Source organism: Pseudorca crassidens, chromosome X, assembly GCF_039906515.1.
Source record: "Pseudorca crassidens isolate mPseCra1 chromosome X, mPseCra1.hap1, whole genome shotgun sequence".
NCBI classification, from domain to species: Eukaryota; Metazoa; Chordata; class Mammalia; order Artiodactyla; family Delphinidae; genus Pseudorca; species Pseudorca crassidens.
The window spans coordinates 10,778,787-10,850,875 of record NC_090317.1 but is presented as its reverse complement, the minus strand read 5'-3'; positions in this window follow the sequence as shown (position 1 = coordinate 10,850,875).

Sequence of the window (72,089 nt, the reverse complement as noted above, 5' to 3'; positions counted from 1 at the left end):
AATTTAAAGTTTGCAGTTTTGGTCCCTCTGGAAGCTATATCTGGCGCCTGCTGAATGTCTGCCTACAAAGCACACTTTAAAATGGGCTCTCTATAATGTTGCTAATGTCATAGAGCTACTTCCTTTCAAAGTGGGATCGCATCACGTGCAGGATTTCTCTTGTTTCAACCCTGATCTCTTAATGATTACTTTGGTAATAGATGCTGGCTTAATCCAGCAGGGCTGAAGCAACTCAGAGACAGTATATTAGACTGGGAATACTCATTCTGTGACTGACTAGTAGTAAAGGCCAGAGTAAGTCCTATTCCCTTTCAAATACCCAGCTGCCTCATCTGTGTAATAAGTAAGTACTCTAGGTGATCTCTAAGAGTCTTCCTTTTTCTATAATGAGGGGATTCTGTGGTCTCTATAAATAGCTTTTTAATAACAAGTATTAGACTGTAGTTACTGTAAATATCAACTGCATGCTTGATACAGGGCTTTGGGTCCTAATTAATCGAAAGGCATCGTTCCTACTCTTATTGATTTTAGACTGCTTTTGCAGAACTAAAATAAAGTTCTGGGTTGTTTTAGAAACTACAGTGCTGTGGGTGGTTGTGAAAGATAAAGATGAATGCTGATTACAGGCATGGGTTCTAGAGGGTCTGGAACCTGAGCCGGAATTGGGATGAAACAGAACAATAGGATAGTTGATTAAGAAGATGTCCATTTCCCCTATTGTGTAAACGAGGAAACACAGCTCGTAAGTGATGGAGGTAAGATTTTAACCTTGGTTGATACAATGCCACAGGCTATCAACTTAAGACCTTCCCTTTTGAATTCTTTCAGTCAATCATTCATTCAATTTACAAATATATTTAGAATCTGCTATGTGTCAGATACCAAGATAAGCTCTGAGATAGAACAATATATAGGGCATAAGTGGTCCTGCCCTGATGGAGCACACAGTCTGTTGGAGGGGATGGAAATTAACAAATAATCATAAAAATGAAAAATAAAAAGCAGTGATAAGTCCTGTGAAGAAACACTTGAGTGTGTTAGAAGAGAATATCAGGGCTTATTTATATCTGGAGTTCTTGAGGACTTTCTTAAAGAAACTATATTTATGTGGAGATATGAAGAACAGATATGAGACAGAAGGTAGCCAAGGACGAAAGAAGTGGGAAAAAATTTTCCAGGTAGAAAGAATAGCATGTATAAAGGTGTTGGAACTGATAAAAGCTTCACTCCTTTGAGAAAAAGAAAGAAAAGCAATGTAGCTCAAGTGCAAACAGCCAGGGAGCTAATAAATAAGAATGAATATGGAGAGATTCACATCATCTTTGTGAGGCTACTTGACATTCTATGATATGTTGATAAATACAAAATAAATAGAAGTATATAACATATTCATGGATTAAAAGACTCAATGTCATAAATTCTCCCAAACTTCAATAAAATTTCAATAAAAATCCTAGAAATGTGTCCCTTTGTGTGTGTGTGTGTGTGTGTGTGTGTGTGTGAGAGAGAGAGAGAGAGAGAGAGAGAGAGAGAGAGAGAGAATTCTACAAGTTATATGGAAATGCAATGGAACAAAATTTCTAAAGAAAATCAAAATATCATGAGTAAAATCAATGCTCTCAACCCAATAGCAGTCCTTGGATATCAGTATACACAATAAGGAATAATAAAATATGTAAATTATGTACTTTTATGTGCCTGAATTCCTTTGTTCAACATGTTGTTACATGTTTTTGTAGTTTGTTCTTCTATACTGCAGTATACTATTTCATTTTGTCATTACACTCCATTTATGAATTGTATTTGTCGATGCACATTTGGAAATTTTAACATTTGAGGTCTTACAAATAATGCTGCTATGGACATATTTGTACATGTCTTTTCGTAGAAACATACACTTATTTTGGGGGGTATACATGCAGGAGTAGTACTGTTAGATCATAAGAGTTTTCATATATTTGGCGTTAGTATATATTCTGGAATGATATAAAGAGCTAATGGATGATCAAAATTAAAGTTTGTTAAACTGACAAGAGAACTTTATCTGCAAATGGCCTGATATTTTATTCTTAGCCTTGACTGCACTCCAGTCTCCTTCTGCTGAGTGATACCAATCGTCTCCATATAAAATAATAAATGGCTGACCCATGAGAATTCCCTATTCTCCTTGGATTTTCAAAAATTCTAACCTGTCAATTCAGATTCTCTAAAATACTACAAGTGAATTATTAACTATAACCACACTTGCCATCAACAGGTTGAAGCTGCTTTTCCTCCAGTTTTAACATCCAAACCACTCCATAACCTAGAATTGGATCTTTAGTTATCTGGAGGCAATATCACTAGGAAACTAATCTTGAACTCTGTTTAAAGTGCCCATACTTCATCCCCCTTACCACTAACACTGCTCCTGAACTCCAGGAGGTCCAACCCTGGGTTCACGTTTCTCCAATTCAAGAGGTATAAGAGATACTCTGAATATAAGTCCGCCTCAGTTAGAGACCTGAAACTTAGGCTCTCTCAAGAGCCCCTAGAAGTAGACAATGCACTGAGGTAGATAGCTTTCCCAAGAATTTTGGACCAAGTAGATGACATCATGAGGTAGTCAGATTCTATCCAAGATGTTTTTGAAACAAGACCCTCTAGGATTTGCTTGTCTAATTTCTATTCTTTCCATTTTTATTGTCCTTCTTTGCTGCATCCTTTTTCTTCTCTCTCCTCCAGCATCACCTTTGCTATCCACATAACTCCCACACTGCAACCTCAACCTTTTAATTTTACAACATTTTCCTTAGATTTCAAATATGAAATCACTGTCAAATGATGTGAGCATATTTTACTCTTTATAAATTTTATTTTTGACATGTGAATTTCAAAACTCTTACAAAATTATAACAACTCAAATAATAGAGAAGAGTCCAAAGTAAAATTAAAATATATGATAATATCCAATTTGGTAAGGGTGTGAGCAATGGTATTCTCATACAGAGCTGATGGAACTGTAAGTTGGCACATTCACTCTGGAGAGCAATTTAGCAATCAATACCTTGAAGAGTTGAAAATGTCCAAATACCTTGAAGAGTTGAAAATGTCCAAAAATGTCTTTGCCCTCAGAGGGCAAAGAAACACAAACAACACTGCTCATTTTAAAACTGTTTATCATAGTTAAAAATTGGAAATAGACTGAATGTCCATAAACATGGAACTAATGACTTGTTGCATATTCATACAACAGAATACTATGCACCTGTGAAAATAAATGAACTATAATGCTTTTCAACACATATGAATATCACAAACATGTTCTTGAGATTAAAAAAGGTAAAGGCTTCCCTGGTGGCGCAGTGGTTGAGAGTCTGCCTGCCGATGCAGGGGACACGGGTTCGTGCCCCGGTCCAGGAAGATCCCACATGCTGCGGAGCGGCTGGGCCCGTGAGCTATGGCCGCTGAGCCTGTGCGTCCGGAGCCTGTGCTCCGCAACGGGAGAGGCCACAACAGTGAGAGGCCTGCATACCGCAAAAAAAAAAAAAAAAAAAAAAAAAACCATAAAAAAGGTAAGTTGAGGAAGGATTTACAAAACTTGTCATTTATATGAAATTTTAAAAAGAAAAACTCTACTATATTTTTTCTATGGCTGTTTATGTAAAGAATAAAGACTGGAAGGATACCTTTCAAATTCATACCAGTGCTTATCTGTATGAGGAGTGGGAGGGAAAGAAAACCAGGATAGGGATGGAAGTTAAACAGGGTGAGATTTACCTGTAATATTTTAACAGAAGGTGATACAGTCATTATATTCCTTTTGCAACTCCCAACTATGAAAGAGAGAGAGGGAAGGAGGGAGAGAGGGAAAGAGAACAATATTCACAGTGCATTATTCTGGATTGTGGATGTATCATTGGCTATTTTATCATATATATTGTTATGTTTTGTTGTTTTATTCTTTTGGAGGAGGAGGAAGAGGAGGAGGCATTAATGATTAATAAAACTATTCTTCCCTCTAATAGACCTCTATCCTAGTTTTTCTTTTTAGCTGCGTTGGGTCTTTGTTGCTTCACGTGGGCTTTTCTCTGGTTGTGGCAAGTGGGGGATACTCTTCGTTGTGGTGTGCAGGCTTCTCATTGTGGTGGCTTCTCTTGTTCTGAAGCACGAGTTCTAGGCACACAGGCTTCAGTAGTTGTGGCACACGGGCTCAGTAGTTGTGGCTCGTGGGCTCTAGAGCACAGCTCAGTAGTTGTGGTGCATGGGATTAGTTGCTCCGCGGCATGTGGGATCTTCCCAGACCAGGGCTCGAACCCATGTCCCCTGCATTGGCAGGTGGATTCTTAACCACTGCACCACTAGGGAAGCCCTCTATATCCTTTTAGTCACTCACTCACGTATACTCACGCATGAATTTCTTTCTGTAGGTGGAGCAATATTTCAACCACCATGGCTGATAAATTATCACTTGCTAGAACTAAGACAATCCATGTGATCAAACTATTTAAGTATCTAGAAATATTCTGAGTGGTTTCCCATGATGGAGGGGCATAGGTAACTTCCTATTAAATGCTATACATGATTGCCAACCAAGGAAAAAGTTGTCACCTTATACATTGTAATATATTATATATAATATATATAAAATATATGTATGTAAATATATACCTGAAATCAAAAGTCCATCAGAGTGGTTACATTTGGACTAGAATCTCCTTTCCAACTATGAATATGAATGAGAATTAAACTATCACCTAAAAAGCAGAGGGAACACCACCATAGGTTAACTGCATTTTAATCCAAACGGCCTGAACAATTTAACTCACCATTAATCACTGATGATGTCGTCATGTCATCTCAAACTGCACCGACCGACTATAGAATAGTTTGTGCTCTTGTGCAAATGCAAATTATGAACATTTTGGTGGCTTTTAAGGAGTAAAAAGCCAAGATTGTGTTTAAAAAAATAAAAGTTGAACGGTGAATGACAACAGAAGGAAAGAATAATTAGAAAATGAACCTATCCTGTTTCTTTCTAAGTAAGGGCTTCTGCCTTGGTTAGGATTACTATAACATGGAAATACTCTAGCTCAGATGGCTTCCTTGATGTGAAGTGCTTATGGAACATCAGTCCACTTCTGCCATGCATATCATTTAAGCCACATCATAGATTAACAAGCACATACTCAAGGGATAACTACTTGCTTATAATGTCTATAGTGTGTTACAAATCATTTAAGTAATACTATATTTAACAAATCACAGCACTTGAATATATTCTCAGACTTGTTTTATACTGTATACACTATTAATATGTAGTTAATTAAATATTTTCAACAATGAATTTTCTGAGGTTAAGGTGATTTTCAAAATTTCTATGTAAACGTTATTCACTCTAGGGCATTTCATACTTTTTTCAAATGCTTTTATGACTTCTGTGATCAATGAAGAAAAGTAAATGAGTGATTTAAAAAATATAATAACTTCCTCCGGGAAGATGGCGGAAGAGTAAGACGCGGAGATCACGTTCCTCCCCACAGATACACCAGAAATACATCTACGCGTGGAACAACTCCTACAGAGCATCTACTGAACGCTGGCAGAAGACCTCAGACCTCCCAAAAGGCAAGAAACCCCCCACGTACCTGGGTAGGGCAAAAGAAAAAACTAAACAGAGACAAAAGGATAGGGACGGGTCCTGCACCAGCGGGAGAGAGCTGTGAAGGAGGAAAAGTGTCCACACACTAGGAAGCCCCTTCGCGGGTGGAGGCTTCGGGAGGCGGAGTGGGGGAGCTTGGGAGCCGCGGAGGAGAGCACAGCAACAGGGGTGCGGAGGGCAAAGCGGACAGATTCCAGCGCAGAGGATCGGGCCGACCGGAACTCGCCAGCCGAGAGGCTTGTCTGCTCGCCCGCCGGGGCGGGCGGGACTGGGAGCTGAGGCTCCGGCTTTTGTCGGAGCGCCGGGAGAGGACTGAGGTTGGCGGCGTGAACACGGCCTGCAGGGCGTTAGTGCACCGCGGCTGGCCGGGAGAGAGTCCGGGGAGAAGTCTGGAACTGCCGAAGAGGCAAGAGACTTTTACGTCCCTCTTTGTTTCCTGGTGCACGAGGAGAGGGGATTAAGAACGCTGCTTGAGAGAGCTCCAGGGACGGGCGCGAGCCGCGGCTAAAAGTGCGGAGCCCAGAGACAGACATGAGACGCTAGGGCCGCTGCTGCCGCCACCGGGAGGCCTGTGTGCGAACACAGGTCACTAGCCACACGCCCTTCCGGGGAGCCTGTGCAGCCCGCCACTGCCAGGGTCCTGGGATCCAGGGACAACTCCCCCGGGAGAACGCACAGGCGCGCCTCAGGCTGCAACTTCTCGCCGGCCTCTGCCGCCGCAGGCCCGCCCCACACTCCGTGCCCCTCCCTACCCCCGGGCCTGAGTGACCCAGAGCCTCCGAATCAGCGGCTCCTTTAACCCCGTCCTGTCTGAGCAAAGAACAGACGCCCTCCGGCGACCTACACGCACAGGCGGGGCTAAATCCAAAACTGAGCCCCTGGGAACTGTGAGAACAAAGAAGAGAAAGGGAAATCTCTCCCAGCAGCCTCAGAAGCAGCGGATTAAAGCTCCACAATCAACTTGATGTACCTGCATCTGTGGAATACATGAATAGACAACGAATCATCCCAAATTAAGGAGCCCTGTGGATGAAAGGCTCTTGGTGCTGCAGCCAGGAGTCAGTGCTGTGCCTCTGAGGTGGGAGAGCCAACTTCAGGACACTGATCCACAAGAGACCTCCCAGCTGCACATAATATCAAACAGCAAAAATTTCCGAGAGATCTCCATCTCAATGCCAGCACCCAGCTTCACTCAACGACCAGCAAGCTACAGTGCTGGACATCCTATGCCAAACAACTAGCAAGACAGGAACACAACCCCACCCATTAGCAGAGAGGCGGCCCAAAATCATAATAAGTCTACAGACACCCCAAAACACACCACCAGACGTGGACCTGCCCACCAGAAAGACAAGATCTAGCCTCATCCACCAGAACACAGGCACTAGTACCCTCCACCAGGAAGCCTACACAACCCACTGAACCAACCTTAGCCACTGGGGACAGACACAAAAAACAACAGGAACTACGAACCTTCAGCCTGCAAAAAAGGAGACCCCAAACATAGTAAGATAAGCAAAATGAGAAGACAGAAAAACACACCGCAGATGAAGGAGCAAGATAAAAACCCATCAGACCTAACAAATGAAGAGGAAATAGGCAGTTTACCTGAAAAAGAATTCAAAATAATGATAGTAAGGTTGATCCGAAATCTTGGAGCTAGAATGGACAATAGAATGGACAAAATGCAAGAATCAGTTAACAAGGACCTAGAAGAACTAAAGATGAAACAAGCAACGATGAACAACACAATAAATGAAATTAAAAGTACTCTAGATGGGATCAATAGCAGAATAACTGAGGCAGAAGAACGGATAAGTGACCTGGAAGATAAAATAGTGGAAATAACTACTGCAGAGCAGAATAAAGAAAAAAGAATGAAAAGAACTGAGGACAGTCTCAGAGACCTCTGGGACAACATTAAACGTACCAACATTCGAATTATAGGGGTTCCAGAAGAAGAAGAGAAAAAGAAAGGGACTGAGAAAATATTTGAAGAGATTATAGTTGAAAACTTCCCTAATATGGGAAAGGAAATAGTTAATCAAGTCCAGGAAGCACAGAGAGTCCCATACAGGATAAATCCAAGGAGAAATACGCCAAGACACATATTAATCAAACTGTCAAAAATTAAATACAAAGAAAACATATTAAAAGCAGCAAGGGAAAAACAACAAATAACACACAAGGGAATCCCCATAAGGTTAACAGCTGATCTTTCAGCAGAAACTCTGCAAGCCAGAAGGGAGTGGCAGGACATATTGAAAGTGTTGAAGGAGAAAAACCTGCAACCAAGATTACTCTACCCAGCAAGGATCTCATTCAGATTTGATGGAGAAATTAAAACCTTTAGAGACAAGCAAAAGCTGAGAGAGTTCAGCACCACCAAACCAGCTCTACAACAACTGCTAAAGGAACTTCTCTAGGCAAGAAACACAAAAGAAGGAAAAGACCTACAATAACAAACCCAAAACAATTAAGAAAATGGGAATGGGAACACACATATCGATAATTACCTTAAATGTAAATGGACTAAATGCTCCCACCAAAAGACACAGATTGGCTGAATGGATACAAAAACAAGACCCATATATTTGCTGTCTACAAGAGACCCGTATGCTAACACATATATATGGAATTTAAGAGAAAAAAAAATGTCATGAAAAACCTAGGGGTGAAACAGGAATAAAGACACAGACTTACTAGAGAATGGACTTGAGGCTATGGGGAGGGGGAAGGGTAAACGGTGACAAAGCAATAAAGAGGCATGGACATGTATACACTACCGAACGTAAGGTAGATAGCTAGTGGGAAGCAGCCGCATAGCACAGGGAGATCAGCTCGGTGCTGTGTGACCGCCTGGAGGGGTGGGATAGGGAGGGTGGGAGGGAGGGTGACGCAAGCGGGAAGAGATATGGGAACATATGTATATATATAACTGATTCATTTTGTTGTGAAGCTGAAACTAACATACCATTGTAAAGCAATTATGCTCCAATAAAGATGTTTAAAAAAAAAAAATATAATAACTTTTGATTAAATGACTTCTTTCTTTAAATGACTGACCTTTTAAAAGTTCTGCTACCATTATGCCATTTTCCATAATACTTGCTTGACCCCATTCTAATTGTTTTTAAAATGTTAAACACTTAGAAATTTATAAGCACAACATTTGCAGATTTTATAATTTAATATTATAAATTTAGGTCAGCAGGAGAGATGCTGCTACTTGAATTGTAGTGCACTTTTCTGCATACCCTTATCTTTAATATCCAGATGATGTTCTTGAATGTCACATAATAGTGAGATGTGTCTCTGAAAAATTCTAAAATCTGATGCTGTGTCAGTACTGTGAAGGCTACATTTTTATAGGGCAGCATCAATCATCTCCAGATCAGTAAACTGAGATTAAAACATGGCTTTTTAAAATTTAAATGAAGTAGCATGCAGATTTTTACAGAACACAACGGCCAATTTTGTTTTATTAAAGAAGCATCGATATTATTACCGGGTCTTGATGCTCAGTCCTGGTGTCAGGCCTGAGCCTCTGAGGTGGGAGAGCGGAGTTCGGGACACTGGACCACCAGAGACCTCCCAGCCCCACGTAATATCAACTGGTGAGAGCTCTTCCAGAGATCTCCGTCTCAACGCTAAGACCCAGCTCCATCCAATGGCCAGCGAGCTCCAGTGCTGGACGCCCCATGCCAAACAATGAACAACATAGGAACATGACCCCACCAATTAGCAGAGAGACTGCTTAAAATCATAAAAAGTTCACAGACACCTCAAAACGCACCATCGGACGTGGCCCTGTCCACCAGAAAGGCAAGATCGAGCTCCACCCACCAGAAAACAGGCACCAGTCCCCTCCACCAGGAAGCCTACATAAGCCACTGAACCAACCACAGCCACTGGGGGCAGACACCAGAAATAACAGGAACTACAAATCTGCAGCCTGTGAAATGGAGACCACAAACACAGCAAGTTAAACAAAATGAGAAGAGCGAGAAATATGCAACACATGAAGGAGCAAGGTAAAAACCCACCAGACCAGATAAATGAAGAGGAAATAGGCAGTCTACCTGAAAAAATTTCGGAATAATAATAGTAAAGATGATCCAAAACCTTGGAAATGGAATGGAGAAAATACAAAAAACAATTTAAAAGAGCAAAAAAGCAATGATGAACAACACAATAAATGAAATTTAAAATACACTAGAAGGAATCAATAGCAGAATAAATGAGGCAGAAGAAAGGAAGAGTGACCTAGAACATAAAAGTGGAACTAACTCCCACAGAGCAGAATAAAGAAAAAAGAATGTAAAGAATTGAGGACAGTCTCAGAGACCTCTGGGGCAACATTAAACGCAACAACATGCGAATTAGAGGGGTCCCAGAAGAAGAAGAGAAAAAGAAAGGGTCTGATAAAATATTTGAAGATATTATAGTTGAAAACTTTCCTAACATTGGAAAGGAAATAGTCAAGTCCAGGAAGCACAGAAAGTCCTATACAAGATAAATCCAAAGAGAAGCACAGCAGGACACATATTAATCACACTATCAAAAACAAAATGCAAATAAAAATATTAAAAGCAGCAAAGGAAAAGCAACAAATAACACACAAGGGAATACCCAGAAGGTTAAAAGCTGCTCTTTCAGCAGAAACTCTGCAAGCCAGAAGGGAGTGGCGGGACATACTTAAAGTGATGAAAGGGAAAAAACTACAAACAAGATTACTCTACCCAGCAAGAAGCTCATTCAGATTTGATGGAGAAATTAAAACCTTTACAGACAAGGAAACGCTGAGAGAGTTCAGCACCACCAAACCAGCATTACAACAAATGCTAACGGAACTTCCCTATGCAGGAAACACAAGAGAAGGAAAAGATCTACAGTAACAAACCCAAAACAATTAAGATAATGGTAATAGAACATACATATCGATAATTACCTTAAATGTAAATGGATTAAATGCTCCAACCCAAAGAAATATACTGCTTGAATGGATACAAAAAGAAGACCCGTATATATGCTTTCTACAAGAGACCCACTTCAGATCTAGGGACACATAAACAGACTGAAAGTGAGGGGATGGAAAAAGATACTCCATGCAAATGGAAATCAAAACAAAGTGGGAGCACCAATTCTCATATCAGAAAAAATAGACTTTAAAATAAAGACTATTACAAGAGACAAAGAAGGACACTATGTAATGATCAAGGGACAATCCAAGATGAAGATATAACAATTGTAAATATTTATGCACCCAACATAGGAGCACCTCAATACATAAGGCAAATGCTAACAGCCATAAAAGGGGAAATCGACAGTAACAGAATCATAGCAGGGAACTTTTACACCCCACTTTCACCAACGGACAGGTCATCCAAAATGAAAATAAATAAGGAAACACAAGCTTTAAATGACACATTATACAAGATGGACTTAATAGACATTTATAGGACCTTCCATCCAAAAACAGCAGATTACATTTTCTTCTCAAATGCACATGGAACATTCTGCAGGATAGATCATATCTTGGGTCATAAATCAAGCCTCAGTAAATTTAAGACAACTGAAATCATGTCAAGCATCTTTTCTGACCACAACGCTATGAGATTAGAAATCAATTACAGGGAAAAAACGTAAAAAACACAAACACATGGAGGCTAAACAATACGTTACTAAATAACCAAGAGATCAAAGAGGAAATCAAAAAATACCTAGAGACAAATGACAATGAAAACACGACGATCCAAAACCTATGGGATGCACAAAAGCAGTTCTAAGAGGGAAGTTTATAGCAATACAAGCCCACCTCAAGAAACAAGAAATATCTCAAATAAACAAACTAACCTTACTCCTAAAGGAACTAGAGAAAGAAGAACAAACAAAACCCAAGGATAGTAGAAGGAAAGAAATCATAAAGATCAGAGCAGAAATAAATGAAAGAGAAACAAAGAAAACAATAGCAAAGATCAAAAAAACTAACAGCTGGTTCTTTGAGAAGATAATCGAAATTGATAAACCATTAGCTAGGCTCATCAAGAAAAAGAGGGAGAGGACTCAAATCAATAAAATTAAAAATAAAAAAAAAGAAGTTGGAACAGAAATACAAAGCATGCTAAGAGACTACTGCAAGCAACACTGTGCCAATAAAATGGACAACCTGGAAGAAATGGACAAACTCTTAGAAAGGTATAACCTTCCAAGCCTGAACCAGGAAGAAATAGAAAATATGAACAGACCAATCACAAGTAATGAAATTGAAACTGTGATTAAAAATCTTCCAACAAACAAAAGTCCAGGACTAGATGGCTTCACAGGTGAATTCTATGAAACATTTAGGGAAGAGCTAACACCCATCCTTCCCAAACTCTTCCAAAAAATTGCAGAGAAAGGAACTCTCCCAAACTCATTCTATGAGGCCACCATTACCCTGATACAAAAGCCACACAAAGATATGACAAAAAAAGAAAATTACAGACCAATATAACTTATGAACATAGATGTAAAATCCTCAACAAAACACTAGCAAACAGAATCCAACACCTTAAAAGGATCATACACCATGATCAAGTGGGGTTTATCCCAGAGTTGTAAGGATTCTTCAATATACACAAATCAATCAATGTGATACACCATATTAGCAAATTAAAAAATACAAACCATATAACCATCTCAATAGATGCAGAAAAACGCTTTCAGAAAATTCAACACCCATTTATGATAAAAGCTCTCCAAAATGTGGGCATAAAGGGAACCTACCTCAACATAATAAAGGCCATATATGACAAACCAACAGCACACATCATTCTTGATGGTGAAAAACTGAAAGCATTTCCTCTAAGATCAGGAATACGACAAGGATGTCCACTCGCACCACTATTATTCAACAGAGTTTTGGAAGTTCTAGCCATGGCAATCATAGAAGAAAAAGAAGTAAAAGGAATACAAATTGGAAAAGAAGTAAAACTGTCACTGTTTGCAGATGACATGATACTATACACAGAGAATCCTAAAGATGACACCAGAAAACTCCTAGAGCTAATCGATGAATTTGGTAAAGTTGCAGGATACAAAATTAATGCACAGAAATCTTTTGCATTCCTATACACTAATGATGAAAATTCTGAAAGAGAAATTCAGGAAACACTCCCATTTGCCATTGCAACAAAAAGGATAAAATACCTAAGAATAAACCTACCTAGGGAGATAAAAGACCTGTATGCAGAAAATTATAAGACACTGATGAAAGAAATTAAAGATGATATCAACAGATGGAGAGATATACCATGTTCTTGGATTGAAAGAATCAATATTGTGAAAATGTCTATACTACCCAAAGCAATCCACAGATTCAATGCAATCCCTATCAGACTACCAATGCCATTTTTCACAGAACTAGAACAAAAAATCTTAAAATTTGTATGGAGACAAAAAAGACCCCGAATAGCCAAAGCAGTCCTGCAGGAAAAAAACAGAGCTGGAGGAATCAGACTGCCTGACTTCAGACTATAATAGAAAGCTACAATAATCAAGAAAATATGGTACTGGCACAAAAACAGAAATATAGATCAATGGAATAGGATAGAAAGCCCAGAGATAAACCCACGCACCTATGGTAACTAATCTATGACAAAGGAGTCAAGGATATACAATGGAGAAAAGACAGTCTCTTCAATTAGTGGTGCTGGGGAAACTGGACAGATACATGTAAAAGAATGAAATTAGAACACTCCTTAACACCATACACCAAAATAAACTCAAAATGGATTACAAACCTCAATGTAAGACCGGACACTATAAAACTCTTAGAGGAAAACATAGTAAGAACACTCTTTGACATAAATCACAGCAAGATCTTTTTTGATCCACCTCCTAAAGTAATGGAAATAAAAACAAAAATAAACAAGTGGGACCTAATGAAATTTAAAAGCTTTTACAAAGCAAAGGAAACTACAAACAAGACGAAAAGACAACCCTCAGGATGGGAGAAAATATTTGCAAATGAACCAATGGACAAAGGATTAATCTCCAAAATATACAAACAGCTCATGCAGCTCAATATTAAAAAAACAAACAACCGAATCCAAAAGTGGGCAGAAGATCTAAATAGACATTTCTCCAAAGAAGACATACAGATGGCCAAGAAGCACATGAAAAGCTTCTCAACATCACTAATTATTAGAGAAGTGCAAATCAAAACTACAATGAGGTGTCACCTCACACCAGTTAGAATGGCATCATCAGAAAATCTAAAAACAACAAATGCTAGAGAGGGTGTGGAGAAAATGGAACCCTCTTGCACTGTTGGTGGGAATGTAAATTGCTACAGCCACTATGTAGAACAGTATGGAGGTTCCTTAAAAAATAAAAATAGAATTACCATATGACCCAGCAATCACACTACTGGGCATATACCCTGAGAAAACCATAATTCAAAAGACACATGCACCCCAATATTCATTGCAGCACTATTTACACTAGCCAGGTCATGGAAGCAACCTAAATGCCCATTGACAGATGAATGGATAAAGAAGATGTGGTACATGTATACAATGGAATATTACTCAGCCATAGAAAGGAATGAAATTGGGTCATCTGTAGAGACGTGGATGGATCTAGATAGTGTCATACAGAGTGAAGTAAGTCAGAAAGAGAAAAACAAATATCATATATTAACGCATTTATGTGGAACCTAGAAAACTGGTACAGATGAACCAGTTTGCAAGGCAGAAATAGAGCCAGAGATGCAGAGAACAAATGTATGGACACCAAGGGGGGAATTTGGTGGGGTAGGGGTGGTGGTGTGATGAGTTGGAAGATTGAGATTGACATATACTAATATGTATAAAATGGATAACTAATAAGAACATGCTGTAGTAAAAAATTAAAAAAATTCAAGAAAAAAACGTAGTCTTTTGTCTCAAGGAGCTTACTTTTTTTTTTTAAAGGAGCTTACTTTTGTGTGTGTGTGTGTGTGTGTGTGTGTGTGTGTGTGTGTGTGTGTTGTAGTAGTAGTAGTAGTAGTGGTGGTGGTGGTGGTGGTGGTAGTGGTAATAGTGATGTGTAAGGACTCTGGAGTTAGTAAGCTGGATTGGATTGATAGGTCAAACATTTAGTATTCATTTGACTTTGGACTTGTTCCCTAACTTTTCTTCACCTTAGTTCTCTATGTGTAATGAGAGGATATTATTATTATTGAATCATAAGGTTGTATGTGGATTTAAGAGATCACATATGTGGCAAGAGCTACTAGGTGTCCATCGAAATCTAATCAACTTATTTTCACTTTATCACCTATACCCAAATACAGTCACATTCTGAGGTGCTGGTGATTAGGACTTTAATATATAAAATTGGGGAGACACGAAGGGGCTTCTAGTGTGTGGAAACCTTTCTTCCTTCACAGCTCCCTCCCACTGGTGCAGGTGCCTTCCCTATTCTTTTGTCTCTGTTTTTTCTTTTTTTCTTTTGCCCTACCCAGGTACGTGGGGAGTTTCTTGCCTTTTGGGAGGTCTGAGATCTTCTGCCAGCATTCAGTAGGTGTTCTGTAGGAGTTGTTCCACGTGTGGATGTATTTCTGATGTAACTGTGGGGAGGAACGTGATCTCCGCGTCTTACTCTTCTGCCATCTTCCCCCTCCAAGAGTTTCTGATTCATTAGGTTTTGTGGGGAAGTGGGAACAATAATTTGCATTTCTACAACTTCCTGAATGATCCTAATGCTGCACATCTTGCTACTACACATTAAGGTCAACTTCCCTAGAATTAGGCCTTGCCTTCGATCTCAGTCTGGGTGGTCTAAGAAGTTCTTAGAAAGATGTAAGATCTCACTTTTGAGGGTATATAAACATCTTACAATCGTAATTATATTTAACTTCTCTCTTCTAGTCCATCAAAAGCCTCTGTCAATACTTTTCTATGCATTGTTAATAAGTGTTCTCAGTCCTGCAAAATTCTGTCCCTGGATCTCAGCACAAGAAGACCTTTTGCATCTGTCTTGCCTAGCAGGCAAGCCATCACTGTATGGATTTGCCTTGTAGTTTTCCTAAGAAATCTCCACTCAACTCCTCTGCTCCAGATGTGACACCAGCCTAGTGTCCATCTCATTCTGCAAATGCGCCTTTTCCACAAGTCACTCTGGCATTAAGAGGTAAGTACCTATTTTATGGTCTCATACCCATAGAATCCTGCTTCTTTTGATCTTTTACTCACAGTCCTCTTTTCTCTGTGTATAGTATTCCCAATGCCAGATTATCCTTCTAGCTCATTTTAACAGTATTGAGAGGCACTGTTGTTGAATGGTTAAGAGCCCTACTTACAATGCTTAAAGTGCCAAGGTTCAAATGCTATCTTACCATTTACTAACTGTGTTAGTTTGGGCATATTATTGAACCTCTGTGTCTCAGTTTTTTACATGTAAAATATGGATAAGAATAATATTGAACCTCATATGGTTGTTGTTATGAAGTATGAGGATTAACTTAGTTATTATTTTCAAATGGTTTCATACAATGCCTGCCTACTATACAGCAGGTACATCAGTGTTTGTTGGATAAACTATGTTATTATTTATTTCTTCCTAGACCTAAAATACTTATCCATCAATATTTCAGAAAATGCAATTTTATCCTCAATGTTGCTTACAAATTCATTTGTTCAAACTTTGTTGATTTTTTTAAGCTCCCACTCCTCAATGCATTGCAGGCTTGCTTCTGCCACTAAGCTCTCCACCTTCTCAAAGTTGCCTTCAATCTTTCACCCTCAAATTTAAAGTCTTCTTCTCTCTCCCCACTTTCCTTCAATACATCTTTCAACACTGTGGAACAATCCACATGACTGCTTAAATTATATTTTTCTTCCTCATTACAAAGCTAGCCTGTGCCAAATACCAAAGAAACAAATCTGAAAAGCACAATTAAAGATAATGAAAATCCCATAATCCTAAAAAATATTGAATAACATGTATTTATAAAGACTACTGAGAATCATGTGTGCCACAGGCAAGTTAATCACTTGGCACCCCTTCACATTAATATTTCTTTGGAGGGTCTAAGTATCAGGTGAAAGAAATCAGATGCTTAGGGACATGGATCAGGCTTCGTCTAGTCTTTGTGCTACTCTGGCCCCAAACTTGTACACCTCCCAGATTCAAACAAAAGTCACAGTTAGTATAACTGAACCACTTTGCTATACAACTGAAACTAACACAATATTGTAAATCAACTATACTTCAACTTTTTAAAAAAAATAAATAAAAGCCCTATAGGGAAATGAAATCAGCAAATTAAAAAAAGAAGCCATACAGTTAATTGGGTGTACTCTACTTAAAGGAAAATTTCATGACCATGTTTTAGTACTAGAGTATGGGCTCACCACCCCAGACCCACTCTAACTGCCACATTGAAGTATCTATTCCCTCAAAATAGTGCTCTCCCAAAAAGATGTTCTGATAAATATTCTTTTCTCAGTCTCATTATTTTCCTAGTGATGCTCTAGTGTCCCAGATATACTGACACGTATGGAGCTCCCTGCTGGTTTGCCCCTTCGTTTGGCTCAGGCATATTTTAGTCATTTTATAGAATGGTAACTTGTTGGAATATTTTCAGCAAATATTGTCCTGCAGTATAATTTTCAGTGGATAAGCAGTAGTCCATGGGACCAAGTGTCACAATTTATTTAAAGGATCCCATCATGTTGGCATTTATATTTTTTCATATCTTGATAGTGTTCACAAATATACTGTACTACTTATATATCGCTGCCTAGAAATCTTTACATTTATAATGGGTTATTTCCTTAGGAGGAATTCTTAGAAGAAAACTCAATGGTTCAGATAACATAAATAGTTTAAGGCATCTCATGCATATGTCCTTCCAAAAACACTGTCAATTAGTATATTTTGCAGATATGAACTATAAAACCAGGAAAATATTTGACAGAAGAATGTTCCTGGGAAATGGAACCTGAGATCATGAGATAAATACATGTTTGGTGTATTCCCGGAAGGATAAGGTGGGCAGTGTGGCTTGAACTGAGTGAAAGAGAAGTGGTAGGAAATAAAGTCGTAGAGATAGCAAGGGACCAGATGGAGTGGTGGCCTCATAGGACATTGTAAGAACTTTGGCTTTGTCTCTGAATGAGATGGAGAGCCAATGGAATGTTTTGAGCAGAGAATAGACATGATGTATCTGGTTTAACAGAATTGCTCTGGCTGCTGTGTTGATAAGAGGCTGATGGGGTATAAAGGACAGAAGCAGTTAGACCCATTAGGAGACTAGTGCAATAACAGAGAAAGGAGACATGAGATGGCAGTGATTTGGAATGCAGTGATGGCAGTGACCTCACATTTTAAATATATTTTGAGGGTGGAACTGACATGAGTTATTAATTGACTGAATATGTGGTGCTAAAGAAAGAGAAGAATCAGGAATGACTAAGCATCTTAGTCTGACCAGCTGGAAGGATGGAGCTGCCATTTAAAAAGATCCAGAAGATCAAAAAGAGGAGGTTTTTTGAGATGCAAAGAGACCAGTTTATGTCCCAGACAAAAAGGGCAGGAAAATACATACCTTGATAGGTTAAGGACTGGGTCACTGACCTGAATAACTATTTTAAAGGGAATGGAACAAATCTGTTTTAGTTACTTTCTCAATATCTTAGTCACATTATTCCCTGTGTTATAATTATCTGCATGCTATCTCGCTGGATCACGTACTAACTTTGGGAAAGCCATTTAATTTTCTGAGCTTTAGTTTCCTCAGCTATGAGACAGGGCAATGGAGACAACATTATTTAATTGCAAGGATTAAATGAGAAGACACATAAAGGGTGCCTAGTACAATGCTTGCCATACAGTTACGTTTCAACAAATGTTAGTTTCTCTCTTTTCCTCCACAAATTATTATTTCCTTCAGAAAGGAAACAGTGCCTCTGTAGCATTCACAGCATGCTGTACATTACCTTATATATACTAGGTGTGCAGTATTTATTTATTGAAATGGAGTAAGTACTTAATAAGCACTTGTTTTTAACCACCATGATCAGTGATCCCAAATCATATGTGTAAATGTCAGGTATGGTTAGTTATATATATAATTCTTTGTACTTAACATTCATAACATTTCTCTAGCCTACAGTTCTCTTCTGATAACGTCTATTTTACTCAAAACTACTTTCACTGCTTATATCTTTTATTTTCAATTTCAAGTAAAAGTGATTTTTGTGTATATTAATTTCTGCCTCTCCCATTCAACTCCTCTATCAGAAGTGAAGGGCTCACTGACCTCTCTTCACCAGGCCTAGGAAGAATGAACTCAATGTTGTTTCCTCTCAGGAAGAGGGACTACAAGGTAGCTGTGTCTGGGAAATCTGCTCTGAGGTTGGGTACCAGTGGCAGGGGTGTGGATGTCTTCCAGCCTCTGCCACCTGTGATACAAGATGCTCCACTCTGTGTCATATCTCTTAGAAACAACTGCTTGGGCTCCACTCTCATGTTCAACATTGACATAATCATCTATGGGTACCAGGAGGGCTGGCTGTGAACACACAGACTCTCCTCCTTCTCCCCCACTTTCAGCTTTGGTCACCCATGGAGGAGGAGCAGCTTGGGGTTCTTCATGAACTCTACAAAACTCTTGAGACAATTGCCTGCCTCTTATTTCACATTGCCTTCGAGAGTCAGAAGAAATGGATTTTCTTTGGATTGGATGTACTCCATATACTAGGGTTCACATTCTTCACATCGTAAGTCTAAGTTGCCAGGATACCCAATCTTCAGGCCACTGTGAGAAGGTGAATCATGCTCCATGCATAGTTCAGCTCATACTCCTTGACTGAAGTCAAAACATCCCAAGTGATAGCATTTTTCTCTTGTTTACCATTTCAGGAATTGTACCCAAGGAGTACAAGATGTCTCACAAGGAGACATCTAATCAGCTAAATTGACTAAATTCAGACAGGATGTCATGGAAGTATTCCCAGACAGATTAGTATTTATCTTCTTTTTCAATGTCTGCAGGGCAGGTAATTCCCAAACCTTCTTCAGTTTATGCTAGAATTGAGTGAACTTCACCACCAAGAAATGCTGCTTTATTTCATACCCACTGCTCTCAGTTTGTGGCTTGTTCTTTTTTGCTCTTAACTCCTTTGACCACACAAATCTCTATTTTGCAAAGCCTTTTAAAATCCATGCTACATTAATTTCAGTGGCAACTCAGGTTAACAACTGTTCTTTAAAAATAAAGACTCAGTGTTTTCTAAACAAATCATCTTTTTTATGATCATGAAAAATATCAAGTAAAAACCTCAAAATAATTACTTTTGTGCATTCTTAAGCCAGTTACAAATCTCAATTTAAATTGTAACAGCTTCTATTTTGTTTTTAAATTAACAAAGAGAAAGTTATATGTATTTATATATATATATATATATATATATTTGTTTAGGTATTTAGATCTTCCCTCCTTCTTAAAAGGCTCTGAGGTATCTGGAAATCTAGATGTTACAACAGTGTTTAATAAGTCAGAGTGCAGTATACGAGCATATGGAAAAAATTAAATAAAATGAATAAAGAACAAATAAGCTAATATGACCTTAAAAATAAAAATGAAAGATCAAGAAAATAAACAATTAATTAGAAAAGCAAAATATTACGGATGGGACCAGTCACTGAACACCGATGAAACAGCCAAATAGAGGAACCTAAATGCAAAAGGTCATGATGAAATTAGATAATGAAATAGATACTGGGATTCTCATGGTTTGTCTCAATTTTGGTTTGTATTTATAAAATTAAAAGTCACTAAAGTTTAAGACATTTGAAATTTAATGTTAAGCAACTGTTGTTGTTGTTGTTTCTAAATATATGATTTGGGTCTTTATTTAAGTCAGTCTGTGTAGACAAGGAATGATGGAAATCTAAAATGTCTGGCTTAAAATGATCACCTAGGAATAAGAAGTTCATGGAAATGAGCAGAGTGCCATTCATTAGCATGTCAATGATGCTTCTTCAACAGGATGCCATTAAATTATTGTGGTGATAATTGAGACACTAAAAAGAGACAGATGCTGGGCCTGTAGTTCCTAAGATCTTATAACCCATTAGCAATCAAATTTCAATGAGCTAACATAACTTCACTGTCACTAAATTAACAACTGGGAATATTCTTTTTGAAGCTGTCTTTTTTTTTTTTAGGCATGCTTCTGCGGGATTTTAAAGGCAAACTGCAACGCCATTATGGTACAGGATTCAGGAGACAGAGCATCCAGGTATTCGGGATGTTCTCTATTCTCCAAATTAGAACCTGGGTGGCAGCCAACTAAGGCAGGGCAGAAACTGGCAGTCCAATTAAATCAGAGCAATCTGATGGATACTGCCATTGTAAAGAGCAAAAATGTGTGGTCAGTTCCTTCAGGGAAGGCATGTGAGAGCTCCTAAGTAAGGAAAGCAACCTCAGGGATTCTTTGGATGTGAGACTGAAGGGAATACAGGAAGGCGACAAAATTCCAATCTGACTGGCCTGAATTAGTCAGGATAGACAAGCATATGCTGCAGTAACAAATTAATACAAAAATTTCACTGGCTTAACACCACAGGTGTATTTCTGGTTCCCTCAATTCCCAAAGCAGGTACTCTGATCCAGGCAGATTTGATCTCATGATGTTAGCATTTCGACATATAGCTTTGAGGTCTCTAGAACAGGGGAAGAGGGAGTAGAGTCGAAGCTTGCAGTGAAGATGAATAATATGGGGAGGAGCTTCAAGACGGCGGAAGAGTAAGACGCGGAGATCACCTTCCTCCCCACAGATACATCAGAAATACATCTACATGTGGAACAACTCCTACAGAACACCTACTGAACGCTGGCAGAAGACCTCAGACCTCCCAAAAGGCAAGAAACCCCCCCCACGTACCTGGGTAGGGCAAAAGAAAAAAGAATAAACACAGACAAAAGGATAGGGACGGGACCTGCACCAGTGGGAGGGAGCTGTGAAGGAAGAAAGGTTTCCACACACTAGGAAGCCCCTTCGAGGGCAGAGACTGCGGGTGGCGGAGGGGGAAGCTTCGGAGCCGCAGAGGAGAGCTCACCAACAGGGGTGCGGAGGGCAAAGCGGAGAGATTCCCGCACAGAGGATCGGTGCCGACCAGCATTCACCAGCCCGAGAGGTTTGTCTGCTCACCCGCTGGGGCAGGCGGGGCTGGGGGCTGAGGGTCGGGCTTCGGTCAGATCACAGGGACAGGACTGGTGGCGTGAACACAGCCTGAAGGGGCTAGTGCGCCACAGCTAGGCGGGAGGGAGTCCGGAGAAAAAGTCTGGATCTGCAGAAGAGGCAAGAGACTTTTTCTTGCCTCTTTGTTTCCTGGTGCGTGAGGGAGTCCGGAGAAAAAGTCTGGATCTGCAGAAGAGGCAAGAGACTTTTTCTTGCCTCTTTGTTTCCTGGTGCGTGAGGAGAGGGGATTCAGAGCACCGCTTAAAGGAGCTCCAGAGACGGGCGTGAGCCGCGGCTAAAAGCGCGGACCCCAGAGACGGGCATGAGATGCTAAGGTTGCTGCTGCCGCCACCAAGAAGCCTGTGTGCGAGCACAGGTCACTCTCCACACTGCCCCTCCCGGGAGCCTGTGCAGCCCGCCACTGCCAGGGTCCCGGGATCCAGGGACAACTTCCCCAGGAGAACGCACAGTGCACCTCAGGCTGGTGCAACATCATGCCGGCCTCTGCCGTCGCAGGCTCGTTCGGCACTCCGTGCCCCTCCCTCCCCCCGGCCTGAGTGAGCCAGAGTCCCCGAAGCAGCTGCTCCTTTAACCCCGTCCAGTCTGAGTGAAGAACAGACGCCCTCAGGTGACCTACAAACAGAGGCGGGGCCAAATCCAAAGCTGAACCCCGGGAGCTGTGCGAACACAGAAGAGAAAGGGTATCTCTCCCAGCAGCCTCAGAAGCAGCGGATTAAATCTCCACAATCAACTTGACGTACCCTGCGTCGGTATAATACCTGAATAGACAACGAATCATCCCAAATTGAGTAGGTGAACTTTGGGAGCAATGATATATATATTTTTTCCCTTTTTCTCCTTTTGTGAAGGTGTATGTGTATGCTTCTGTGTGTGACTTTGTCTGTATAGCTTTGCTTTTACTGTTTGTCTTAGCGTTGTCTGTCCGTTTTGTTTTTGTTTTCCTTAGCATAGTTTTTAGCTCTTGTTATCATTGGTGAATTTGTTTTTTGATTTGGTAGCTTTCTTCTTTCTTTCTTACTTTTTTTAAATTACTTAAAAAATATTTTTTAATAATTTTCTCTTTTAATAAATTTATATTATTTTACTTTATTTTATTTTATATTCTTCTTTCTTTTTTTTCTTCCCTTTATTCTGAGCCATGTGGATGACAGGCTCTTGGTGCTCCAGCCAGGCATCAGGGCTGTGCCTCTGAGGGGGGAGAGCCAAGTTCAGGACACTGGTCCACAAGATACCTCCCAGCTCCATGTAATAGCAAACGGCGAAAATCACCCAGAAATCTCCATCTCAATGCCGAGACCCCGCTCCACTCAACCACCAGCAAGCTACCGTGCTGGACACCCTATGCCAAACAGCTAGCAAGACAGGAACACAACCCCACTCATTAGAAGAGAGGCTACCTAATATCATAATAAGGCCACAGACACCCCAAAACACACCACCAGATGTGGACCTGCCCACCAGAAAGACAGGATCCAGCCTCATCCACCAGAACAGAGGAACTAGTGCCCTACACCAGGAAGCCTACACAACCCACTGAACCAAACTTAGCCACTGGGGACAGACACCAGAAAAAACAGAAATTACGAGCCTGCAGACTGCAAAAAGGAGACCCCAAACACAGAAAGTTAACCAAAATGAGAAGACAGAGAAACACACACAGCAGATGAAGGAGCAAGGCAAAAACCCACCAGACCTACCAAATGAAGAGGAAACAGGCAGTCTCCCTGAAAAAGAATTCAGAATAATGATAGTAAAGATGATCCAAAATCTTGGAAATAGAATGGAGAAAATACAAGAAACATTTAACAAGGATCTAGAAGCACTAAAAAGCAAACAAACAGTGATGAACAACAAAATAAAAGAAATTCAAAATTCTCTAGAAGGGATCAATAGCAGAATAACTGAGGCAGAAGAGCGGATAAGCGACCTGGGAGATAAAATAGTGGAAACAACTACTGCAGACCAGAATAAAGAAAAAAGAGTGAAAAGAATTGGGGACAGTCTCAGAGACCTCTGGGACAACATTAAACGCCCCAATATATGAATTATAGGGGACCCAGAAGAACAAGAGAAAAAGAAAGAGACTGAGAAAAGATTTGAAGAGACTATAGTTGAAAACTTCCCTAACATGGGAAAGGAAATAGACAATCAAGTCCAGGAAGCACAGAGTGTCCCAAACAGGATAAATCCAAGGAGGAACAGACCAAGACACATATTAATCAAACTATCAAAAATTAAATACAAAGAAAAAATATTAAAAGCAGCAAGGGAAAAACAACAAATAACATACAAGGGAATCCCCACAAGGTTAACAGGTGATCTTTCAGCAGAAACTCTGCAAGCCAGAAAGGAGTCATAGGACATACTTAAAGTGATGAAGGAGAAAAACCTACAACCAAGATTACCCTACCCAGCAAGGATCTCATTCACAGTCGACGGAGAAATTAAAACATTTACAAACAAGCAAAAGCTAAGAGAATTCAGCACCACCAAACCAGCTTTACAACAAATGCTAAAGGAACTTCTCTGGGAAGGAAACACAAGACAAGGAAAAGACCTACAATAACAAACCCAAAACAATTAAGAAAATGGTAATAGGAACATACATATCTATAATTATCTTAGATGTTAATGGATTAAATGCTCCAACCAAAAGACACAGGCTGGCTGGATGGATAAACAAACAAGACGGGTATATATGCTGCATACAAGAGAACTATTTCAGACCTAGGGACACAAACAGACTGAAAGTGAGGGGATGGAAAAAAGATATTCCATGCAAATGGCAATCAAAAGAAAGCTGGAGTAGCAATTCTCATATTAGACAAAGTAGACTTTAAAATAAAGACTATTACAAGAGACAAAGAAGGACACTACGTCATGACCAGGGGATCAATCCAAGAAGAAGATATAACAACTGTAAATATTTATGCACCCAACATATGGCAAACATAAGGCAAAAACTAACAGCCAAAAAAGGGAAAATCGAAACTAACACAATCATAGTAGGTAACTTTAACACCCCACTTTCACCAATGGACAGATCACCTAAAATGAAAATAAATAAACACAAGCTTTAAATGATACATTAAACAAGATGGACTTAACTGATATTCATACGACATTCCATCCAAAAACAACAGAATACACATTCTTCTCAAGAGCTCATGGAGAATTCTCCAGGATAGACCTTATCTTGGGTCACAAATCAAGCCTTGGGAAATTTAAGAAAATTGAAATCGTATCAAGTATCTTATCCAATCACAATGCTATGTGACTAGATATCAATTAAAGGAAAAAATCTGCAAAAATTACATGCACATGGAGGCTAAACAATACAGTACTTAATAACCAAGAGATCACTGAAGAAATCAAAGAGGAAATCAAAAAATACCTAGAAACAAATGACAATAAAAACATGATGACCCAAAACCTATGGAATACAGCAAAAGCAGTTCGAAGAGGGAACTTTATAGCAATACAATCCTACCTTAAGAAACAAGAAACATCTCAAATAAACAACCTAACCTTATACCTAAAGCAATTAGAGAAAGAAGAACAAAAAGCCCCAAAGTTAGTAGAAGGAAAGAAATCATAAATGTCGGATCAGAAATAATTGAAAAAAATGAAGGAAACGATAGCAAAGATCAATAAAACTAAAAGCTGGTTCTTTCAGAAGATAAACAAAATTGATAGACCATTAGCCAGACACATTAAGAAAAAAAAGGGAGAAGACTCAAATCAATAGAATTAGAAATGAAAAAGGGGAAGTAACAACTGACACTGCAGAAATACAAAGGATCATGAGAGATTACTACAAGCAACTCTATGCCAATCAAATGGACAACCTGGAAGAAATGGACAAATTCTTAGAAATGCACAAGCTTCCAAGACTGAACCAGGAAGAAATACAAAATATGAACAAACCAATCACAAGCACTGAAATTGAAACTGTGATTAAAAATCTTCCAAAACACAAAAGCTCAGGACCAGATGGCTTCACAGGCGAATTCTACTAAACATTTAGAGAAGAGCTAACACCTATCCTTCTCAAACTCTTTCAAAATATAGCAGAGGGAGGAACACTCCCAAACTCATTCTATGAGGCCACCATCACCCTGATATCAAAACCAGGCAAAGATGCCACAAAGAAAGAAAACTACAGGCCAATATCACTAATGAACATAGATGCAAAAATCCTCAACAAAATACTAGCAAACAGAATCCAACAGCACATTAAAAGGATCATACACCATGATCAAGTGGGGTTTATCCCAGGAATGCAAGGATTCTTCAATATACGCAAATCAATCAATGTGATAAAGCATATTAACAACTGAAGGATAAAAACCATATGATCATCTCAATAGATGCAGAGAAAGCTTTTGACAAAATTCAACACCCATTTATGATAAAAAAAAAAAAACCCTCCAGAAAGTAGGCATAGAAGGAATTTTCCTCAACATAATAAAGGCCATATATGACAAACCCACAGCCAACATCGTCCTCAATGGTGAAAAACTGAAACCATTTCCACTAAGATCAGGAACAAGACAAGGTTGCCCACTCTCACCACGATTATTCAACATAGTTTTTGAAGTTTCAGCCACAGCAATCAGAGAAGAAAAGGAAATAAAAGGAATCCAAATCGGAAAAGAAGAAGTAAAGCTGTCTCTGTTTGCAGAAGACATGATACTATACATAGAGAATCCTAAAGATGCTACCAGAAAACCACTAGAGCTACTCAATGTATTTGGTAATGTAGCAGGATACAAAATTAATGCACAGATATCTCTTGTGTTCCTATACACTAACGATGAAAAATCTGAAAGTGAAATCAAGAAAACACTCCCATTTACCACTGTAACAAACAGAATATAATATCTAGGAATAAACCTACCTAAGGAGACAAAAGACCTGTATGCAGAAAATTATAAGACACTGATGAAAGATAGTAAAGATGATACAAAGAGATGGAGAGATACACCATGTTCTTGGATTGGAAGAATCAACATTGTGAAAATGACTCTACTACCCAAAGCAATCTATAGATTCAATGCAATCCCTATCAAACTACCACTGGCATTTTTCACAGAACTAGAACAAAAAATTTTGCAATTTGTATGGAAACACCAAAGACTCTGAATAGCCAAAGCAATCTTGAGAAAGAAAAATGGAGCTGGAGGAATCAGGCTCCCTGACTTCAGACTATACTACAAAGCTACAGTAATCAAGACAGTATGGTACTGGCACAAAAACAGAAAGATAGATCAATGGAACAGGATAGAAAGCCCAGAGATAAACCCACGGACATATGGTCACCTTATCTTTGATAAAGGAGGCAAGAATATACAGTGGTGAAAATACAGCCTCTTCAATAAGTGGTGCTGGGAAAACTGGACAGCTACATGTAAAATAATGAAATTAGAACACTCCCTAACACCATACACAAAAATAAACCCAAAATGAATTAAAGAGCTAAATGTAAGGCTAGACACCATCAAACTCTTAGAGGAAACCATAGGCAGAACACTCTATGACATAAATCACAGCAAGATCCTTTTTGACCCACCTCCCAGAGAAATGGAAATAAAAACAAAAATAAACAAATGGGACCTAATGAAACTTAAAAACTTCTGCACAGCAAAGGAAACAAGATGAAAAGACAACCCTCAGAATGGGAGAAAATATTTGAAAATGAAGCAACTGACAAAGGATTAATCTCCAAAATTTACAAGCAGCTCGTGCAGCTCAATATCAAGAAAACAAACAACCCAATCCAAAAATGGGTAGAAGAACTAAATAGACATTTCTTCTAAGAAGATATACAGACTGCTAACAAATACATGAAAGAGTGCTCAACATCATTAATCACTATAGAAATGCAAATCAAAACTACAATGAGATATCATCTCACAGCCGTCAGAATGGCCATCGTCAAAAAATCTACAAACAATTAATGATGGAGAGGGTGTGGAGAAAGGGAAACCCTCTTGCACTGTTGGTGGGAATGTAAATTGATACAGCCACTATGTAGAACAGTATGGAGGTTCCTTAAAAAACTACAAATAGAACTACCATATGACCCAGCAATCCCACTACTGGGCATATACCCTGAGAAAACCACAATTCTAAAAGAGTCATGTACCACAATGTTCAATGCAGCTCTATTTACAATAGCCAGGACATGGAAGGAACCTAAGTGTCCATCAACAGATGAATGGATAAAGAAGATGTGGCACATATATACAACGGAATATTACTCAGCCATAAAAAGAAATGAATAGAACTACCATACGACCCAGCAATCCCACTACTCTGCATAGACCCTGCGAAAACCATAATTCAAAAAGAGTCATGTACCACAATGTTCATTGCAGCTCTATTTATAATAGCCTGGACATGGAAGCAATCTAAGTGTCCATCAACAGATGAATGGATAAAGATGATGTGGCCATATATACAATGCAATATTACTCAGTCATAAGAAGAAACGAAATTGAGTTATTTGTAGTGAGGTGGATGGACCTAGAGTCTGTCATACAGAGTGAAGTAAGTCAGAAAGAGAAAAACAAATACCAATACGTATGCTATCACATATATATGGAATCAAAAAAATGATCCTGAAGGACCTAGGGGCAGGACAGGAATAAAGACGCAGACGTAGAGAATGGACCTGAGGAAACGGGGAGGGGGAAGGGTAAGCTGAGACAAAGTGAGAGAGTGGCATGGACATATATACACTACCAAATATAAAATAGATAGCTATTGGGAAGCAGCTGCGTAGCACAGGGAGATCAGCTCAGTGCTTTGTGACCTCCTAGAGGAGTGGGATAGGGAGGGTGGGAGGGAGGGAGATGCAAGAGGGAAGAGATATGGGAACATATGTATATGTATAACTGATTCACTTTGTTATAAAGCAGAAACTACCACACTACTGTAAAGCAATTATACTCTAATAAAGATGTTTAAAAAAAGATGAATAATATGCACAGAATGAGAACATATCATTTCCATAGCCTAGAACTAATTATGTGGCCCCACATAACTGCAAGAGTTCAGAGAAATACACGTATATTTGTAAGCAGTAAGTACATCTGAACCAAGGTCTGATCTGAAAGAGAGGAAGATTATTACAAGCAGAGCAAAACTGATGAAAACCTTAAAGCTATAATCAAACAGGCAAAGTCAGAAACTCAAGCAGCAGGTCTAGAGAGCACTGGGGCTAAAACCACCCTATTAAAAAGAAAGTGGCAGGGGATAAGGAGAAAGATCCAATTTCAGTAGTTTCATAACAGGAGCTTGGAAAGGCTGTGCCATGGTGTAGAAAGAGTATGAATTCTAGACTTCCACAGACATTAGATTATATCACAGTTTATTCCTTACTTACTAGGATAACTTGGCAGGTTATATGACTTCCCTGATGCTTAACTTTCTTGTTTGGTATTATAGGCTGAATTTTGTCTCCCCCAAATTCATATGTTGAAGTCCAACTTTGAATACTTCAGAATGTGACTGCATTTGGAGATACGGTATCTCAAGAGGTAATGAAGTGAAAAGGAGGTGTGTACAGTGGGCCCTCATCCAATATGGCTGATGTCCTTATAAAAAGAGTAGATTAGGACATGGAGAGACACAGAGGGAAGACCATACGAAGATAGCAGTGGAAGAAAGCAATCTACAAGCCAAGGAGGGAAGCCTTAGACAGCAGTCCCCAAACTTTTTGGCACCAGGGACCGGTTTCGTGGAAGACAATTTTTCCACGGACAGGGTGGTGGGATAGTTCAGGCGGTAATACGAGCGATGGGGAGCAGCAGAGGAAGCTTCACTCGCTCACCTGCTGCTCACCTCCTGCTGTGCGGCCCGGTTCCTAACAGGCCTCGGACCAGTATTTGTCCGCGGCCCGGGGGTTGGGGACCCCTGCCTTAGAAGAAACCAACCCTGCTGACAACTTGATCTCAGAATTCTACCCTCCAGAACCCTGAAGAAATAAATTTCTGTTGTCCAAATCTCCCTGTCCATGGTACTTTGCTGGCAGCCCTAGCAAACTAGTACTAATACATGTGCCAAAGCATAATAACATCAATACTTGCCCAACATATATACTTTCCTGTGAAGCACTTTAGTAAGTAGTAAAATGTTATCATACAGCTTATTGTTTTTGTTCCATGCTGTTTAAAAAAGAACGATTGCTTCTCAAAGATGGCATTGTTATTTATTATTGAATTCCCAGTGTTTCACACAAATCCTGGGCATATATGGGTGTTCTGAAATAGTCTGTGGGAGGAAGGAAGGAAGGAAGCAAAGAAGGCCAGCCCAGGGGAACTTATAATCAGGGATCCAGAGAAGACGTAACAAAAGTTATAACCCAGCTGAAGAGACTGGGGAGAATACTTAAGACATCAGTAAGAATGACCATGGACACTTAGCCAATTTTTACTAATGCAAGTGTTCCTAATATGCTTGATGCTCAGGGCAGGAATCAGGATCCATGGAGAAGACAGCTTATCTTTTGATAATAGACGTGTGCAGTTCTGAGGATCTAGGCATGTATATACTAAAAACATCAAGTGATACTGACTTTACCATCTAATGACATTGTGAAATACTCAAGAACCTCATCATGAAGTTTTACTGTGTTTCAAATGATGGCAGTACATTTAGGACCTTAGATGAGGGGTTTCAGTGTAAAGAGAACATCTTCATAGAGGACACCTCAGGTATAAAGAATGATTCAATGTGACAAACATTTAGTGAGTACATTCTCATACAAGGCACCAGCTCAGTTAGAGGGAATAGAAAGGTGACTAAGACCCAGTTCCTGGCCCCAAGAGCTTGTAAAACTCTGCTATTTTGGAAATGATTCCTATTTTTTCAGTCAAATAAGCGAAATATCAGCAAATACACACCTGTGTTTGTATAGTTACATAAAAATAAACAGCAGAACAGCCAGGCTGGAAAATAACAATTGCATCTCAAATAATCCCCCTGAAGCATAAAATAACTTATTTGCATGTTCAGAAAAGGAAATTGAAGTTTAAAAATGCACACAGGCGCTTAGTAAATGCATATTGAATGGAACAGAATTAATTCTTGTTACAGTCAACAGCAAATACCTGCAGGTCAGCTAGTAGACGTAGGTCAAGAATATAGTTTGTGGTTTAAAAGAAAAAAAATAAAAAGCAAAAACTACAAAAGACTCTGTCCTGGATTGTCAAGGTGTCGAAGGTCAGGGCATGACCTAAGCACCTGTGATTGTCTCTTATGGAAGGGATTAAATATGTAATTCCAAACCCTCCCAAGAGAGCCTTCAAGATACTTGAAGATGTGCCTCTTTGGCATATTTGAAGTGCCTTATCTGTTACTGTTCCCCACTGTATCTTTCTATTGTGAGAATTTGTCTGTGTATTGGTGTGTGTTTGGCAGGAACAGGATAACATTTTGGAGTAGTAACCAACCCAATGAAGTTTATCACCCTGAAATTAATTTCATTCCTACCTTTACCCCTCATTCTACACTGCAAGGGAGCAGAATGTCTTCCAGATGATCTGAGAGCAGGTGTACATGGTATTTTGAGTCAGCGGTCCTAGAGAGGCCCTAAAGTCAGAATGAGGAGGGCATCGAGTGAACTGTGTAGATGGATGCAGGAAGGTGGGAGAAATAGTAGGGACATTTCAGCAGAGACGTAGATAATGATCCCAGCTTAGACTTGAGCTGAGATCACTGCTCCTGTAGTAGAGATGAATTAACAATAGTAGCTACTATGTATTAAAGTGCCTACAATGTGCCAGGTGCTATGTAATATAACTTACAGAAGCCATCCACAATAGCCATATGTGTCTTCTAGGAATTCATGTTGTTATGCACATTTTCTATTGTCAAACTGAATCTCAGAATAAATTCCAAAACATCACAAAGCTAGGCAGTAGAAAGTAGAATTTGTACCAAGGTCAGTGTGATTCTCGATCTGCTACAATACTCGGTGGCAAAAACAAAGACAAAACAACAGAGTAAAGCAGCCATTCTCAGCCTCAGTGTGATAACACATTATCACATCACAATTGTTTATTTTTATTGTAGTTGATTTACAAGGTTATATTAAATTTAGCTGTTAGTTTTAATACGCATCTCCAACAGTGATGTGCTGATAATTGTTTAAAATTTTTTTGATTTGTAGCATTTGCTTATTTCTGTGATGTAGATACCCCTCCCATGGTCAATTTTGGGCTCTTCGTGTGAAGGTGCTGAATCTGCCATTGGGAAGAAATGTTCACAGCCAGCTTTCCTGAGTTGTTTGGGCCAATTTCAGCACACAACCAATGGCACAGGTCATAGCTGCTGTGTTAAAATTTAAAGAATGGTTTCTATTTTTATATGTGCTAGAGTGGATTCAGGATTATCCCTAAAATATCTACACACTTAGGTACTTGCAATCAAATATATTTCTTTTATTAGGAAAGTGTACCATACATGTACGTGTCATCATCATGTGTGTTAGAGTAAAAAACAAAAGGCCAAGAACTGAATTTAATGCTGTACATCAGAAAAATCTAGCATTCTTATGTAGCAGTTTGTTGAAAACTGTTTTCACATGCTGATCAGTAATCTAGCCACATCCGAATCAGGTGAGGTTATTTTAAAATATAGATCCCTCTCCCATCCATAAGAAAAGGAAAATGGTCTGAAAGTGGGACCATGAAACTACAACACGGCAGCATGTTTCAAGTGTGCAGGATCCACGCTGAATGCAAGGTTTGATCAAGCTATTGTCCCATTTTCAAGATTTATGTCATTCAACTATCAGTTAGTAACATGAATGGGAGCGTGACTCCATAAGGACTTAGTGTCCTCAACAGCCAATCACCTATTTAGAGGGACGATGGGCTTGTTACAAGACTTGGCTTAGCTTATATTCAGCATCCCTGTGAAGGTTTCTCAAGAAATGCCTCCAGGATCTTTTAAAGCCAAAAGGGGACTTCTGATTATCTAGAAAAAGGATGGGAAGGGACTCCCACACTTATATCAAGACGATCAAGGCTTGAACTAAGCTTATTAGAGTGCCCTCAAGTGGCGAAGCGGGGAATGTATCCACCAGTTACACACACACGCGGTATGTCAGTAGATGTTAATGTGTAAATAAAAATGGTCCATGAAAAATTAGATTTGGAGATGCTGGATTAAGTAGACAAAAATGAATTATTGAAAGACTTCTTAGAGCATTTATTATTCAAATAACTTCTGAATCTCCAAAAACAGGATACAGTATGTGATGCTTCTGAAGCATAGCTCACCATGGAGTCTTTTGTGTGTGTGTGTGTGCGTGCGTGTGTGCATCTGAGATTAATGTTCAGTGGTTTGGGATATGCTGAAATGAGATCTCAAGATAGTTACTTTTAGTTATTATTAGGTTAAATGGAAAAATTAAGGGTCTAAGATACCATGATGCTCTAACCTTCTAGCTGGGGAGAAAAATACTTCTTGATTCATGTACATATCTCCTTCCAGACAATATAGCAGTTTAAACTTTGACATTTTATTAGATGTTTTATATGTATTTTGATGATCTATGATAGAATTTACAATGTTTTTAAAGGGCCACTTAGTAAAACATTTTAGACTTTGCGGGCTACATATGGTCTCTGTCAAATAGTTTATCTATCTATCTATCTATCCATCCATCCATCATCTATCTATATACATACTTATTTTTATAGTACTTTCAAATTGTAAATAAACAAACAAACAAAAAACCAGCTCACTAACTATATAAAAATATGCTGCAGACCAAATTTGACCCACACGCCACAGTTTGCCAGCCCCTGATCTATGGTGACAATTTCAAAGCTCATTGAACGATTCAACATCAAACTGAAGGACAGACAAGCTTTCAATGTTCTCAAAAGAGGCTTTCCACTCCTCCTCATCCGAGCTCTCCTGATATGAGTGTTAAGGTCTCTAAGATCAGACCTATTCTTTCTGTGCTTCTGTGCCCCTCGTGACAGCCAAAACCAATAATCTGCCCTCTCCTGGTATTGACAGGTCTGTGTTGTCCCTTCCCAGATTGTTATGTGTGATCAGTAGAATGTGGTAAAAGTATGTGATATCTGAGGGTAAATTATAAAAGACATTGTGCCGCCTGCCTCACTTTCATTTTCCTTGTTGATCACTTGCTCTGTGGGAAGGCAACTGTCATACTGTGAAGACACTCAAGTGCCCTAGTAAGGAACACAGTAAGGAACTAAGGCCTCCTACCAAAAGGCATGTGAGTTATGCATCTTGGAAGTGAATCCTCCAGCCTCAGTCAAGCCTATGGATGACTCTGCATCCCAGAGGACAGCTTGATGGCAACCTCATGAGACACCCTGTGCCAGAACTACTCAGCTAAGTGATGCCCAAATTCCTCACCCACAGAAACTATGAGGTAATAAATATGTGTTATATTTAAGTTGCTAACTTTTGGGATAGTTAGTTACACAGCAATAAATAATACCCTCCTTTAGCTAACCATTCTGACACAGCCAACATGATGTCAAGAATATTTTTTTCACTCACTTTCCCATAGGCATTTTTATGTAGGGATACTTTGACAAGTCTGTTTTATTTAACTTTCTAAAAGTACATGGATTACACAAATTCAAACTCTCCTATTTCCAGCTGTGATCTAAATGGTTAGAGACAGGTGAGATAAGGGATGGGCTGAAGGCTAGAATTGAAGTGAAGCTCAGGAATGAATTGAGAGTACAGTAAAACTTAGGGATGGGCCAAGGACGGGGTGCAGGTCAGATATCGGTTGAAAAAAAACAGGGTTAGGGTAAGTTTGCTTACATCCCTTAATAATTTTTTTTTTTCATAATCAGTTGACAATTTTTTAATTTACAATATTGTGTTAGTTTCAGGTGTACCACATAGTGATTCAATACTTTATAGATTATACTCCATTTAAAGTTATTATGGACCTAGAGATTATCATAGTAAGTGAAGTAAGCCAGACAGAGACAAATATCATGATATCACTTATATGTGGAATGTAAAGAAAGATGATACAAATGAACTTACAATAATTTTTAAATGACCATTATTTTTGTCTAGGCCCATCTTGATTCCTCCTGCTTTATTTTTTGAATAACCAAATTGTTATGCAGGTTGTATACAGGCAGGACAAAAGACTTAACACATGTCAATTACAATTAACTGAATAATTTACTCTATACCCCTACCAACCCATCCCTTTCTACCCATAATTACTCATTTATACATTCATGAATGCTAATCAACTTCATGTATTTTATCAAGTGAAACAAATACAAGCTACTTGAGGGCAAGTGTCCTTAGTTCTCAATCTTTGTATCCTTCCTGGTGCTTAACATGGAACCAGATACATAGTATGAAGCTACGCAGAACAAAGTCCACATAATATAGGACTGTGGGTTACAATGCATTGCTTCTACTTCCAATTAGTAGCTTACAAGAGTCATTTTGATTATTTGAGTCTCAATGACCTCACTGGAAAATGGGGATAATACTTTCTCACAGGGATATTTTGAGGTTCAAATGGAATGATGAATGTGAAAGAGCTTTGGCAACTTGGAACCTATGGAAACGTTAGGTGTCATTAAAACAAAGCTCCATAAATAAGCACTGAGTTAATCTATTCAAATGCTTTAGGGACTCTGATATTTTTGTTTTCTAAAAATATGAGTCGTTTCTTTAAATGTATCAGTTAACAACTATGTTTCCCTATTAAAGGAAAGCCTGGTCTGCATTTTAAAGAAGAAATAAAACATATGGAAATTATGATATAATCCATCTATATCAACATAAATATATAAGAAGGAAATGTCAACATTTTATGTATGTTTTGGTTTTGTTGCTTTTTAAAAATTTACTCTATAGGAATTAGTACATATTCCCACCTGTGATTAAAATGCATGACTTACATTTAAAAATCTATTTCAGTCTCTTCAAGAATGTGATGTTAAATATGTTAGCTCTCTCAGTCATATGGTGAGATGCCTGAGATGTTGCATTTTCTCTCATTACAATTCAGTTCTCTTGCTCTGAATTCCTCTTTGTTTCAATTTCTTAAACTATAAAATCAGGGCACGTTGCTTGGTAATGGATTTGCTATTCGTTATTTTCTGGCACAGTAGTAGCTTAACTAAATCATTCACAGTTCATCAGTCTAAAAGAGATCCCACTCCAGCACTGCCATAGGGTGTCAGGATGTTATTAATTTAGAAAATATACAGATTCTTATATGTGACCCAAGTGTTTCAAATCCAATGAGAGCAAGAGAGAGCTTTTTGATACTGAAAAGAAAATTTGATCTTGCAGAAAAATTTTGCCAGAAGCTCCATTCTCAGACTAGACAGACTAGCAATTCACACAATTGAACAGATTTTGGCATCAATGGATATAAAAAAAGAACGCTTTATGTTTTCAAATAGAGTTGAAGAGGTTACATGTTACCTGATTAAATGCAATAAACATTTCTTGTGTTCATTTAATGTACAGTCATTGTTCTATGTGCTCTGAGGGTGTAGAGATGATCTTTGCCCTTTAGGGGTTTATACATTAGAAGACATATAGATAAATACTTTGTATTATATGAGATATGATGAAATAAATGTTAAATCCATGTATAAGTTTGTACTCTGGATGCAGAAAGACAAATGATTAATTGTGAATAGAGAGACCAGGGCACTGAACCTGTGCCTGAGGGAAGATGGAATCTAATAAGCAAAAACCAAGTGGGGCATATAGCCAACCAGACAGAGGGAACAGTCTAAACAGAAATGCTGAGGCAGAAAAGTGTTTAGGATCCATAGAGTTAAGTGCTTTGTTAAGGACTGAGTTCCATATTCAAGGAATGGTGAATTTGGAGAAACTGAAAAAGTGGTTTGGGGGTTCAATTGGGAATATCATGCTAAGAAGTTTGGAGTTTATTTTGAAGGAAATTGGGAGTCACTGACAAATTTTGAGAAACAGAATTTAAGACGTCACCTTTGCTTTATAAAGACAATCCTGAAAACAATATGAAGATTGGTCTAAGGAGATAAGAGACTGAAAACAGGGTTGCTAGTGATTCCAGAAGAAAGAAGTGTGTCTGAAGGAAGGTAGTGGCAATTTGAACAGAAAGTCAGGGGATAACTGGGACTGACGTGGAAGACATTGCAAAGGAAGGATCACCAGGATTTAACTGATTGGGTGGGTGGGAAAGTATGGATATGAAATAATTTAGAACGAATTTGAAGTGTCCACCATGGGTGACTAGGAGATGTGATGTGCTGGTGATCTGGAAACTGAACAATCCAGTTATAGAATGGTGTTGTCAGAAATGTTTGCATATGCAAGAATCTACTTGTGGATTGAGAAAAAAAGATAGGCTGGAAACGATTACTGTTCCTTATAGAAAAGGAACAGAACACGATGCATCCAAAAATTATGTGTACATAAGTTAAAGATGGTGACTTTTAGTAAAATGACATTAGTTCACCTCCACGTGGAGAAATAAGGAAGTAGTCAGCATTTAGCAGATAAATCATGCCTTCCGCTTGGGTGAGCCAGGCTCACAGCTGGAATGGTGGCAGGCTTCCATGTGGTCTTTGAGACCCAGAAGAGTAGAATAAAGAATCATCCTGGAGGGATGGCCAGTTAAAAATCAGGAAAGATTTTAGAGACATGGAGACACCGCAAATGGAATGATTTCTCAGGTATTCAGCAAAATAACAAAAGCTACAGTTAGCCTTGATTGAATATCTATTACGTGCCACAGACTGAGCTGGGTAGTTCACATCTATCATTGCATTTAATCCTTACAACAATCATATGAGGTGGTGATTGTTATTCCAAAATTTTAGATAAGAAGATGGAATGTGAATTTAAGACGTTTTCTCGGAGTCACAAATGTAATTATTGCAGATAGAAACTGAACACGTATCTGTTTCAATTCAAAGCTCACTTTCTGCTTTGACTCCAGGTTACTATTCAGGAAACTTCTGTATAAAACTGAAGAAGGAAAGTTGGGGAATTACAGATATTAGTCAGAAAATCTCTGGGAAGAGGTAGGCGGTGAGTGTGGAAGTAAGCAAGAAACGTGAATTGGCAGAAGTTTTTCCAGGTGGACATATGTGAGGGGAAAAAAGCAAAAGGAAGGGAAAGGGGAACAGAAAACATCAGCCAAAGCACTGAACTAGGAATGACCACACAGTGAAGCATCAGAGACCTGGTCTTCAGGAACCCACTGCCATATTGAAAGATGCATAGCGCTTCTCATTTTTAGAATTGTGACCCAACTTCAGTCAGTGAACCTCTGGGAAACTCCACTGGGATATGGCATGGTCCTGTGGGTGATTTGTTTCTTCCAGTTCCAACTCTGCCTGTCTTTAATTAGCTGAATGCTCCTAGAAATCTGTGAAAGTGGAAACAGGTTGCAGCATAATATATGTGAAAGCAACTTCCAGCTGTGAAAAGCTTACCCACTGGGCAACGAGTTTTCAGGTTGTTGCTAAGTACAGTGCAGTTCCAGTTCTGAAGCCTTGCTGGAAGTTTGCCGCTGCAGATGTGTGTGTCAGCAAACAACTGCTGCATCTCCCAGCAGTAAGCTACCTGAATCACAATGCCCCTTGGAAGCAGCACTGTCCTGGGACTGAGCTTCACGGGGATCTGATTGTAGTCTAAGATTGTCATTTCATATCCCTATTGTATCCTTTGATGTCATGCCTTAATGAGTTAATTCAGGACCAAAATTATGGGAAAAAACTGTTACTAAAAGCAACGAGTTCCCACCAATATGTTTGATCCAATCTCTATACTTTATATAAAGGAAACAGAGACTATGACATTCATTCATTCATTAAAACTTTTAAATCTCTCTCCATTTCAAAAACTGTGGTAATCACTGAGAGCAGGATATAAAAATTAATAAGATAGTCTATGCTTATCATCAATTACAGTGTAGAAAGAAAGATAGTATATCTCGATATAATAGTATAATGCCTTGCTTCTCAAAAGAGTGCCTGCAGACATATTCTCAGGGTTCAGAGATGAATCTATCAGATCGTGAGTGTGCAGATGTGTAATTCTTCAGAAACTTAATAAGTAATACAAGCCTATTTGGATATCTGGAAGTCTACTTTATTACAACATGTTATATATTATATATGTTATGTTATGATATGTTGTACTATAACATGTTATAATATTATAACTTGAAATTTCACAGCCCAGAATTGTGTTTTTGTTTTAAAGGAGGTAAGTGCCAGGTTTGTGTTTATGTTTTTAATCAGACTGGTGCCAATTAGTACCCTTTTTGTTGTCTAGTAGAAATGAAAGGAACAGTTTTATGGTACATATAATGAATTCAGGCCCTGCAAAGGCCAAATCATAGCATGATGTGATGTGCAAACAGAAGTGTGATAAGAGAAAAGTCAAGGCAGAATTCAGTCATTACAAAACTCAAACAATTTGACAAGGTACTTTATATAACTGTAGATTAGTTCTGAGATGTACTTTGATTTCCATACGCTAACACCATTACATTAAATTATTTGATCTGTGTATTTATGTGCTTAAATTGTATTTTTTGGTAATAGCATATACATGATTTTAGGTTTGGAAATATTTGAGTAGCATGATAAAAATCATTTGTTACATAACAATTTTTCCTTTAAAAATGGTCCATATATTACCTAACTATTGGAAATCATTGTTATCCTATTATCTATCCTGCCTGCCTCCACCCCCCCCCCAGTGCGCTGATAAAGATCACATGATGTTGATCTCCTAATATCCCAGTTTTATGGCCTCTCACTAGTCCTCATCTTTTTCGAGTTTTTGGAGGTATTTGATACTGTTTTATATTTCCTACTCCTTGAAACTCCTTTTTCTTCTGACTACTGAAAAATTACTCTTGTCTTTTCTTCTGCCTCTCTGGCCATTCTTTCTTATTCTCCTTCTGGAATTATTATTCTCATCAGTCTAATAGGTATTGACATGTCTAAGAGATTCTCCATAGTTTCTGTTTATTTTTATCACCTTTTACACTTGACATGGGTAAATGCTCCTAATGTTTCAATTACTATCTATAGGATAATGACAGAATCTAAATAATGTAGCCGAATCTCTCTCTGAAGCACCACATCTATAACTACAACTGTCTACTGGGAACCTTCACCTAGATGGTCCATAGCCTTCACAAATTCAAGATGTAGAAAACTGAACTCATCAGCTACATACACACAAACTCGCAACCACTCCTCAACTCCTTCTTACTTTAGTGTCCCCCATCTTGTGAATGGCAGCCATTTTGCATTCCTTATCTATTTTTACCATGTATCCAAGTCAGAAATCTGCAAGTATACTTAAGAAGTTACACTTAGTCAGATGCAAGCAGACAGCAAGTTCTTTCTTTACATTTTCTATTTCAAGTTTACACATATAACTTGTTTTAATACCTGCAGATAAAATAGTTGGGCAGCTCCAATTGGTTTTTCACTGACTTTCAAATTCTTGTAAGAACAGAATTAATTTATGGTTTTGTTTATTTTGCTCACTGCTATTTCCCAGATGAGTTTTCTCTCGTCTTTTTGCTGTCTAGTGGTTCACTCTTTTTCTGGGATCACCTAGTTCTCCAATAGTCCTTTTGGGCAGAGTCCCTACCCAAAGGGCTTAGTCTGCCCGTCTTCCTGTGAACTCCCCATCTGGCCCACAGGAAAAAAAAATTCCATGTTTTTCACCATAAACTCTAGAAGTACAAGCCATTCACTATGCAGCCCTGTGTCTACATTCTGCAGAAATGCGGATGAACTTAAACCATAGCTTTTTTACTTCCAACTTTTAAGATGTGAGTCAGATAACAAACCCTGAATCCCTTAAAACTCCAGGGAATGCATGTCAAATTATTCTTGAAGCACCCCTCACTTGATTTGAGGTAGGTGGAAGCTTGCTCCTCTCTTCACCCATGGGAAGCAAAACATATCCACAACTCTGTCCAAATAAATCTGAATCCCTGGCTTCTTCAACCTTCCATGAATTCTTAGCCTTTTCTTAAGAATATGGTTGGCGGGTTACTGCTGGCAGAATCAGTTTGTGGCTATCCCTTGACAAGTGCTGTTAAAATGACTAGTGTCTACCTTTAAAATATTGCTTTTATTCTTATTTGACAACTATTGCTTTCTCCTCAAGTTTTGATGACCCTTCTGAAATTCACTGACAGTAGGATAATTCAAATATGACTTATTGTAATGCAATCTTGGTATTCCCTTTCCCTTATCCCTGAAAGCAATATCTTATGTTTTATGCCCAATTAGTCCCCTATTCCGTCATTGCTAACTTTTAATATCTAACATTCATTCATTCTCATATCCTCTCTTTCTCACACTATTTCCATATTCTAACTTACTTATCTCCACTGATACCATCTTCCTTCTATATACTAATTGCAAACTACCATCCACATATCAAATAGGATGGTGTCTTCAAAATGCTATTTGGTCATATCAAATAACTCTCAGCTTCTTACCTGCTATACTCAGAATTCCTTGAAATAGTATATGAAGCCTTTTATGATTTAACCTATGCTTCCACCTTATGCCTTCTCTCTTATCCTAAATTTTATGAAGGTTCCACCCCAAAATCTGATATGTCAACCATACTGAAACACCTGCACTTCCTGGAATTATCTGTTTGAAACCGCCTTGATTTTACCTATACAATTTCCTTTTTCTAGAATGTCCCTCCCACCCATACCATCCCACTTAATCTACAATCTGGTTGAAAAACTTGCATTCATCTTTCACAACTCAACTCAATGATGACCTACTCTACAAAGCCTTTCCTGATCTTTCTAGAGGCTTATGAATTTATCTATTATTATTAGAGGCCCCCCATGTTATTATGGAAGGGCTGTCGCTACCATAAGTTGTCCTTAACAGTCTCCAGTCACATACCTGATTTAATCTATGTTGACTCCTATTCTCAATCTAAAATGGGTCGAGATGTCAAATATCATGGATGTTTGAATTAGGAAATTTGGAGGAATATTTATCTTGTTTTGCTTGGCATGGTACCCAGAAGCGTTTTTTCCAATATGTTGGCAAATTCGTAGAGTAAAAATTGCTTTAGTTTCTTCCTTATAACATCCTACTAGAATATAGCAGAGCTCTCTGTCCTAATTTGCTCAGTCCCCTCACTCATTGCTTATCTCCCACCTCCAGAATAACATGGATCTTCAATTATTTTATAGGTTCTATTACTAAAACAACAACTCCAAATCTACATATATTTATCTCTGTTAACCCATATTGATTACTAATTCCACTTATTTTTTTAACAATTATCATCAGCAAATTCAAAGATATAAGATACCTAAATGAAATGGATGAAGCAGATATGGAGCCTATATGAACCAACTGCACTATGACAGAAAGCAGACTGTGAGGTCCTCTCTAGGTTCTGTTACAATTACCTGGCACAGCCTAATGGTGCTCTGAAAACAAAAACAAATAAATACTTTATCAACACGTCACTATCTTCTATAGCTAAATTGTAGCACTACTAACAAATGTGACATAATCTTGGAAAATGTTAGAAGACTAAGAAGGAGTCAGTAGTTACTGCTCAACAGTGCAAGTAGATAAGGTGTGTCATGGTTACATTTTTGTGGCAGGAGTGCTTTGGGTAACATTAAAAATTTATGGTTATATTCTGTTAGAATTACTTGTAATTTGTTATGAAGAGCATTATCTTGTTAATGGAGCAATTTTTTTTTTTCCGGTATGCGGGCCTCTCACTGCCGTGGCCTCTCCCATTGCGGAGCCCAGGCTCCGGACGCGCAGGCTCAGCGGCCATGGCTCACAGGCCCAGCTGCTCCGCTGCATGTGGGATCTTCCCAGACCAGGGCACGAACCCGTGTGCCCTGCATCGGCAGGCAGACTCTCAACCACTGTGCCACCAGACAAGCCCTTAATTTTTGAATAGATAATACATTCCCATATTCATTTATTCAGGCTGCTATAACAAAATACCATAGATTGGATGGCTTAAGCAATAGACATTTATTTTTCAGTTTTGGATGCTGAGAAGTCCAAGATCAATGTGCCAACCAATTTGATCCCTGGTGAGGACCCTCTTTTGGGCTTGTAGATGGCTTCCTTCTTGCTGTCTCCTCACATGACACAGAGAGAGCAATCTCTCTCTCTGTTTCTTCTTATAAAGCTATTAATCTCATCATGAGGGCCCCACCCTCATGACCTCATCTAACCCAAATTACCCCCTAAAGGCCCCATTTCCAAATACCATCATGCTGGGAGTTAGGGCTTCGACACACAAATTTGGGGGTACATTATTCAGTCCATAGTAATCCCTATGGTTCAAAATTTTAAAAGGATAAAGGGCTATACAGTAAGATGCTTTTCTATTTCCCAGTTATTTACATTGTCTCTTATACAAGCACTATTATTTCCTTATATATTGTGTAGAGATATTTTACCCATATACAAGCACATATGTGCTTGTATAATAATATAACATATATGTGCTTGTATAATAATATAACATATTATTTATGTTTTATATACAACATATATACATGTTGTATTCCAACATGTATATATGTATATATGTTCCCATTTATACAGAATGCTAACATACTATATACACTATAGTTCACTTTCCTTTTTTCAGTTAACAATGTATCTTGGCAACCACTTTATATTGGAATACAAAGAACTACCTCATTTTTTTATATAGCATCATAAAATTCCATTGTTGGTTGTACTACAATTTATTCATCCAGTCCAACTGATTGATTGATTGATTGGTGTTTTGTTTCAAATGTGCTGCTATTAGAAACAATGCTTCATTAAACAAACTTATTCAAATTATATTTACATATGTGGGAGTATATCTGTAGTATAAATTTCTGAAAGGGAAATTGATAGGTAAAAGGATATATATTCATAATTTTAACTGAAATTCTAAAACTACCTTTCACAAAGGTTGTGCTACTTTGCATTCCTTGAAAACATAGTATATTTTAAAAATTTTGAATATTTGCTGATCCAGTGAGAGAAAAAATAGGCTTTTAATGTAGTTAAATATAGCTTGATGCAGTTTAAAATTTCATATAAGTACATTATTTTTTTGTTTAAGATCTATTTTTATTTCCTTTACTGTTAATTGTCTATTCATATTATTTACCCAATCTGATGTACTGATGTTCTTTCCTTTATAAAATAATCACATTTCTTTTTCTTAGTTTGACATTTATCTTTTGGGTTTGTTTACGATGGATTTTGACACCTATTTCTTATTAGTAATATATATTTAAATATATAAATTATTTATTTGATGGCCTATGAGTTTATATGGACATTAGGAATGACCTTTGTCCCCATGGGGTGCACATATTTCCGGCTGCAAAACACAATGACCCTGAGAAGTGTTAAACCTCATCATTACTAAAGAGGATATGAAGGACCTGAAAGGTTAAGTCAGGGGTCCCCAACCCGCGGGCCACAGACAGGTACCGGTCCGTGGCCTGTTAGGAACCGGGCCGCACAGCAGGAGGTGAGCGGCGGGCGAGCGAGTGAAGCTTCATCTGCCGCTCCCCATCGCTCGCATTACCGCCTGAACTATCCCCACCCCCGACCCCACCCGCAACCCCGGTCCGTGGAAAAATTGTCTTCCGCGAAGACGGTCCCTGGTGCCAAAAAATTTGGGGACCGCTGGGTTAAGTAGTGTGCCCAGGGTCACAGAGTGGAGAAATGTCTGAATCGGGCCTGTATGACTAAAGGTCTGCTTCTTTCCTCGCTCATATATTTATCTGATGTTTTGGCCTATAAACTCCTGAATGACAAGGACAAGGGCACTATTTTATACTCTATATGCAATATAATGTAATACTTCATACAATACCATATATATTATATGAATGAATAAAAGTGTATTAGTAATTTAAGAAGTTGACTGTTTTTTCTTTTTATTCCCTTATGCTTTGCAAATTATGGAAATATTTGTAAGGACTTTTTAAGCTCCACAGATATGGGTTAAAATGCAAAACAGAGTCACGAAAAAGACTGTGGGTTTTGACTATTAGATTAAGTACCTATGAGTATTAGAATTCAATACCCACCACGGCCACCCCCTCCCACAGGCTCCCTGAGACCAACAGATGTATGAGGTTCAATGGCAAAGGACAGTCAACTACCAGTGCAATGTGAGCCTGGCTTATATCTAAACACAGATTCAGGGAATGTGGGCACATGGTTTAGGTCCAAACTCAAATCCTAGGATCTTACCAAACTCTAGCACTGCCAAGAAAGCATAAGACAGCCAGGGTGTTCCAATAGAAAAGAAGGCTCTAGTTCACTGTACCACTTTAGACATAAGGAAAGATGATTTAGAAGAGAACAGGGGAAATATGTGTATCACCTTTTAACACAGCATCCCCACTAACTGGTAAGGAGTCCAATTCTTGGCCGCCGAATCTAACTGAAGATCTGTATTCATTAAAGAAGGAATTTGGAAATGAGAGAGAGGTACTGAACTTTCTCCATCGCCTACTGCTAACTCTCATTTAGAATATTGGAGTTAAAATAAATATTCATTCTATATTTAGGCAGGCAGTCTAGTATAAAATAGTACTTCTCAAAATGTTTTCTTAGGAATAAAGAGTTCTCTTGTCAATTAAATTTGGGAAACCCTGCGCTGTATGGTTTCTTTACTGAAAGTCTTATTTGGGGTGCTTAAAATACTGAGCATCAGGAATCTTAAATAAAGGTCATGATATGCAACCTTTTCAAAATCTATTTGGCCAGAAAACATTTTTTCCCCATTGAAACACCCATTTTACCGAATACATTGTAGGGATGCCAATACAGAGGAAAAGATTATGGAATTTGGCATTGGAGAAATGTCATTTCACTTCATGCTACAGCACTTACTAGCTGCATTAACATGATCCGATCATGTAACACATCAGAGTTTCTGTTTTCTCATATGTGATGAAAGGATAATAATCCCAACCATGAAGATTCATGAGGGTCTTATGAGTTGATAGATATAAATTGTCTATAGGATTGTGCTTCGTTTCAGAAGTTGCTCAACAGGTGGTATTTCCTTCCCCTCTATTATTTTCATATGCCCTTGCTTTGGCAAGTGTTTGTAAGTGCCAAGTCATTGAAAAATTTAGTCGATTAACTGAAAACAATCAGTCAAATATATAACAAGGTAATGGAGAAAGCTAACTCTTCAGATGATGGAATACTCAGTTGTGTGTAATGCTGTGGTATTGCATGCACCCCTTTCTCAGTTATTACTACTGGTTTGGGAGAGCTTTCAAAGGTTGAAACTCAATATCTGTGAGTTGTTTCTGTTCTATTATATACATTCATTTGTTTTATTTTTTAGATTCCACATATAAGTGATAACAAACTATTTGTCTTTCTCTGTCTGACTTATTTCACTCAGCAGTATACTCTCTAGGTCCAGCCACATTGTTGCTAATGGCAGAATTTCATTCTTTTTATCACTGAGTAACATTCTATTGTATATATATACCACATCTTTATCCATTCATCTGTTGATGGACACTTAGGTTGCTTCCATATCTTGGCTACTGTAAACAGTGCTGCTATGAACATTGGGGTGCATGTATCTTTTCGAATTAGCAGACTCACAGATATAGAGAACAAACTAGTGGTTACCAGTGGGGAGAAGGAAGGAAGTAAGGGCAAAATAGAGGTATGGGATTAAGAGGTACAAACTACTATGTATAAAATAAGTAAGCAGTAAGGATATATTGTACAGCACAGGGAAATACAGCCATTATTTTGTAAAACTTCAAATGAAATATAATCTGCAAAAATACTGGATCACTACGTTGTATACCTGGAACTAATATAATATAGTAAGCCAACTGTACTTCAATTAAAAAAACGTTGAAACTCAGAAAAGTGGCATGTAACTCAGTGAAAAAGTTGACTTTTATTTTTACTCTGCCAATGCGTATGGGTATATTAGGGAGTGTCTCCTCTGATTTATGCAAAATAAGTTTTGAGGGCTTCCCTGGTGGCACAGTGGTTGAGGGTCCGCCTGCCGATGCAGGGGACGCGGGTTCGTGCCCCGGTCTGGGAGGATCCCACATGCCACGGAGCGGCTAGGCCCGTCGGCCATGGCCGCTGAGCCTGTGCCTCCGGAGCCTGTGCTCCGTGGCAGGAGAGGCCACAACAGTGAGAGGCCCACATACTGCAAAAATAAAAATAAAATAAAATAAAAAGTTTTGAGCTGCTATATTATATCCTGGAAGCAGACACCAACCATTTACTGTTGTTTACAAGAAAGTATTACTTCAAAGAAAGTCAGAGCTAGACCAGTTTGGGGTTTGCGTTAAGTAAGTAGTTCAGGTCAAGTGTTAGAAGCAAAGAAATCATATCCGATCTAAGTAGGACCCTCCATTTTGGAGGAAGTTTAGGTTTGTAAAGAGTTTTTCCTCCAGCCAACTTTTCTGTCCAAAAGATTCAGCAGTACTTTCTTTCATCAAACAATGAAAGGCCAATATTGTAGTAAAGAATCTTGAAGCCCTTTGTCCCTCCATCCTGAGTGAAAGATCTAGCCATTTTAAAGCTGAAGCTCAGGACTGGCCATATTTAGGGGACACTTTTGGGTTGCAATGCCTGGGGTTTAGGATATAAGTTGATGTTTCTCAAGGTATGGTCCCTGGACCAGCAGCATCAGCCACACCCGTTGGACTTGTTAGAAATGCATATTCTTTTGACTTTCTCCAGACCTATTACATCAGGAAATCTGGAGCTGGGGATGATAAGCAGAATTTTGTGTTTTAACAGGCCTTCTAATTCTGATACATGCTAAAATTGGAGAACCACTGATTTAAATATTGCATACATGTGTGTGTACAAAAGATGCTCCTAAAGAATAAGGTTCTTGGAGTGACATCAGCAAGATGGTGGAACAGGAGATCCCCATTCATATCCTCCACAGCAACAATAATTCGGCAGCCATCCACAGACAAAAGTGTCTTTGGGGGAGCTTCAGGAACCAGGTAGAGGGTTATAAAACACCAGTGGAGCCCAAAACTGAGCAGGGTCATTTTGAGAAGGCAGGCCCACACCAGGTAGCAGGCTCACCAACCATGGTCCCAGCTACAGGTACAGAAGCAGCCCTGTCTCACCCTGGACTTGGCTACAGCCGCGTTTGGCCTTGCTCCTGCTATCGGCACCATCCACCAGGGAACCTGGAAGGAGTCACACCTGACTATGCCTCCCGTAACAGGCCTGCCAACTTTGATTTGACTGTGGATATTGAAGCAGCCCTGTATCTCAGTTCCAACCCCCTTCCAGCCATGGCTCAAGAGCAGTCCTCTCAGTCCAAGGACCCACCAGGAGAAACACTATCTGTGCACCCAGAAGCGGGCCTGCCAAACTTGGTCCAACTGCATATCTTGAAGTATCCCTGTAACTCAGCTCCAGCCCCTCCCAGCTGTGGTCTGGGAAATGGCTTGTCCACACAGGGACTCAGTATCCTTGTCCTTGGAGGCAGGCCCACAACCTCAATCCAACTGAGGATCCTGAAACGGCACTGTAACTCGGCTACAGTCCCTCTCAGCTGTAGTCCAGGAGCAGCCCTAATCACCCAGGGACGTACCCAGTGTCCCAGCAGGAGCTCTACCAAGGGACCTGGAAGGAGTCAAACACATCTGCATACTTGGTAACAGGCCTGCCATGTGCAGACCCAACTGCAGACCCTGAAGTGCCTTTGTCCCAGTGCCAGCCCTACTGACCAACAGCCTGGAGGTAGTCCTATTCACCCAGGGACCAGACAGGGTCCATAGCCACCCAAGCCCCTGGTAACAAGCCTGACAAATACAGACCCCATTGTATATCCAGCAGTATCCACATTACCCAGCCCAGGCCCTGCTCGACTGTGATCCCGTAGGCTATCCCATCAGTCCAGGAACCGGGCATGAGAGGTCTCTACTTGCTGAAATCAGTATGTAAAGACTGAGAAAGGTGTTTACCCATCAAATGCTCAGACCCCAATGCAAGGCTACACAGATCACAAACAGGCAAACGTGATACCACCAAGGAAACTAATAAAGCCCCAGCAACCAACCTGAAAAACTAGAGATCTATGAAATGCCAACAAAGAATTCAAAATAATCATCTCAAAGGACCTCAACAAGATGCAAGAGGACACATTATTCTGCCACAGGAAAGAAGGAAATCCTGTCATTTGCAACTTGTATGAACAGGGAGAATATCACGCTAAGTGAAATAAGCCGAACTCAGAAAAAGAAATTTGCATGATCTCACTTATTTGTGGAATCTACAACAGTCAAACTCACAGAAGCAGAGTACAATGGTGATCACCAGGGGCTAGGTGGTGGGGGAAATGGGGAAATGGTGGTCACAGGATATAAACTTTCAGTTACAAGATTAGTAAGTTCTGGGGATCTAATGTACAGCATAGTGTCTAAAGTTAATAATACTGTATTATGTATTTAAATTTGCTAAATTAGTAGATATTAAGTTTTCTCACCACAGGCTAAAAAATGGTAATGATGTGAAGTAATGGATGTGTTAATTACCTTGACTGTGATAAGCATTTCACAATGTATACGTATATCACATCATCATTTTGTACACCTTAAGTATATACAAGTTTTATTTGCCAAATATTCCCCCAACAAAACTGGAAAAAAATTCCTGCACAAATAACTCTCTATTCATAGTAGGGCTGACATATCTGTGTAACCAGTTATAGTTCAGGGCAGAGTTGAACAAATTCTAAAATGTCACTGTATACAGAGGGCTAGGGAATTCTCCTTAAAGGAAGTAGTATTAGAGCTAACACTCTAGTATGACTTTCTGTGATGATGGAAAAGTTGCATGTCTGTGTTGTCCAATATGGCAGCCACATCCTGATGTGGCCATTGAGAACCTGAAATGGAGCTGGTGAGATAGAGGAAAATTTTTTAAAATTTAAATAGCCATATGTTCCTAGTGGCTACCATATTGGAGAGCCCAGTTTTAGGAATTATAATAATGATATCTCCTCTATACGTCCTCCTCCCCAAAACAAAGACAACCTCAAGACTTTTCTAATCACTAATCACACAGCTGCATTTGTGAAGGACATTCCTGGGCTCCTTGCTTTTAACTTGCAACTCTTAGAGAAAATTCTTTATGTGGATAAAACCCCCTTGAATTTTTTCAAGTTCCAGAATGCCTTGATATGGCACTGTCTTGGAAACAATACATTTTTGGAGCCAGCCTGGGCTGGGAAATTCAGGATGACAGCATGATTTAAATACCATTATGTTGGTAGCCCCTCAGGTCAGAAGGCCAGGTTATTTCTTAGTTTTTGTATTAACAAGCAGGACTGTCCTTTAACAGATATTCCTTTTTAAACCATCCCTTTTGTGTTCATCTGTACATATAATCCCAAAGGCTAAGTAAAGGAGATAATTAAATTGAGTTAGAACCTGTCTTTTGACTGTCTCATTGAACTTTACAAGATTCCTTTTCAGGATTTGTGGGGTTTTGGGGAAACTGATTGGGGATGGGGCCAGAGACCTGCATTGTTGCCTGTCTCTACAACAAGACAGGTATGGCTTGTACAGGTAGATCCTCCCCTTAGTGGAGAAACAATGCAGTGAGCACTGACCCCTCTCATCCCTGTAAGTGAAAGCAGTGGCTTCAAAGCCAGTTATGAATAGATGGTGCCTGAACACATTGAAATCTCAGAGATTCAACAACTGGATGATTCTAGCCCCACCCTTTCACAAAGCTGGATGAGCTATGTTAATAAATAGAAATTAGAAATTATATGTTCTCAATGATGTTAATATTTAAGTATGTTGCCCCAAGTTCTTTCTCAGAAACTTTGTTTAAAAAATGAGACGATCAAGATTAGAGTGGTGAAAATGCCACGGCAGATTTCGAGCTCAAACTTTTGTGTGTCTGACTTCAAGTCAACTGCATATAACTATATACTGCAATCGTATACATTGATCCTTGAAGGCAGAACCCCGTTGGATTTAGTTCCTAAATCTCCATGAAGGCAATCTGTGTGATTGTGCCCTAACATAATATCTGCTGATTAGAAATATATTTCCAACCCCCTTTTTCTTTCTCTCTATCTATGTATTTCATCTTCCCCTCATACACTCCTAGAGCTGCATGATACCAGGATAAACCATTCTCTCTCATCCCGTCCCCCAAGCAGAGAACATATTTTTGTGCAGGAAACTATTGTTCACATGGACATGAAAGGCAGTCTTGGAGGAGTAAGTTATCATCAGTACATGAAGCCAAGCAGGATGATCCTTGGCAGTGGGAGTATGGAGGGAACATTCTAGGCAATTGGCCTTAGTTTATCGATAATAGCACTTAAGCAAGATTTCTTTACACATTTCTAAGTTCTAACACACTCCACATTAACCTTCAGTTTATGTTATAAATGTACTCATCCTTTGTAATCCATTAGCAGTTAGCCCACCGATATTTATGAAACACTTACTAAGCAATAGTTACCCTGTTAGGTGCTATTGCATTTCATAAATCTGACAAATGAATGTGATTTTAGTACCAAAGGGATGAAAGAAAAAAACAGTGTAGAATTAATATATGTTACCTTTGATGCAGGAGTGTTTCTGGCTGGGGAGAGACTGAATTGGGACCAATTCTAAGTTCTTCTGCTATGAGGGCTGGTGGGAAAGAGATGGAACTAAGACTTGCTATGGGTTGGAAACTGGCAAGCACTTTAGAAATATTGTATCCTGTAAGCTTCCAACAGGCTTGTGAGGTAAATACCATTATGGTCTTCATTTTACAGATGAAGAAACTTAGGCTCAGAAAAATGGTCACTTGTCCAGGATCACAGAGCTAGTGAAGGGATGAAACTGACTGCTCCACTGTCTACTTAGGTGCTCCTGTAATCTCTTCTCCTTTCGAAATACTCTGCCTCTGAAAATTTAGAGGAGTTGTGCTCAGAATTGGTAGGAATGCTTTTGATCTGACAAGGACTGGGGATATTTTTTTCCAGATTTGAGCAATAATAAAACACATTCTTCATAGCAAAAAGAGGACCTATTCAGGTTGGTTTGAACACAAGTCCGGAGATGCAGCTTTGGGAGATGGCTGAGCACTCTTGACATAAGGATAACAACCATTATCATTTAAAGAACTCTTACTATGTTTCAGAGCCATTTCATATATTTTCTTTTGAAATCCTCATAATGAACCTGTGAAATATGGATTATCTGTGGACCTATTTACAGATGAGGACAAAGGCACAGGGAAAAAAGACTAACTGCTAAGTAATTCCACACTGACTGCGATTTGCTATTCAGTTTTCTGTCTTCTGCATTAGAATAGGAGCTTCTTGGGTAAAGGTCACTCATTATTTGTTTTAGTATCTGCAGCACTGAGCCCAGGGCTTAGCACAAAAAAAACATGCAATAAATGATAATCTTTATTATTATCACTGTAGTGCCAATTCCAAGAATATGAATATAAGGCTGAATGCACCTAAGAGTTTTGTATGTTAATTTTTGCCTAAAGAAATTTATTAGCTATAAACCTATTCACCACTATTCTAGATAGTAAAGGGAAAGCTATTTCCCTTTTTGGAAGATGGGAGGGAATATATACGGCTATAGCTAAAGTTTATGAAAACTTCCTCTTAAATTTTGCCACCTACAATAACATTTTAATAGGCCTTGCTAAACTGTGATCCTAGACATCAGATCACCATGTTTATCACAAACACATTGACGGGAAAAACATGCTATGATCTTTACCTTGGTGAGAGTCCAGAAAATCAGAGAAATGACCTGAGTGTAGGGTAAACAAACTTGAACACACATAAATGTTTGCAAATTATGGAAACAGTATTGGGTATTGTAAACTTCAGACTGTATACTGTCCACGTTTGATTTGATTACCGAATTCATCCTAAAAAAAAATTGGGGCTTTGGTAAAACATGTGTCTTAACCATGTTATAGTAGATTCAATAGCTGCCTTTTGGTAGATCTGGGAGGTTTTTTTGTCCTCTTTTATTTTTATTAAAACTTTTAAAATTTCAAAATAGTTTAGGACTCACAAGAAGTTTTTCCTTCACCAAACTCCCCTCACAGATAATATATTAAATAAACATAAGACAGTATCAAAACCAGGAAACTGATGTTGGTCCAATACTATTAGATCAGTTACTTATCTTATTCAGATCTCACCAGTGCTTATCTGTGCTTTGGGTATGTGCATGTCTGCAGTTCTCTTTAATATTGTCACATGTCTAGATGCAAGTAATCATCATCAAAATCAAGATTCAGAATTGCCCCATCATCACAAAGAAACTTCCTCATGTTATCCCACTGTGATTGTTAACTGTATGTGTCAACTTGACTAGGTCATGGGGTGCCCAGCTGTCTGGTTAGGCATTATTTCTGGGTCTGTATGTTTCTGGAAGAGATTAACATCCGAATCTTTAGAACGGTGGTGGGCATTAACCAATCCATTGAGAGCCTGAATAGAACAAAAACCTGAAGAAGAGAGGACGCTTACCCTCCTGCCTGCCTCAATTTGGACACTGGTCTTCTTCTGCCCTTGGACTGGGATTTACACCATTGGTTCACCCAGGCCTTCAGACTCGGATTGGAATTATACCACTGGCCTTCCTGGGTCTGCAAATTGCAGATGGAAGATCGTGAGACTTCTCATCCTCTATAATCGCAATTCCTCATAATAAATATTGTTATTTATGTGTATATGTACATACACACATACATGCATACACACACGTGTGTGTGTGTGTAACATTTCGGTTCTGTTTCTCTGGAGAACCATGACTAGTACATCCCTTAATGGTTACACCCTCCAACACCTGGCTACAAGTAGTTTGTTCTCCATCTCTGTAACTTTACCATTTTAAAAATACCATATAAATGGGATCATACAGTATTGTAACCTTTGGGACCGGCTTTTTTCACTCAACATAATGCCCTTGAGAGCCATTCAAGGTGTTGCCTGCACCAATAATTTGTTCTTTTCCATCGTTGAATAGAATTTTATTGTACAGATGTGCTATTTGTTTATGCATTCGCCAGTCAAAGGACATTTGGATTGTTTCCAATTTTTAGCTATAACAATTAGGGCTGCTACGAACAATAGTATACAGGATTTTTGCAAACATTAGTTTATATTTCTGTGTAATAAATGCCCAGAAGTATCATTACTGGGTTGAATTTCAGGTGCAAGTTTAATTTCTTTCTTTTTTTTAAAGAAACCATCATATTCTTTTTCAGCATGGTTGTACCATTTTAGACTCCCACTAGCAATACAAGAGACTCAATTTCTCTGCATCCTTGCCACCACTTTGTATCATCACTATTTTTTTATTCTAGCTGTTTTAATAGGTGTGTAGTGATACCACATGATGGTATAATTTGCATATCTTAATAGCTAATGATATTGAACACCTTTTCATGTGCTTATCTTTCATGTCAATATTTCCTGCAGCGAAACATCTCTTCATGCCTTTGCCCGTTTTCTAAATGGATTGTTCATTTTCTTTTGTTGAGTTCAGAGGTTATAAAAATATATAGTAGATATAAGCAGTTTGCAATATTTCCTTCCAGTTTGTAGCTTGTCTTTTTTAAAATTAATTAATTTATTTATTTTTGGCTGCATTGAGTCTTCTTTGCTGCGTGTGGGCCTTCTCTAGTTGTGGCGAGCAGGGGATATTCTTCACTGCGGTGCGCAGGCTTCTCATTGCGGTGGCTACTCCTGATGCAGAGCATGGGCTCTAGGCACGGGGGCTTTCATAGTTGTGGCAAAATGGGCACAGTAGTTGTGGCTCACGGGCTCTAGAGCACAGGCTCAGTAGTTGTGGTGCACGGGCTTCGTTGCTTCACGGCATGTGGGATCTTCTCGGACGAGGGATCGAACCCTTGTCTCCTGCATTGGCAGGTGGATTCTTAATAACTGTGACACTAGAGATGTCCTGTAGCTTGCCTTTTACCTAACAGAGTCTTTTGTGGAGCAACATCTTTTGAGGCCTACTATTATCTTTTTTTCTTCTTTGATGGACCATGCCTTTGTTGTCATATGTACAAACAATTCTCCTAACCATAGGTCATGAAGATTTTATCCTATGTGTTTTTCTAATTGTTTTTCAATTTATGTTTCACATTTAGATCTATAATCCATCTTGAGTTAACTTTTGTATAAATGTGGGGTTTGCGTAGAGGTTAATCTATTTGCCTGTGGATTTCTTGGATCTAGGAGATTAAATATGCATAACACATATATGGGTTTTGAATAAAGCAAAAGTGACAGAAAAAGAACTAAAGGAGAATGAGCTAGCTAAGCAGTACCAAAAGGAAAGGGTTCTTTAAAAAGTAATTTACTGGACCTAAAAGATGGTGGAGGAGTAAGATGTGGAGATCATCTTCCTCCCGACAAGTACACCATAAATACATCTACAGGTGGAACAGCTCCTACAGAACACCTACTGAACGCTGGCAGAAGACCACAGACTTCCCAAAAGGCAAGAAACTGCCCATGTACCCAGGTAGGGCAAAAGAAAAAAAAAAGACGAAAAAATAGGGACAGGACCTGCACCAGTGGGAGGGAGCTGTGAAGGAGGAAAGGTTTCCACACACTAGAAGCCCCTTCGCGGGCAGACACTGAGGGGAGCAGAGGGGCGAAGCTTCGGAGCCACGGAGGAGAGCACAGCAACAGGGGTGCGGAGGGCAAAGCGGAGAGATTCCCACAGAGAGGCTTGGTGCCGACCGGCACTCACCAGCCCGAGAGGTTTGTCTGCTCACCAGCCGGGCGCGGGCGGGGTTGGGAGCAGAGGCTCGGGCTTCGGTCAGAGCGCAGGGAGAGGACTGGGGTGGGCGGCGTGAACACAGCCTGCAGGGGGCTAGGGGGCTAGTGCACCACCGCTAGCCGGGAGGGAGTCCAGCGAAAAGTCTGGAGCTGCCGAAGAGGCAAGAGACCATTGTTTAGGGGTGCGCGAGGAAACAGAATTCAGAGCACTGCTTAAACGAGCTCCAGAGACGGGCGCGAGCCGTGGCTAACAGCGCGGACCACAGAGACGGGCATGAGATGCTAAGGCTGCTCCTGCAGCCAACAAGAAGCCTGTGTGCAAGCACAGGGCACTATCTACACCTCCCCTCCCAGGAGCCTGTGCAGCCCGCCACTGCCAGGGTCCCATGATCCAGGGACAACTTCCCCGGGAGAACACACGGCGCGCCTTGGGCTGATGCACCATCACGCCAGCCTCTGCCGCTGCAGGCTCGCCCCGCATCCGTACCCCTCCCTCACCCCGGCCTGAGTAAGCCAGAGCCCCTGAAGCAGCTGCTCCTTTAACCCCGTCCCGTCTGAGCAAAGAACCAACGCCCTCAGGTGACCTACACCAGAGGCAGGGCCAAATCCAAAGCTGAACCCCGGGAGCTGTGCAAACAAAGAAGAGAAAGGGAAATCTCTCCCAGCAGCCTCAGGAGCAGTGGATTAAATCTCCACAATCAACTTGATGTACCCTGCATCTGTGGAATACATAAATAGACAACGAATCATCACAAATTGAGGAGGTGGACTTTGGGAGCAATGATATAAATATTTTTTTCCTTTTTTCTCTTTTGGTTAGTGTGTATGTGTATACTTCTCTGGGTAATTTTGACTGTATAGCTTTTGTCCTAGGGTTCAGTCTCTCCATCTCTTTTTTTTTTTTAAGTATAGTTTTTAGCTCTTGTTATCATTGGTGGATTTCTTTTTTGGTTTGGTGCTCTCTTCTTTCTTTCTTTTTTATTACTTTTTAAAAAAAAATTTTAAATAATCATTTTTTGTTTTAATAACTTTATTTTATCTGCTTTATTTCTATCTTTCTTTTCTCACTTTTATTCTGCGCCGTGCATAGGACAGGCTCTTGGTGCTCCAACCAGGCATCAGGGCTGTGCCTCTGAGGTAGGAGAGCCAAGTTCAGGACACTGGTCCACAAGAGACCTCCCAGCCCCATGTAATAGCAAACGGTAAAAAACTCCCAGAGATCTCCATCTCAATGCCAAGACCCAGCCCCACACAATGACAAGCAAGCTATAGTGCTGGAAACCCTATACCAAACAACTAGCAAGACAGGAACACAACCCCATCCATTAGCAAACAGGCTGACTAAAATCATAATAAGGCCACAGACACTGCAAAACACACCACCAGGCGGGGACAGCCCATCAGAAAGACAAGATCCAGCCTCATCCATCAGAACACAGGCACTAGTCCGCTCCACCAGGAAACCTACACAACCCACTGAACCAACCTTAGCCACTGGGGACAGATACCAAAAACAACGGGAACTATGAAACTGCAGCCTCCAATAAGGAGAACCCAAGCACAGAAAGTTAAGGAAAAGGAGAAGACAGAGAAACACACAGCAGATGAAGGAGCAAAACAAAAACCCACCAAACCTAACAAATGAAGAGGAAATAGGCAGTCTACCTGAAAAAGAATACAGAATAATGAGAGTAAAGATGATCCAAAATCTTGGAAAGAGAAGGGAGAAAATACAAGAAACATTTAACAAGGACTTAGAAGAACTAAAGAGCAAACAAACAGTGATGAACAACACAATAAATGAAATTAAAAATTCTCTAGAAAGGATCAATAGCAGAAAAACTGAGACAAAAGAACGGATAAGTGCTTGGAAGATAAAATAGTGGAAATAACTACTGCAGAGCAGAATAAAGAAAAAGGAATGAAAAGAACTGAGGACAGTCTCAGAGACTCTGGGACAACATTAAATGCACCAACATTCGAATTATAGGGGTTCCAGAAGAAGAAGAGACAAAAAAAGGGACTGAGAAAATATTTGAAGAGATTATAGTTGAAAACTTCCCTAATATGGGAAAGGAAATAGTTAATCAAGTCCAGGAAGCACAGAGAGTCCCATACAGGATAAATCCAAGGAGAAATACGCCAAGACACATATTAATCAAACTGTCAAAAATTAAATACAGAGAAAACATATTAAAAGCAGCAAGGGAAAAACAACAAATAACACACATGGGAATCCCCATAAGGTTAACAGCTGATCTTTCAGCAGAAACTCTGCAAGCCAGAAGGGACTGGCAGGACATATTTAAAGTGATGAAGGAGAAAAGCCTGCAACCAAGATTACTCTACCCAGCAAGGATCTCATTCAGGTTTGATGGAGAAATTAAAGCCATTACAGACAAGCAAAAGCTGAGAGAGTTCAGCACCACCAAACCAGCTCTACAACAACTGCTAAAGGAACTTCTCTAGGCAAGAAGCACAAGAGAAGGAAAAGACCTATAAGAACAAACCCAAAACAACTAAGAAAATGCTAGTAGGAACATATGTATCGATAACTACCTTAAATGTAAATGGATTAAATGTTCCACCCAAAGGATATAGACTGGGGCTTCCCTGGTGGCGCAGTGGTTGAGAGTCTGCCTGCCGATGCAGGGGACACAGGTTCGTGCCCCAGTCCGGGAAGATCCCACGTGCCGTGGAGCGGCTGGGCCCATGAACCATGGCCGCTGAGCCTGCGCGTCCGGAGCCTGTGCTCCACAATGGGAGAGGCCACAACAGTGAGAGGCCTGCGTACCGCAAAAAAAAAAAAAAAAAGATATAGACTGGCTGAATGGATACAAAAACAAGACCCGTATATATGCTGTCTACAGGAGACCCACTTCAGACCTAGAGACACATACAGACTGAAAGGGGATAGAAAAAGATATTCCATGCAAATGGAAACCAAAAGAAAGCTGGAGTAGCAATTCTCATATCAGACAAAATAGACTTTAAAACAAAGACTATTACAAGAGACAAAGAAGGACACCACATAATGATCAAGGGATCAATCCAAGAAGAAGATATAACAATTGTAAATATTTATGCATGCAACATAGGAGCACCTCAATACATAAGGCAAATACTAACAGCCATAAAAGGGGAAACTGACAGTAACACAGTCACAGTAGGGGACTTTCTATGGGACACTTTCACCAAAGGACATCCAAATGGACATCCAAATGGATCATCCAAAATGAAAATAAATAAGGAAACACAAGCTTTAAATGATACATTAAATAAGACGGACTTAACTGATATTTATAGAACATTCCATCCAAAACCAACAGAATACACATTGTTCTCAAGTGCTCATGGAATATTCTCCAGGAGAGATCATATCTTGGGTCACAAATCAAACCTTGGTAAATGTAAGAAAACTGAAATGGTATCAAGTATCTTTTCCGACCACAACGCTATGAGACTAGATATCAATTAAAGGAAATAATATGTAAAAAATACAAACACATGGAGGCTAAACAATACAGTACTAAATAATCAATAGATCACTGAGGAAATCAAAGAGGAAATCAAAAAATACCTAGAAACAAATGAAATGAAAACACGATGACACAAAACCTATGGGATGCAGCAAAAGTAGTTCTAAGAGGGAAGTTTATAGCTATACAATCCTACCTTAGGAAACAAGAAACATCTCAAATAAGCAACATAACCTTACACCTAAAGCAATTAGAGGAGAAAGAACAAATAACCCCAAAGTTAGCAGAAGGAAAGAAATCATAAAGATCAGATCAGAAATAAATGAAAAAGAAATGAAGGAAACGATAGCAAAGATCAATAAAACTAAAAGCTGGTTCTTTGAGAAGATAAACAAAATTGATAAACCATTAGACAGACACATTAAGAAAAAAGAGGGAGAAGACTCAAATCAATAGAATTAGAAATGCAAAAGGGGAAGTAACAACTGACACTACAGAAATACAAAGGATCATGAGAGATTACTACAAGCAACTCTATGCCAATAAAATGGACAACCTGGAAGAAATGGATAAATTCTTAGAAATGCACAACCTTCTGAGACTGAACCAGGAAGAAATAGAAAATATGAACAGACCAAACACAAGCACTGAAATTGAAACTGTGATTTAAAATCTTCCAACAAACAAAAGCCCAGGACCAAATGGCTTCACAGGCGAATTTTATCAAACATTTAGAGAAGAGTTAACACCTATCTTTCTCAAACTCTTCCAAAGTAGAGCAGAGAGAAGAACACTTCCAAATACATTCTATGAGACCACAATCACCCTGATACCAAAACCAGACAAAGAAGTCACAAAGAAAGAAAACTACGAGCCAATATCACTGGTGAACACAGATGCAAAAATCCTCAACAAAATACTAGCAAACAGAAACCAACAGCACATTAAAAAGATCATACACCATGATCAAGTCGGGCTATCCCAGGAATGCAAGGATTCTTCAATATACGCAAATCAATCAATGTGATACACCATATTAATAAATTGAAGGAGAAAAACCATATGATCATCTCAATATATGCAGAGAAAGCTTTCGACAGAATTCAACACCCATTTATGATAAAATCCTCCAGAAAGAAGGCATAGAGGGAACTCTCCTCAATATAATAAAGGCCATATATCGTCCTCGATGGTGAAAAACTGAAACCATTTCCACTAAGATGAGGAACAAGAGAAGGTTGCCCACTCTCACCACTATTATTCAACATAGTTTTGGAAGTTTTAGCCACAGCAATCAGAGAAGCAAAATAAATTAAAGGAATCCAAATCGGAAAAGAAGAAGTGAAGCTGTCATTGTTTGCAGATTACATGGTACTATACATAGATTATCCTAAAGATTCTACCAGAAAACTATTAGAGCTAATCAATGAATGTGGTAAACTAGCAAGATACAAAATTAATGCACAAAAATCTCTTGCATTCCTACACACTAATGATGAAAAATCTGAAAGTGCAATTAAGAAATCACTCCCATTTACCAATGCAACAAAAAGAATAAAATATCTAGGAATAAACCTACCTAAGGAGACAAAAGACCTGTATGCAGAAAATTATAAGACACTGGTGAAAGAAATTAAAGATGATACAAATAGGTGGGGAGATATACCATGTTCTTGTATTGGAAGAATCAACAGTTAGAAAATGACTATACCACCCAACACAATCTACTGATTCAATGCAATCCCTATCGAACTACTACTAGCATTTTTCACAGAACTAGAACAATAAATTTCACAATTTGTATGGAAACACAAAAGACCCCGAATAGCCAAAGCAATCTTGAGAACGAAAAATGGAGCTGGAGGAATCAGGCTCCCTGACTTCGGACTATACTACAAAGCTACAGTAATCGAGACAGTATGGTACTGGCACCAAAACAGAAATATAGATCAATGGAACAGGATAGAAAGCCCAGAGATAAACCCACGCACATATGGTCACCTCATCTTTGATAAAGGAGGCAAGAATGTACAGTGGAGAAAAGACAGCCTCTTCAATAAGTGTTGCTGGGAAAACTGGACAGCAACATGTAAAGGAATGAAATTAGAACACTCAGTAACATGATACACAAAAATAAACTCAAAATGGATTAAAGACCTAAATGTAAGCCCAGACTCTATAAAACTCTTAGAGGAAAACACAGGCAGAATCTAAGAAAAAAAAATGTCATGTAGAACCTAGGGGTAAGACAGGAATAAAGACACAGACCTACTCACAGAGAATGGACTTGAGGATATGGGGAGGGGGAAGGGTAAGCTGTGACAAAGTGAGAGGGGTGGGATAGGGAGGGTGGGAGGGAGACTCAAGAGGCAGGAGGTATGGGGATATATGTATATGAGTAGCTGATTCACTTTGTTATAAAGCAGAAACTAACACACCATTGTAAAGCAATTATACTTCAATAATGATGTTAAAAAAATAAAATCCATATAGAAAAAAAAAAAAAAAAAACGAAGAAGAAAGAGGGGGAGTAGGATGACGACTAACCTTAATATTCAAACACATTATAAGCCTTTACTAAGTATGGCCCTGACTCACGAATAGATAGATCAATAATGTAGAGTACAAAATCGAGCTATGTATGAAAGTAAATACAAGAGACTCTTTATGATACAATACCCTGTTTGTGGGTAAATGTCAAATTATTCAATAAATGGTTTGGTATCTGAAAAAAAATTAAGTCAAATCTCTAACCTCACACTTTATACAAAAATAAATAAATTTCGCATGGAGCAAATATTTAAAAGTAAATAATTAAACCATAACAACTCCAGAAAAAGCTATGGAACATTTTTTTCTTTTTTTCCCAATAATTGCTGGATAGAAAAGGCTTAAAAGAGTCACGCAATACCTGAAGTCATCAAAGAAAAACCTTTTTAAAAGACCGTATTTTTAAAATTCCATGAAAAGTAACACCGTAAAACTCAAAAGAAATTTTAAAATAGTAAAAACATACAGTTTTAAAAATTTGTAACTCACATTATAAAATGCTCATCTCCTTACTGTATGCAAGCCCATGTAAATAAATGAAAGAAAGCTTAAAAACTCAGTAGAAAATTAGGCAAAGGATCCTAACAGGCAAGATAGAATGGAAAAAAAAAAAGGAATGGAATTGAATGATTTTAAGGTGTTCTCAGAGCCTGCTTTGCAATATTTTCTAGATATACTGCTAATGCCCCATACCATGTGGATAGGTACATCCTAGCATAGATCTTTGCTTTGTGTTTCTACTTGAAATTGAGTCTAAATCCAAGTATTGGCCAAAGCCTAGAACTGTGCTGTCCAATAGGGCAACCACTAACCACATGTAACTATTTAAATTTAGATTAAATTTGTAATTCAGTTCTTTGTCACACTTTGCTTCATTTCAAGAATTTAGCTAGGGGCTTCTGCATTAGATAACGCAGATACAGAACATTTCCATTATCACAGAAAATTCTGTGGAGCAGCTCTGATGTACAGCTCAGACTGAAGCATCTTTTTTTCCTAAACCTAAATTTATGTCAGATTTGCCAGAGAAACTTATTAAAATATTACCAACTTCCATCTCATATGTAAATGGCATGCCAGTGCTTATCACTAGTACCAAGGTTGGGCAAACTATGGCCCTTGGGTCAAATCTAGCCCACTGCCTTTTTTGTCAATAAGATTCTATTGGAACACAGCCATGACCATTCATTTACATATTATTCATTGCTGCTTTTGCTTACAAAGGCAAAATTGAGAAAGAAATTAGTATTTGCAACAGAGAAAGTATGGCCAGCCAAGCCATATTTCCTATCTGGCAAAAAATGTTTGCTAACCCCTGACTTACAGGAAAACGTCTAAGCTTTGGCCTGGCCTACATGGGTGGTACCTAAGGCCCTCCAAACTCTAGCCTTTCCTTATCTCTCCAGCATCATCTTTCCATGTCATGAGCCAGTAATAACTAACCTGTTTTGGTTTCCCGAGCATGGCATCCTAGTTCCTTGTACTGTGCCTCATCTATACCATGTCTTTTTCCCAGGATGTCTCCACTGATTCTCTATTTCTTTTGCCTCCTTTCTATCACATCTCACCTTGGTTCTCACTTCCTTTGTGAAGCTTTCCTAACCCCAGTGCTAGGTGAGCAGTACGTCCTATGTACTGTCCAACACCCTGACTTTCCTTCCTTCCCACAGCACAATGTGCGATAATAAATAGGAGAGAAAAAAGGAAAACCAGACTCTTCAATCTCCTTATTCTCTGCCAGGGGCTTACCAACATTTTAATGGCCCATACCAGTCATTAAGGACAAAGGAAATAGGCTCCTCACCGGAACAGTTTCAGAATCTAATTTTTTTTAAGCATCCCTGCTTTTCTACATATATGATCAAATGTACTTTGCCTATCACTCCCATACATATTTTGGTCATTTCTTTACCATAATATTGCAACTGCCTGTTTACATGTCTATTTCCCTCAATACACTGGGAGTTCCCAAAGGAAGGAGGCCTGGCATTCATCTCTGTGACTCCAATACCCAGGACAAGCCCAGCACTGAGTCAATGCTCAGAGGACACCAGTGAAATAAATCTCTCTCACCCACAAGAATTCATCTTGTGGAATGAGAAATCAAAGGGAATAGGCAGAGGGGCACGTTGTTGATCAGTTTTCCCATCTCCTGTGAAGCTAAAATCAAAATTCTGGTGCCCTCAAGGCAGTAAAATAATCTCTTGGAATTAGCATATTACTGACTTTCTTTTATCATTGTTGCTTTATCTAGTTTAATATATTTTAATTATTTGTTGTAAAATTAACATCTTGAGGTAACTTTATTATAGCAAATACAAATTTAAAACTCTAATATACAGGAGAGACAGTGTGTTTATATCTCTAATATGTCACGAATGGAATAAAAATAACTAATGTGATTCCAGATTACCTTTGGAGCTGAATTTGGACCAGACACAGCTGGTAAATGGGTTTTTGTATGAAGCTCATTTATTAGGGGTTTCCATGTACTATCTATCTCTGTATTTTTATAGGATTTTCAAGGCTTAATTTTATTCTAAGTATTCAGGACACCAAAGCAGAATAAACTGATAGCCATCTCTTGTGTACAGGCAGGAGGAAGATTGTTTGGGGAACATTTGTCCAATTGGATTGACTGGAGGCTAGTAGGGGAATTTTTCAGGTTACCAATCCTGGAATCCTTTAGAAATAAAAATCCACATTGGTCTCAAAGCTTTCACAGAGTTCCCTTCAAGACATGCTTTTCACATGAATTGTAGAACTATGAATTCAGCTTAAATCTATACTGTTGACTCCATATTATTGAATTCAACAATCTGGAATCAACTTTGGCTGATACATATCTACCTATGTAATTGACAGCACATCTTCATCCAAAGAGAAAGACTCCCCTCCCCCAAGGAATTTGAACTAAGATTCTTCGTGCTAGAATAGCATGGCCTTGAGACCTTGCTTTCACACACAAGAGCAAAATTGCCAGACTTTATTTCATGGCTTTGATTTTTAATTCTCTTGAATTTCTTTGTTTCTTTGAGTCAGTCAAGGATATTTTAAATACACACTTCATATACAACATGAGCAAAGTGAAGTAGAAAGAATAGTAGCTTTCTGGCAGCTTTGATCCATGCCCATGAGAAGAACTCAATACAATTTTTTTAAAAAACCCTACTTAGTAGATCACTCCTCCATTCTGTACTCAGGAAGGGTCTACTGCTCCTTCAATGCTTAGCTCAGACTAACTTAGCAGTTTTGTTGTGAAGACTTGCTCAGTTTCGTTGCTCATCCTACACTCTGTACACATCATGTTCCCTTTTCCTTCATTTGTTTTTTAATTATATAATAAAGAGAAAAAACTATATTTTTAAAGCTGACCAGCTGGTATCTTCTTAGGAAAGCATGGTTTTTATTTGGGAAAATAATTTGATGGTTACTGAATATGTGAAAGTAACCCCCCCCACCCCGCCTCGGCCACCTTAGGGCACTTTGGGAATGGGCTATGGCGAGACAAATTTAAAAAGCCAAAACATCCCATTTAATAAAATGGGAGGGATTTTTTTTGTTCTGGAACAATTTAAAAATGACAGGGTGAAAGTGCTAATAATCAAAAGGAGAAAGAGGGACAGAGAGGGTTTAGCAACACGACAGGAGGACAGGAATCCTGAGGAAGAGTCAACCAGTGTAAGGTTCCTTGTGACGAGAATGACCACGGGACTTAAAATCTAGAATTATACATTCCTATTTAAGTAAACTTCTTTGCTTTTTGTAACTTTGCCTCTGTTACCCATGAATCTTCTATATCCTATGCACACTTGCCTCTGAGAGACAGATGTTTTGGGTAAATTAAGGAAAAGATGATAAGTTCAGAGTTGCCAGATCAAATACAGGATGCTCACTTAAATTTGACTTTATGAAATTCAAATTTAACTGGATTTTTTAAAAAGTTGCTAAATCTTACAATTCTAATTAGGTTACATGTCTAGATCAATATAGAGTGGATAGAAGGGAATAGCCACAGAAACAAGATACAGGTAAGACAAAGAATTCAGTCTATGTAAGCCCTCTGAGGTATCAGGGGTGGGATGGAGCCTTTGTTTTCCTCCATAAGTGAGTGCAACACTTTTAAATATTCAGGGGAAAGGTAACTGCACAGGGCCAGAGAACCTGGGGACACCTACTTGGCAGAAATCCCGGTTAAAATTCATTCAGTTTTGCATATGTTATTACCTTACAGGCATATTTCTCACACTAGAGGGAATTCCCAGAGGATTGAGCTCCTCACAGCTGTGAGGGAAATTGTATGTGGTTGTAACATCAACAGCATTTAGAGTAATTCAGGCAACTCCAATTTCCCCTATACTTCTTATTCTGAACAAAGCCAGAGTCCTGCAGCCAGAACAGAAATATCCCTGGTCCTCCAATGAATGTGAGCCTGTGGAAATGAGAGATTCAATACTGTTTCTGAAAAGGACTCCAGTAACTGACAACAGTGGTGTGTCTGCCACGAGTTCCTGAGCACAATGACATACCACTCATAGGGTATCAAGAGTAGTTTTCTTCATTTTATTTATACAATCATTTATAAATAGATGTGCAGATGTGTATTACTTGTTTCAACACCTGGCTGTAGATTCATTTTTTTCCTCCTAAGGTTGCTTTTACTGATTTTCTCTCCAAACCTTTTGTTATCCTGTTTACTCCCTTTGCCCTGTTCCAAATGGAGAGATTACTTCAATAATGTAGCTCAAAATTACGTAGTTTATCAATCAAAAAGCCTTATTACTATACTTCCTTGTATCTATCATGTGTATAATTTTGCTGAAGCCAGGATTTGACTTAATATATTGCAAAGCTTATGTAAAGGGACACATTGCTTAGCTAGTAAGTCAGTCTAGCCATCTGCCCAGTATACCCTTCTTGATTTAGCTGTTTTCCTCGTGTCAGAGAGTACATATTTTTGTGGTGGAATGACATGGTATTTAAGAATTGGTAAAAAGTCCTAGGATGCTTTATTTGTGAATGAAAATATTTAGTGTGCAATATGATGATTAGGACAGACAGATGTTCTCATTCCTGTGAATGAGAGAGGGACACCAAACTCAGGCTGGACCAGGTAGTGTCAAGAAACTTCCCCAGAGGAGAGGATGTTTGTGCCAAATCATGAAGCTACCTTTAGGAAGAGTAGCAAGAGAAGGAGGGGAGAGGGAGTGGAGGGGCAAGAGACAGGAGGAGGAGGGGGAAAGGGAGGGGGAGGAGGAGAAGGGGAAGAAGAGGGGAGAGACTTTCAGGTAGACTGAACAGCATAAACAGAGGAGCAGAACGAAAGAACATGGTTTATTTTGAGAACTGCTAACTGGTATGACTGTAGTTGAGAATGTGAAGGGTAAGATGAGTGAATGCATGGCAGACGTGGATAATAACTTCGTACCAATGGAAGAAGTAAGGGATGGAAAAAATTGACAAAGTATGAACATCTGCACCAAGAAATCAGAGCCCAACTTTCTTCTCCTTCAATTGCTCGATATAAAGGTACCTATTGGGACACAGTGGAGACAGAAACAATGAGGCTATTCCAGGCCTAAAGGGGGTCAAAAATATTTATCCTTTCCCTCTCAGCAGCAGGCTCAGTTTAGTCTTGAAAGATCTGAACGTTCGTAACAGTTCTTTAGTGTTCTATGCTTTTGACTGACCATATCAAAGTTATATATTACACATTCAAATGAAAACTATCTATGTTGAATCTACAGTGAGGACTCCTCCCCATCACAGCCCTGCTGGTATCATAGATGACCAGCAATGGTTGGCATGTATCGGAGGTCATGGCACTGAAAAATATCAAGTAGATGTCTCTTGTCTCTTACATATTCCAAGCACAAATGATCTTATCTATGACCTAGTAATAAGTACTTAGATTCAATTAAATTAATGATATCAAATGTAAAAGCTTCTTTGAACTATTTCAACTTGTGTTAATTTGAAAGCACCTGATGTATGATGTTGATTAAGAGGATATCAACTTAATAAGTCTTGCCACATACGAAGTTCTCTATTGCATGAAAATCTTTGAGCCACAACATATCAGAGACTAATTATGAAAACTGACTTTTCAATTTGCTTCTCACTATAATTATCCAACTATCGTACATTATTTGCTTGGAGTAATTTCTATGTAAAATGGTCTTTTTATTATCACCAGAAAAAGAGTCAGGGAATTGTGACCAGTTAAAAGGTCTGTGTCTTTTTTAGATTTACTTCAGCATAGAGAGTTCTGGGTGAAAAGAGGGAAAGTTACACAGATAATAGACTCAAAAAAGTTTTCTAAATAACTTATTAATAGAAATTATTACATATAATGAGGTACACCTTTCATAGTCAAGTTGTTCAATACAGACGATGTAACAAAAAGCCTGCAATCAAAACAATGTAGGGATGAAAGGAGCTATTGCAATTACCCCACCTCAAATCCCAATTGACGCAGCATATACAAACACCAAATCCATACAATTGTCCTACAAGGTAGATATGATTTTCCCCATTTTACACACGATAGAGTTGACTGTCAAAGAGTTTATATAATTTACTCAATATTTTACTGAGAAGTTACAGATTCAGGCTTTGAATCTAAATCTGTCTGATCCAGACACCCATGTTCTTTCCGTTTCATCTGATTGCTGGCCACCTCCATATCCACTTCTTCTACCATTGATCCAGGCGTTAGGACGAAATGAGGCATTTGGTCAAATGCCCTATGAATTAGCATTTTCCTCTTTAACAAACTCACCATGTTATCAAAAAGAAAGCACAGCTAGTTTGGATGAATTGTTCTTAGTTAGCCCAGACTTATTTTTCATGAACTTCACTTTCTCCAAGTGTTTTCTAAATATATTATTATTATATAAAAGTACATAGCACTTTCTACATACAAGGCACTGTTGTAAGCATTTTATATTAATTCATTTAATCTTCACAACAACCCTATAAGACAGTTACTATTATTATCATCATTTTAGAGCAGGGGTTAGAACCCAGGCAGCCAGCAGCATCCATGCTCTTAACTGCTGTGGTAGATTAGCTACACTTACCCATACGTATGTTGAATAATTCATTCTGAAATCTTGCCACAGATTGTTCTCACACTTATTGATCTCTGTTTTCCATATGCCACCATTTTTCCCTTTTTAATAAAGGGAGAAGTATGTGTTCATCCCCAGTCTCCTGGTTTTTCTCTAATATTCTACAGCTTCTCAAGGGTAAAATTGGATATTGTTTTTGACCTTGATAATTTATCTGCATATAGAGTCTTCAACTCCTTTAAAGAGTTTAGATACTCAGTAATGTCTTACTTGCATATATACACTACCAAATGTAAAATAGATAGCTAGTGGGAAGCAGCCACATAGCACAGGGAGATCAGCTCGGTGCTTTGTGACCACCTAGAGGGGTGGGATAGGGAGGGTGGGAGGGAGAATCAAGAGGGAGGAGATATGGGGATATATGTATATGTATAGCTGATTCACTTTGTTATAAAGCAGAAACTAACACACCATGATAAAGCAATTATACTCCAATGAAGATGTTAAAAAAAAAAAAGAAATGTCTTACTTGGACTTCAATTCCCTTTTATCCATGTTTCTTCACTCTATCCAGTTTTAAGATTATTCTCTTTAACGTAAAAGCAGCTGAGGACTTGAGCAGTTCTGCTCTTTTTTTTTTTCTATTTCCATATGCCTTTATCACATATAAGGAGGGACTCACTCCCTTGCTGTCTGTGTGTTGCAAAGTTAGATCAGGATTTTGTAATTATGAGAAATAAAAGTTGGGTTTCTATGGAATCCAGGTAATACTATGGTCAGGGATCCAGGAACGTCTGAATCCCGCTTTGCCAGGCACCTTCCTTCCTGTGGGGAAACACACACACACACACACATGATAGCCAATGAACAACAATGTACTGCCTCATCAGTAGCTCCACAAATTCTGTGTCCTTATCTCTCTCTGATTGCCACCTAGGACAAGAAATTATGTTGACTCAGCATATCATAAAGATGGTTCCTGCATAATGACTATACTAGTGAACAAGGAAGAAACAAGAATGCAGGTGTGGGGAATGGAGCAAGAATTTCCTCCCCCATAGAAGGATTTTCTGCCTGAGCTAATTAAACCATTTCCTCAGTGGCCTCTAGGACTCCTAAATCCATTCTTCATCAAACACCAGAAGTTTTTGTTCTAAAGCTCATCAGAGTTTGTAACGTCTCTTCAGTAGAAACTTCCAGAGTCCTCTATCCAGTCACCAGTTTTGTGGATAGGAGAGAGCATAGTTACAGGAGCAACAGCTTCTTGACCTCTGGATCGCAGTTACGATGCTTTAACCTTGAAATCAATATCCTCACGGCAGACCCTCAACTTCTGTTCCTCATGGTCTTACTATAATTTGTAAGCATGTAGTTGCCTGTATCAAATGTATTCCTGCTTTAAGTAGCTAGAACGTTTTGTTGTCTGTACTGACTTACACATACATGTATTAAAGGAAATAATGAACTAAGATCAAAGAACTTATAATGGAAACAAAAGTCTCCCACTCCAAACCTCTCTATTCTTAGACCTACTCCAGAAGCAATCTCTGATGGACGCCTGTGTTTAGTTATTGTGCTTACCTCCACTGCATTATATAACATCTCTGTGTTAACTGTTTCTCAATTTATGAACTTAAGAAAATGAGGACTATAATCACTTATACCACCTCAACTTTTTCATCAGATTCTCCTCCAAAATGTGGATAGTTTTACTGTAATAACCTTTCTAACCTTACATCAAACGCACGAGCCTCTATTTCTCATTCTATCACCTTTAATGGTAACTCTGGATGTTTCGTTATGCAAATCTGTGGTATGACTGTCCTCTACTCTTTCCACCTTTTCTCCTCCTTCTCCTGGCCTCATTCCTGTCAGCTACCCTTTCCAGTGCTGTAGAATCAATGGCCCATCTCTCTAGAGAACAGCATTCCCAGCATTTGTTTAAAAATGCACTCAGGATTGCCTGTTCCTCTGTCACTCATCACTCTCTGCACGGGTAGGGAAGTTGACACCGAAGGCAATTCTCCAGGTTATTCTGTAAACAATTTCAAGAATCCCCGTTTTCAGCACCACTAATAAACCCTGTTACCTGTAACCACCAACTCAAAGATCAGACCTAGAAAATCGACTGGCATTCACTGCAGTCCTCCCCTGGGCTGTTTGCTCTTCCATTTGACTTCATTTGCTAATGTTGCTATTTTCAGCCTTCCAGAAATATGCTGAAATACCTTCATCACTAGAGATGCCCTTCCCAATCTCTTCCCTCATACCGATTCATTCCTGTTTCAGTTATCTATCAACTCAATAACAATGCATAACAACAAAGCGCAGACCCTCAGTGGTGTACAAACATACACATTTGTTTAGCTTATTTTTCCCTAGTATTCAGCTGACGTGAGCTGGACTCAGCTGATCTGAGCTGTGCTCACACATGTGTCTATAGTCAGCCTCAGAAGCACTAGGTGCTAATCTCAGCTAGGTCCCCTCACATGTCAGCTGGGACAATTCTGTTCTGCTTTACGTGTCTCTCACATCTCTCCGGCAGGCCAGCCCAGACACATTCTCATGGCAAAGGCAGAGGTACAAGAGCAACCAAATTCAATTTTGTAAGCACTTTTCAAGTCTCTGTTTGTGTCACATTTGCCAACATCCTGTCAAAAAAAATCACACTCTGGTTAACACGAGTCTGAGCAGGAAGGTACCAAAAGTTGCATGGCGAGAAGTGTGGAGGGGTGAAGAATTAATACCACGAATGGAATCCATCGACCACATTTTTTCTGCCTTCTTTACTCTCATATTAACAGTGTCTCTGGAGAGAAGGTGGGCAGATGTGAATGTTGAGTGCATCAAATGGAATGGGAAGCCTTCATGCTCTTTTAGTTCACATACCTTTACCCATATTGTCTCCTGTATCTGGAACAACCCTTTCTCTCCCTTCATCTATTAATATTCTAACCATCTTTCAAAGCCAGATCAAATGTCATCACTTCATGCAAGCCTTCTGTAAATGACGTCAATTGTTTTTTCCTATTTATCAGCCATTCTCCATTGTTCTAATAGAACTTCAGTTTCACTTTGGAGAATTGACATTTCACATCAGTTTTTAGGGTTTCCCATGAGAGAGAACCCATTATTCAACTCAAGGCGGGGTGTGGTATATGATCTAGTCAATCGGTCTATTCCTACCCTGGTGGTAGTGGTTGGTTCAGATATAGGCATATGGTCCAAGTCAAATATAGTACTGTGATTTATG